The 71,613-nt window shown below is 43.9% G+C and overlaps 3 protein-coding genes across 6 annotated transcripts; all 3 read left to right on the top strand.

Annotated features, from left to right (window-relative positions):
• The first annotated feature begins 35,925 nt into the window (after positions 1-35,925).
• Positions 35,926-43,957, top strand: LOC125536405 (protein FREE1). Its single transcript, XM_048699618.2, has 10 exons — positions 35,926-36,727; positions 36,907-36,993; positions 37,089-37,220; positions 38,098-38,232; positions 38,498-38,563; positions 38,659-38,769; positions 39,257-39,349; positions 43,357-43,387; positions 43,464-43,537; positions 43,643-43,957. The coding sequence occupies exons 1-10, from the start codon at positions 36,026-36,028 to the stop codon at positions 43,718-43,720; spliced, it is 1,509 nt and encodes a 502-aa protein (XP_048555575.1). The 5' UTR covers positions 35,926-36,025; the 3' UTR covers positions 43,721-43,957.
• A 419-nt stretch (positions 43,958-44,376) lies between these two features.
• On the top strand, positions 44,377-47,651 carry LOC125536406 (cysteine-rich receptor-like protein kinase 10). Of its 3 annotated transcripts, none has more exons than XM_048699621.2 (7): positions 44,377-44,592; positions 44,671-44,871; positions 44,968-45,229; positions 45,547-45,775; positions 45,900-46,050; positions 46,148-46,330; positions 47,295-47,651. In XM_048699621.2, the coding sequence occupies exons 2-7, from the start codon at positions 44,743-44,745 to the stop codon at positions 47,310-47,312; spliced, it is 972 nt and encodes a 323-aa protein (XP_048555578.1). In that variant the 5' UTR covers positions 44,377-44,592; positions 44,671-44,742; the 3' UTR covers positions 47,313-47,651. The 3 variants fall into 3 exon arrangements, with proteins under 3 accessions (XP_048555578.1, XP_048555577.1, XP_048555576.1); XM_048699620.2 differs by having other exon boundaries at positions 44,378-44,592; positions 44,737-44,871; XM_048699619.2 differs by having other exon boundaries at positions 44,380-44,592; positions 44,721-44,871.
• Positions 47,652-49,121: 1,470 nt separating this feature from the next.
• On the top strand, positions 49,122-56,240 carry LOC125529530 (disease resistance protein Pik-2-like). 2 transcript variants are annotated; one of them, XM_087543533.1, is made up of 4 exons: positions 49,122-50,980; positions 51,841-52,500; positions 52,825-52,905; positions 54,036-56,240. In XM_087543533.1, the coding sequence occupies exons 1-4, from the start codon at positions 49,865-49,867 to the stop codon at positions 55,896-55,898; spliced, it is 3,720 nt and encodes a 1,239-aa protein (XP_087399659.1). In that variant the 5' UTR covers positions 49,122-49,864; the 3' UTR covers positions 55,899-56,240. The 2 variants fall into 2 exon arrangements, with proteins under 2 accessions (XP_087399659.1, XP_087399658.1); XM_087543532.1 differs by lacking the exon at positions 52,825-52,905 and having other exon boundaries at positions 49,124-50,980.
• Positions 56,241-71,613: the final 15,373 nt, after the last annotated feature.

Below are 71,613 nucleotides of genomic sequence, written 5' to 3'. Positions count from 1 at the left end.
AGAGAAGGAAAGGGGGGCCGACCCCCCTCCCCAATTCGGATTAGGCTTGGGGGGGCGCCCCTCCTCTTGGCCGCCTCCTCCTCTCTTCCACTAAAGCCCATGAAGGCCCATTACCCCCGGGGGGGTTTCGGTAACCTCCCGGTACTCCGGAAAATGCCCGAACCTATCTGAAACCTTTCTGGTGTCCAAACATAACCTTCCAATATATCAATATTTATGTCTCGACCATTTAGAGACTCCTCGTCATGTCCGTGATCACATCCGGGACTCCGAACAACCTTCGGTGCATCAAATCACATAACTCACAATACATATCCTCATCGAACATTAAGCGTGCGGACCCTACGGGTTCGAGAACTATGTAGACATGACCGAGACTCATCTCTGGTCAATAACCATAGCGGAACCTGGATGCTCATATTGGTTCCTACATATTCTACAAAGATCTTTATCGGTCAAACTGCATAACAACATACGTTGTTCCCTTTGTCATCGGTATGTTACTTGCCCGAGATTCGATCGTCGGTATCATCATACCTAGTTCAATCTCGTTACTGGCAAGTCTCTTTACTCGTTCCGTAATGCATTATCATGTGACTAACTCATTAGTCACATTGCTTGCAAGGCTCATAGTGATGTGCATTACCGAGAGGGCCAGAGATACCTCTCCGATACACGGAGTGACAAATCCTAATCTCGATCTATGCCAACTCAACAAACACCATCGGAGACACCTGTAGAGCATCTTTATAATCACCCAGTTATGTTGTGATGTTTGATAGCACACAAGGTGTTCCTCCGGTATCCGGGAGTTGCATAATCTCATAGTCCGAGGAACATGTATAAGTCATGAAGAAAGCAACAACAATAAACTAAACGATCATAGTGCTAAGCTAACGGATGGGTCTTGTCCATCACATCATTCTCTAGTGATGTGATCCCGTTCATCAAATGACAACACATGTCTATGGCTAGGAAACTTAACCATCTTTGATTAACGAGCTAGTCAAGAAGAGGCATACTAGGAACACTTTGTTTGTCTATGTGTTCACACATGTATTAAGTTTCCGGTTAATACAGTTCTAGCATGAATAATAAACATTTATCATGATATAAGGAAATATAAATAACAACTTTATTATTGCCTCTAGGGCATATTTCCTTCATCATCAAGATGACCTGAAGCAGAGAAATGAAGACATCAACGTAATGGATCGACCTCTTCGAGAAGAGCAACCAAGACTGAGAAGATTCGTTAGAATTTTGTAACCACCTTACTCCACCTCTTAAAATCTCGAGATGAGATTTCTTATAGTGGAGGAGAATTGTGACGCCCGGATAATTAAGCTACAGTAATCCCCTGCTAATGATGCCATGTCACCACTATTACTGTTGCTAATCTCACGTTGATCCAAATCTGGTTCAATTCAAATTCAAAATCAAGTCAAACAATTAAAGTTTTCAAATGTCATAACTAAAAAAATACAAACTGTGGCAAGTAAATCATAAGTAATAATGGTGGAGAAACCACATTGTTGGTGTCAAAACCGGCAGATCTCGGGTAGGGGGTCCCGAACTGTGCGTCTAAGGCGGATGGTAACAGGAGGCAGGGGACACGATGTTTACCCAGGTTCGGGCCCTCTCGATGGAGGTAATACCCTACGTCCTGGTTGATTGATCTTGATGATATGAGTATTACAAGAGTTGATCTACCACGAGATCGTAGAGGCTAAACCCTAGAAGATAGCCTATGGTATGATTGTTGTTGTCCTACGGACTAAACCCTCTGGTTTATATAGACACCGGAGGGGGCTAGGGTTACACAGAGTCGCTTACAAGGGAGGAGATCTACATATCAGTATTGCCAAGCTTGCCTTCCATGCTAAGGAGAGTCCCATCCGGACACGGGACGAAGTCCTCAATCTTGTATCTTCATAGTCCAACAGTCCGGCCAAAGGATATAGTCCGGCTGTCCGGAGACCCCCTAATCCAGGACTCCCTCAGTAGCCCCTGAACCAGGATTCAATGACGATGAGTCTGGCGTGCAGATTTGTCTTCGGCATTGCAAGGCGGGTTCCTCCTCCGAATACACCATAGAAGATCTTGAACACGAGGATAGTGTCCGTCTCTACAAAACAAGTTCCATATACCACTGTAGGGAGAATAATATTTCCACAAATCTAATCTGCTGACACGTTTAACAGCATGACATCATACCATGACCCGGTCATTATTCGAACCGTTTTTCTCAACCAGCACTGCACATATCGCGAGGCGGTTTTCTTGACATGTCTTGTCGAAGTAGAGATCGTGTCCCCTTATCACGGGATTCTCATCAATACGAGTATGGGTAACCCAACCGCGCCATCAATTACGGCGTTCGGGAATAAGCGATTTAACCAGGTAAGTGGGGAGGCACATCGCCTCCTCCACCCTTATAAAGGGACAAAGATTCACCCTTTTTACCCACGCCTTCTTCCTTCTTGCTTATCCATTCTCGCACACTCGAGCTCCAGCGCCCAAGTTCGCGTCTTTCTCCTCAAACCACTCCAAGCATGTCCGGAGCGGGAGAGAAGTGGATGGTCTCCTCTGTCACGGAGGAGAATATCACAAAGCTACGGGAAGCCAGATATCTGGCCGCGAACATCGCGCATCGGCTGCCAGATGCGGGGCAGATCATCCCTATGCCCGAACCCCATGAGAGGGTTGTTTTCCTTACCCACTTTGTCCGCGGACTGGGATTTCCCCTTCACCCATTTGTCTGTGGGCTCATGTTCTACTACAGGCTGGATTTTCATGATCTGGTGATACGTCTCCAATGTATCTATACTTTTTGATTGCTCCATGCTATATTATCTACTGTTTTGGACTATATTGGGCTTTATTTTCCACTTTTATATTATTTTTGGGACTAACCTATTAACCAGAGGCCCGGCCTAGAATTGTTGTTTTTGCCTATTTCAGTATTTCGGAGAAACAGAATATCAAACGGAGTCCAAACGGAATAAAACCTTCGGGAACGTGATTTTCTCACCAGACGTGATGCCTATATACATGATCATGCCTAGATATTCTCATAACTATGCTCAATTCTGTCAATTGCTCAACAGTAATTTGTTCACCCACCATAGAATACTTATGCTCTTGAGAGAAGCCACTAGTGAAACCTATGGCCCCCGGGTCTATTCTCATCATATCAATCTCCATCACTTTAATCTTGCTTTGCTTTTTACTTTGCCTTTACTTTTTACTTTGCATCTCTATACCAAAAATACCAAAAATATTATATCTATCAGATCTCACTCTCGTAAGTGATCGTGAAGGGATTGACAACCCCTAATCGCGTTGGTTGCGAGTAGCTATCATTTTGTGCAGGTACGAGGGACTTGAGCGTGGCCTCCTACTGGATTGATACCTTGGTTCTGAAAAACTAAGGGAAATACTTACGCTACTCTGTTGCATCATCCCTTCCTCTTCGGGGAAATCCAACGCAAGCTCAAGAGGTAGCAAGAAGGATTTTTGGTGCCGTTGCCGGGGAGTCTACGCAAAAAGTCAACATACCAAGTACCCATCACAATCCCTATCTCTCGCATTACATTATTTGCCATTTGCCTCTTGTTTTCCTCTCCCCCACTTCTCCCTTGCCGTTTTATTCGCCCTCTCCTTCTCCTTCTCCTCTTCCCTCTCTATTTGCCTCTTTTTGCCTGCTTGCTTTTTGTTTGCTCGTATGGTTGGAATAGTCATTTATTTATTACTAAACAGAGAACCTAAGATCTATGGATCCTCATCCACTTGCTAATATTTTTAAGAGATCCAATTATGAACCAATTGCTAGTGAGTTTTGTGCACTAGATTATCTTTATGAAGTTTTGCTTGAAATTTGTGAATCTGAAAAGTGTGATGAATTACTTTATGAAGCGATTCACGATAGATCTTTGAATAAAAAGCATGATTGCAATGATTTTGCTATAAATTCTCTTGATGTCAATTGTGCTAATAATATGCAAAACCCTAAGCTTGGGGATGCTAGTTTTGCTATATCTACTACTTGTTGTAATGATCATGATTGGGGTGATTCTTCTTATGATATTGAAAATTTATTTAAGCCCCATAATTAATATGAGATTAATTATAATGTTTGCAATAATATTTAAAGTGGGTTTGGAAGAATGTCAACTTTAGATCCCACGTATTTGGAGAATGTTCAATCTTATGAAGTTTTTGATAAAAGCCCGTTTGGAAAGGTCATGACTTTAGTTAATGTTAATCCCACTATTTCGGAAAAGTGCCAATTTTGCATGCATGTGGATCATGTTGAGAATATTTTATGTGATAGCTATATTGTTGAATTTGCTTATGATCCTACATGTAATTACTATGAGAGAGGAAAATATGGTTGTAGAAATTTTCATGTTACTAAATTACCTCTCGTTATGTTGAGATTGCTATTGTTTCTTTCCGCTTCCTTGCATATGCTAGTTTTTGCTTGCCTTGATAATTTGTTTGCCTATAATATGCCTATGCATAGTAAGTATGTTAGACTTAGATGTGATTGTCACATGCTTTATGATTCTCCTTTTGTACTTCAATTCTTGTCTTTCATGTGAGCATCATTAAAATTATCAATGCCTAGCTATAGGGCTTTAAAGAAAAGCGCTTGTTGGGAGACAACCCAATATTATTCCTTGCTGTTATTTAGTAAATAATTTATTTAGCCTCTGTTTTGGTTGTGTTTTTTGTGTTTAATTAGTGTTTGTGCCAAGTAGAACCGTTGGGAAGACTTGGGGAAAGTCTTGTTGAACTTGCTGTAAAAAACAGAAACTTTAGCGCTCACGAGAACTGCTGTCATTTTTATTTGAAGAGTGCTATTTAGTTAATTATTTTTGAAGATGATTAATAGATAAATTCATCACGTCCATAAATTTATTTTAGAATTTTTGGGGTTCCAGATCTTGCGCTAGCTACAGATTACTACAGACTGTTCTGTTTTTGACAGATTCTGTTTTGCGTGTGTTGTTTGCTTATTTTGATGAATCTATGGCTAGTAAAATAGTTTATAATCCATAGAGAAGTTTTAATACAGTAGTTTTGACACCAATATAAATAAATAATGATTTTATTACAGTACCTTGAAGTGGTCTTTTGTTTTCTTTCGCTAACGGAGTTCACGAGTTTTCTACTTTAAGTTTTGTGTTGTGAAGTTTTCAAGTTTTGGGTGAATTCTTTTGATGGATTATGGAACAAGGAGTGGAAAGAGCCTAAGCTTGGGGATGCCCATGGAACCCCCAAGATAATCCAAGGATACCAAAAATTCAAAGCTTGGGGATGGCCCGGAAGGCATCCCCTCTTTCGTCCACTTCCATCGGTAATTTACTTGGAGCTATATTTTTATTCACCAACATGATATGTGTTTTGCTTGGAGCGTCTTGTATTATTTGTGTCTTTGTGTTTTAGTATGCCACAACCATCCTTGCTGTACACACCTTTTGAGAGAGCCATACATGAATTAAAATTTGATAGAATACTCTATGTGCTTCACTTATATCTTTTGAGCTATGTAGTTTTACTCTATGTGCTTCACTTATATCTTCTTGAGCTAAGTAATTTTGCTCTATGTGCTTCACTTAGATTTTTTTGAGCATGGTGGTGGATTTGTTTTAAAGAAACTATTGATCTCTCATGCTTCACTTAAATTATTTTGAGAGTCTTAATAGCATGGTAATTTGCTTAATAATAACATGCTTGGTATTCAAGATTTGTGAAACTTTCTTTTGAGTGTGTTGAATACTAAGAAAAGTTGGATGCTTGATAATTGTTTTGAGATATGGAGGTAGTAATATCAAAGTCTAGAGTAACTGTGAATTTGAGAAGTGCTTGAGTTAAAGTTTGCAAGTCCCGTAGCATGCACGTATGGTAAACGTTATGCAACAAATTTGAAACATGAGGTGTTATTTGATTGTCCTCCTTATGAGTGGCGGTCGGGGACGAGCGATGGTCTTTTCCTACCAATCTATCCCCCTAGGAGCATGAGCGTAATACTTTGGTTTTTGATGGCTTGTAGATTTTTGCAATAAGTATATGAGTTCTTTATGACTAATGTTGAGTCCATGGATTATACGCACTCTCACCCTTCCATCATTGCTAGCCTCTACGGTACCGTGCATTTGTAAGTGCATCTAGTGCCCCTTAGTGATTTTGGTGTATTGAAGACTTATAGGTTAAGGGGCTAATGCGTTTGTGAGTGTACACAGGTCTATAAGCCTATGAGGAGTTTGATATTTACAGAGAAAGTCGACCCCTAAAAATGAAGTTCTTCGACTAAAGACTTTGAATCACTGAAGACTTTCTGAAGACTTTGAAAGTGAAGAAATTGGTGTGACCTTGAAGACTTGGTATTCGTTCGAGGAACATGAAGCGTGAAGACTTTTTGTTTTCGTAGTTTCATTTTCTCTTTCTTGAGTCATAGGAAATACCGTACTATTAAAGGGGGTCAAGGAAATACTAAGGAAAAATTTCCATGTGATGCTCAACTCAAAATCCTACACCTACCAATCCCTTCGAGTGAAGCCATTCAAAATCTCATACAGTTCAGTCAATTTCTTCAGTGACAGAGACGAAGTTCTTCTGGTCTCTGAGGAATTTTTCCTGGCTGAGGAGTTAGGAATTTGCCAGTGCAGATTTCCTACATAGTGAGGAACATGATAGCCCTGAGGATTTTGCTACTCAAAATTCCGACCGTTGCTGTGCTATGCGCTAGCTGTCCCAAAATATCTATCCACCTAACGGTCATATCATTGAAGGGTATTTATGTCTTATCATGTCGGGCTGCTCCCTAGGCTATAAATAGCCGCCCCCTACAACCACTAGCTGGTTGGCTGCTCCGAGAGAAACTGACACTTGTCATTTGAGAGCAACCCATCCTCCGAGGACTTTGAGCGAAAATCATCAAGTGAGCAAAAACCCAAAACCCAAAACCCAAACACCTACAAACCCCAAGTGATTGAGCATCACTAAAGAGATTGATCCTGCGTGGATCCGACGCTTGTTACCTTTGAAGACTGTGCTTCTTCCAGACGGTTAGGCGTCATGGTCTAGAGCATCCAAGAGGAATTGTGGATCGCCGAGTGACCAAGTTTGTGAAGGTTCGGAAGTCACCTGAAGACTTACCACGAGTGATTGGGTGAGGTCTGTGTGACCTTAGTTCAAGGAGAATATGGTGAGGACTGGGTGTCCTGAGCTGCGTGTTCAGGACTGGGTGTCCGGGACTGTGTGTCCTCGAGTTTAAATACTCAGCTGCTCCAACCAGACGTACAACTGAGACAACAGTTGGAACTGGTCTACCAAATCATTGTCTTCACCAAGCTCACTGGTTCCATTTCCTCAACTCTTTCATTTCCTCATAATTGAGTTGTGTACTTGTTCATATCTGTGTTTGAAGACTTTGACTGAAGACTTTCTCAATTTCCTCAGTTCAATTTCTTCAGTCTGTTTGTCTTCATCCTGTGTTATCATGTGCTTACGTTTCCCGTACTCTGTGCCTGTCTTCATTTCATCATGATGACTATGCTTGTATTCTGTTATGTTTACTGTTGAGTACTTATTCCGCTGCTAGTAGTTCTTCGCTAAGGAATTTCCTCACCGGCAAATTCCTCAGTGAAGAATTTCATAAAAATCGCCTATTCACCCCCCCTCTAGTCAATATAACGCACTTTCAATTGGTATCAGAGCAAGGTACTCCCTTGTTCTATGTGATTTTGGTTTAACCGCCTGGAGTTTTAGTTATGTCGACCGCAGGTATGATCAAGGTCTCTGCTGGGTGTCCTACCTTCAATGGGACGGACTACCCCTACTGGAAGAATAAGATGTGAATGCATCTTGAAGCAATTGATAACGATCTCTGGTATGTTGTGGAAAATGGTGTTCCCTCAGTCACACCTTCTCTGAATGCTGCTGATGTGAAGAGATTCAAGCAACTCGACTCTCAAGTGAAGAATATCATATGTGGCCATCTGAGCAAAGGACAGTATGGCAGAGTGAGTGCTTTGGAGACATCGAAGCTTATCTGGGACAGGTTGTCCAAAGTGAATGAAGGAGTCTCAACTCAGTGTGACTCTCGATTTGATGTTCTTTGCAATCTCTTCAACTGCTTCAAAAGACTCGACAATGAAAATGTTCAACAAACCTTCGATCGCCTCACTGACATCTCAAATGAGCTTCAAGCACTTGGTGCCACTGACATCACCGACCATGAGGTGGTGAAGAAATTGCTGAGATCGCTTGATTCCTCATTTGACACTCTAGCATTGATGATACAAGAACGTACTGATTACAAGTCACTTGATCCCGCTGATATTCTCGAAAGGCTAAATACTCACGAGTTCCAACTTGCTGAAAAGAGAGATCTCTATGGTTCAAGCTATGGCAGAACGCGTGCACTGAAGGCCAAGGCAGTATCTGAATCCGAAGATGAAGACTCTGGTGGCAGCCTTGGTGATCCTGAAGAACTAACCCATGATCTAGCACTGCTCGTGAAGAAGTTCCAAAAGTTCTCAAGACGTGGTCGCCTTGGAAGATCCTCAAGGAGCAATGATTCCTCATCCAGTGACTACAAGAAGAGGCTCTGTCACAAATGCAAGAAACCTGGACATTTCATTCAAGAGTGTCCTCAGTGGGAAAAGGAATCAAAGAAGAAGAAATACAAGGATTACAGTTCTGATGATGCGAAGAAAAAGAAGAAATCCACAAAATCTTCATCATCAAAATCCTCAAAGTCTTCATACCACAAGAAGAGCAGCTCCAAGAAGGCTAGGGCATTCATTGGCAAGGAAATGGACTCTGGGGCTGAATCTGAAGAGAATGAGGAAGAGGAGACATCTGAGGAGTCCGAATTCGGAGTGGCGAGCCTAGCTCTCGCTACTGCATTCATCAGCAAGTCTATCTTCAACACCGAAGAAAATGACCTCACCAACAATGCTGATGAAAGCGATGATGACTATGCTCCCACCTATTGCTTCATGGCAAAGGGTGCCAAGGTACTCAAATATACCTCCTCTGAATCTAGTGATGATGAATCTGATGAAAACCTTAAGTCCAGCTATTCTAAACTTGCTAAGATTGCTATAAAACAACAAAGGGCTTTAGAAAAGGTTCAAAACATGCTAGACAAAAGTGATGATATGTTGGGTGAAGAAATGGATCGCACTGAAACTTTGACTGAAAATCTTCAGAGACTTTAGTCCAAGCTTGACAATCTTGAAAGTCATCATAACACTCTCTTATCGGATCATGAGAAGTTTTCTTATGAATTTCTTCAAAGAAAGCAAGACCTTGAGAAGTTAAGAGTGAGTTATGAAGATCTTCAGAAGGAGCGCGATTCATTACTTGCTCAACAAATCAGCGCTTCTCAGGAAGAATTTGTTCCTCCATGTTTGAAATGCATTGAACGTGAATCTGCTAATTCTTCACTTGAATGTTCAAATGCTGCTAATGTTTCAAATTCTTCACATGCCTCTGCTATTACTAATTTCTCATCTGAGGACATTGCTAGTATCACTGATGATGCAGGGTTGAAGGAATTGTACATGACAGGCATGTACAAAAGCCTCAAAGGGCATCAGACTCTTTGTGATGTGCTTAAAAAGCAGATCCTCAACAGGAACCCTAGGAAAGAGGGTATTGCCTTTGAGAGGAAACTCAATGCTGATGGTACATATTGGAAGCCTGAGCAGTACCCCAAAACTACATGGGTTGCTGCAAAGGGACCTCCAGTTGATCCATCTAACCTATCTGGATATGCATGTGAATCTCCTCATTCTGATGATGAGTCATTTGACTCCAACTACAAACTATTCAAAAATCAGAATGGTGAAGTATTTGCTAGATATGTTGGCACTAACTGCAGGAACGGTCCCCCTATGAAGAAAATCTGGGTTCCCAAAAGATGCCTTGAAAATCTTCAGGTGAATGTCATCATGACGCCACCTGTGAAGAATAGGAACCCCAGATCAAATTATTCATATGGACCAAATTCTTCATATGGATCCAAGTCCTCATACGGACCAAACTCCTCACATGGATCATATTCCTCATATGGATCAAAGTCCTCATATGAACATCATCGTGCTAACCCGTCTGTTTCGCAGGGAAGATCTAAGGATTATGGATATGTGCATTATTCTTCAAATCATCATGTCCATAAGTCCTCGAAGAATTTCTCTGCATACTCTTATGCTTACTCTAACCCCTCTTATGTGAAACGAAATGGACTGGCTTCTATGCCATCCTTCTCGTATGGAGCTCGCAGAGTGATGAACTCTTTGCCACCCCTTCAGATGTGGGTGGTGAAGAAAAAGAACTAATCTCTTCTGCAGGGTCAAGTCTCTAGACGTACGTAATCGTCTGAAGAATTTGCTAGAGACCTGAGTATGCCTGATAGGACGCAGGCTAATCATGAAGAAATGAACTTTCATTTCTCACGTCCTCATATTGCTTTATCTGTTCTTTTGCTTGATGAAATTGATCTGATGAATTGATGTCATATTCTTCACTGATGAAGTATATGATTTTATAAGCTGCACTAATTCATCTGCAGGATGATCAACCCAAAGCCACTGAGTGGGTCCTCGATAATGGATGTACGAACCACATGACTGGTGACAAGAATCTATTGATGGATGCTCCATTATCTCCGTCGCATCTGAAGCATATCATTTTTGCTGACAAAGGCAAAAGTCAGGTATTGGGTCTAGGTAAGGTTGCGATCACAAAGGATCGACACATGGACAAAGTCATGCTTGTTGAGTCCTTGGGATACAACCTTATGTCTGTCTCAATGCTTTGTGATCTTGATATGGTTGTTGTCTTTGGCAAGTACCGTTGTGTTGTGGTTATGGAAGCTGACAATTCCAAAGTCTTCCAAAGGCTTTAGGAGAGGAGACCTGTATATTGTTGATTTCTCTACAGGACCACAACCAGCCATGTGTCTACTTGCAAAAGCTTCAGAAGGCTGGCTCTGGCATCGACGACTTGGTCATGCAGGCATAACCTTATGTCTGTCTCAATGCTTTGTGATCTTGATATGGTTGTTGTCTTTGGCAAGTACCGTTGTGTTGTGGTTATGGAAGCTGACAATTCCAAAGTCTTCAAAGGCTTTAGGAGAGGAGACCTGTATATTGTTGATTTCTCCACAGGACCACAACCAGCCATGTGTCTACTTGCAAAAGCTTCAGAAGGCTGGCTCTGGCATCGACGACTTGGTCATGCAGGCATGAGGAATTTGCACACGCTTGCGAAGAAGAAGCATGTCATTGGCATCGAGAATGTCAAATTCCTCAAGGATCACTTATGCGGAGCCTGTGAAGCTGGAAAGATGACCAAGGCCAAGCATCCAGCGAAGACTATCATGACCACTACTCGCCCATTTGAATTGCTTCACATGGATCTCTTCGGTCCTAATCATTATTCTGCTATTTCAAATGAAGCATCTCAATATGGCTTTGTTATTGTTGATGATTATTCTCGCTACACATGGTTACACCTTGTTACTTACAAACATGAAGTGCAGGAAGTCCTCAAACGATTTTCCTCGAGGGATTCAACCAACTTTGGTGTGAAGATCAAGCACATCAGAAGTGACAATGGCACTGAGTTCAAGAATTCTGGTCTCGATGACTATCTTGATGAACTTGGTATTACTCATGAGTTATCTGCTCCTTATACTCCTCAGCAGAACGGCGTCGTGGAGCGTAAGAACAGGACTCTTGCTGAGATGGCTCACACTATGCTTGATGAATACAAAACAACTCGTCAGTTCTGGACTGAGGCAATTGATACTGCGTGCCACATCATCAACAGAGTATATCTTCACAAATTCTTCAAGAAAACTGCCTATGAACTCCTCACTAATAAGAAACCCAATGTAAGTTATTTCAAAGTCTTTGGTGCTAAATGTTGGATTAGAGATCCTCATCACAACTCAAAATTTGCACCGAAAGCACATGAAGGTTTTATGCTTGGTTACGGAAAGGACTAGCACACCTACAGAGTCTTCAACAACGTTCTTCACAAGGTTGTTGAAACTGTAGATGTGCGGTTCGATGAAACTAATGGGTCGCAAAGAGAGCACCTACTTACTGTGATAGATGAACCAGCACCTGAGGAAACTATCAAGTTCAAGGCTACTGAGAATGTCATTCTTACTCAAGAATCTGCTGAAGAATTCATTCCAGAACATGAAGAACGTCGAGCTAATGCACCTGAAGAAAATGCTGAAGAAAATGGTGCTGAAGAAAACGCTGATCAAATTCTTCAACGGCAACCAGCTCATCCTCACATTGCAAAAGAAGTGCAAGTTGAAAAGATCATCAATGACATCAAAGCACCAGGTCCTCTCACACGCTCAAAAGCTTCACATTTGTCTAACTTTTGTGGGCACTATGCTTTTGTCTCTATTACAGAGCCCACTAAGGTAGATGAAGCATTTCTGGAGCCTAAGTGGATTCAGGCCATGCAAGAAGAATTACATCAGTTCAAGCTCAACAATGTCTGGGAACTGGTCAAACGTCCAGATCCTCGCAAGCACAATATCATCATCACAAAGTGGATCTACCGCAACAAGCAAGATGAAAATGGCCTTGTGGTGAGGAATAAGGCACGACTTGTAGCTCAAGGCTACACACAGGTTGAAGGAATTGATTTTGATGAAACTTTTGCACCTGTTGCTAGACTTGAGGCTATGCGCATATTACTTACTTATGCTAACCATCATGATATCACTTTATATCAAATGGATGTGAAAAGTGCATTCCTCAATGGTAAGCTTGAGGAAGAAGTATATGTTGCTCAACCCCCAGGTTTTGAAGATCCAAAGAATCCTGACAAAGTCTTCAGACTCAACAAGGCCCTCTATGGCCTCAAGCAGGCCCCACGGGCATGGTATGATACTTTGAAGGAATTCCTCATGACGAAAGGCTTCAAACCCGTGATGAATTTGCCTATATGATGAGTGAAGAATACCAAATGTCTATGATGGGAGAGTTGAAATTCTTCTTAGGTCTTCAAATTCGTCAACAACGCAATTGCGTATTCATATCTCAGGAGAAATACCTCAAGGATGTACTGAGGAAATTCGGCATGCAAGATTGCAAAGGCGTCAAAATTCCTATGCGCACAAATGGCCATCTGTGCACTGATGAAAATGGTATTGACTTCGATCATAAGGTATACCGCTCCATGATTGGTTCTTTATTGTACTTATGTGCATCTAGTCCAGATATAATGCTTAGTGTTTGCATGTGTGCCCGATTTCAAGCTACACCGAAGGAATCACACCATAAGGTTGTGAAGCATATTCTTCGATATCTAGCTCACACACCAACACTTGGATTATGGTACCCCAAGGGCTCGGCTTTTGATCTCATTGGATATTCTGACTCTGACTATGTTGGTGATCGTGTGGACCGCAAGTCAACATCTGGTACATGTCATTTCCTCGGATGATCTTTGGTCTGTTGGTCCTCGAAGAAACAGAACTGTGTATCACTATCTACTGCTGAAGCTGAGTACATTGCCGCTGGTTCTTGCTGTGCTCAATTGCTATGGATGAAGCAAACTCTCAAGGACTACAGCATCAACATGAAGAATGTGCCTCTCTTCTGTGACAATGAGAGTGCCATCAAGATTGCTCACAACCCAGTTCAGCACTCGAAGACAAAGCACATTCAGATTCGTCATCATTTTCTTCGTGATCATGTGTTGAAGGGCGACATTTCTATTGAGCATGTGAAGACTGAAGAATAGCTAGCCGATATCTTCACAAAGCCCTTGGATGAGAAGAGATTTAGCAAGTTGCGGTGTGAGCTAAATATCCTAGAATCTTCGAATGTTCTTTGAAAAGGACACTCATCCTAACACTTATGCAAAATTGATGACTTAGATGTGCAACACATGAAGAAACGTTTTCCTTCAATTCAATGAAGAACAACACTCTTAGTGTGAAGAAATTAACGAAGAATTTGATACTCAGAACCCTACGATAATTGTACGCGGTGTCTGAAATCATCATTCTTATACGGTGGGTCACGCCACCACCAAAAGTTGAAATTCCTCAATTATTCATATTCTTCAACTTTGCATTGTCTTCACTGCTTCCATCGTTTTTCTTCATTGGCTATATATATATATAAGTTCATGTCCTCTACAACATTCACTTATTGCTAATTCTTCAAGTTGGTTTTCTGCTAAGTGAATGTGATCGGACCCTTCCCCCTCTATGCTATACTCAACCCAATCTATTCACAAATTCTTCATGTGCGTTCTATTTGAAACTCGTTCAAAATCTTCAATGTGTCCTTGTCAGCTGAAGAAATTGCGAACGGAACTTTAAAACCTATCTTATCGAAATTTTCGGCTTTGCCGCTCAAACCGTTCCGCATCCCACGTTATACTTATCCACTCACCCACGATCGCACACGATCTCCACCTCTCAGTACATGGGTGACACATGTCAACCGAATGAGAAGGGTCAGGGGCACGTTCGTCCAATTTCTTCAGGCGAGCAGTTTTTCACCGTGGCTATAAATACCCCTCCTTCCCTTCCTCACTTCTTTTACTCCGCTCGATCTCTCTCTCCAGCTCGAGCTTCTCAAACCCTAGCGTCGCCGCTACTTCATCACCGCCGGTGAGGAAGAGCTTCACTGCCTCGACCTCGTCGCCGACGTACTCGCGCCGACCGCGGAAATCTTCACTCCGCTGCCGCCGTAGTCGTCTTCCTCCGCCAAGTTAGGGCGTGGAAGATCTGCACAGACGAACTTCACATCTCCTCACTCCAGTTCGTCATGTTCTTCGTCCAGGGTAATTAAAAGTTACTTTTACTGCCCTCGTTGATTCAAATGATTATCTTCAAAATCTTCAAAGGTGTTTTTCTTCATAGCTTCACACACTAAACACCTCACAAGTCATCTGTTCTTGATTCGTTTCTCTAAGCATCATTTTTCTTCAAGATTCCTCAATTGTGTGGATCTTCGATCTATACAACTTTTTAACCTAAGACAAAGAACGCTTAGTGAAATTCTTCAAGACTCATCTGGTCAAATTCCTCAAACTTGTTCTTTTTGAAAAACCCTCTGAGAACGCATATGACCTCTCCAAATTCCTCGCAACTATACTCTGTTCACAGGTACACATGTCAGCTGCTGAATCACTAGGTTCTCATCAACTTAACTCATTTGCAGCGTTCCTAGAAGAAAAGTTGCATACTTCTTCAGAGAATTCGATTGTTCAAATTCCTCAACTGAAGAAAATGACTGATGGTAAAAGGCCATAGAAAGGAGGAAAGAAGCCTGAGGTTATGACTGCCTTTGAAATCCCTGAGGACATATACAAAGATTACTGCACTCCTGATGAGGCCAAGTTGGGAAAGAGGACAAAAATCAGTGCGAGGTGCACATACAGAGGATAGAAAGGAGATGGGCAAGAGAATGGAGGGAGTACAGGTATGTAACTCCAAAGTACATGAAGAAATTCGCACTCAATCCTCCATGCCCAAGAGCTCCATTGGCACCTGGCCAAATTGCTGATCCCACCAGCCTCAAGCTCGGTGAGGACTATCCTGATGAATGGGCCAAGCGCCAAGCCAAGTTGGCTAAGCAAGCCAAAGAAGCAGTGAGGAAATTCAATGAAGACTCTACTGCTGCTGCTGCCTCTGCTGAGGCCTCTGCTGTCAAGCCAAAGAAGGTTATGTCAAAGAAGCCTGCGCGCAAGCCAAGTGCTTCACCAACAATGCCCTCAAGGCCAAGTTCCTCAGCAATGCCCTCACGGCCAGAATCCTCAAAGCCCTCACGGCCAATTCCTCATGTTGCTCCTGTTCCTCCAAAGTCCTCAGCTCCTTCGCCAAAGCCCTCAGCTGTTCCGACTAAATCCTCAGCACCTGTGCATCTCGCCTCATGCCAAAGGACTGCAGGCATCTCCATTGCCTTAGGTGTCTCAGCTAGTTCCTCAGCTGGCCCCTCACCGCTGAAGACAAAGGCCACTGCTGGACAAGGTCCTCGCCCAAGTCCTCAGAAGAAGCAAGTCGCCTTCCAAGTGTCGTCTGATGAAGACAAAGCTGATGATGATGAACTTGCAGAAATCATCAAAGACAGGCAAATCAGGGCCGCTAGAGCCAAAGGAACAGAGGTGCCACTGCTTTTGGATCCCAAGTTGATCCTTGACTACATTGATGTTTGGCACAAGGACCCCAACACTCCCATGCCTGACTTCAAGCTGACTCCTGGCCAAAGTCACATGCTGACCCACTTCATTCAAGAAGAAAAGTGGAAATTTGAGATGGCCAGGCAGATCAAGAAAGCGCAGTACAAGAAAGAGCGCTATCTGAAGAAAAACGTTGTCTCTATGACAACTGAAGAACTTGTCACTATTCAGACTGAGATCAAGAAACTCAGTGATGACTTTGATGCATATCGCGCTGATTGGCTTGGAGCCAAGGTTCATTTTGTGAAACTTGCGGATAACTTCACTTCCAATGTTGCAGCCCCAATGCAACAGGAAATTCCTCAGGCTGAAGCATCTGCTCAGCCTACTGAAGAAAATGCCAGCACTACTGATGACAATCAGGCTGCTGAAGAAAATGTGAGTTCTAGGGCTGATGACTGCATTCTAGCCGCTGAAGAAATTGCCAGGGCACCCACTAGTGGTGCGCCTGAAGAAAATGAAGAACTCAGGGCAATTGCATCAGTTGTGCCTGAAGAAAATCAACCAGATTCCTCAGCTGCTCTTGCACCAACTTCAACTCCAATCCTTCCATCTGCATCAGATGTGAAGAAGACCAAGGCTGCAGAGCGTGCTGCAGTGAAGAAAACGAAAGCATTAGTTGCTTCAGATTTTTCAGCTCCGAAGAAAATGAAGCCTATGACAGGTTCATTTGCAAATCCGATTGATGCTATTCCCATCTCAACCAGGCCATCAAAGGACCTTGTTCCTTTTGATGAAGAATATGTGATCCTTAGTGGATCTGATGAAGAAACTCCTTCTGGTGCTTCGTCTGAACCATTGGATGAAGAAATTGAAGTGGATGCAATCCCTTCAACACCTATCATCTCCTCGCCCATGCCTCAGTTCATAGCTAAAGAGGCTGGCGTTGAATAAATGGAAGATGAAGATGTGGACATTGGCTGCTCCACACCCGTAATCAGTGATGAATTCTGGGAAAGTCAGCATCCAAACTCTCTAATGTTCACCCCTCTACAGCAAATTCCTCAGTCCCCCACACAAACTGTACAAATGGGCTCTGAAGAAACTCATCCCACTGCATCTGTCCATGAGGAAATTCCAGCCACTAGCGCTGAAGAAACTGCTGCTGCTGAACAACCAACGACGCAGACTGCCACTGAGGAGGAACCAGAAATTCCTCAGCCTGAAGAACCTGCGATTGAGATTCCTGAGGTCGTGATGCAACTCACTGACACTCCTCTGCTGAAGCCAAAGGATCCATTCTCATGCAAGAAAAAGTTCAAAGCTGATGATTTCTTCGGCGAGCACGTATTCTTCGAAGATTGCAACCCATATAACTCTGCTCGCATTAGGAAGAGGCGTTTCTGGACTGCTAGTCAAGCCAATTTCTATTCCTCAGTGTTGTTCAGCAAGGAGAAAATCTTCTACCATGAGCATATTCCTCACGTGGATATGGAATCTCTGCCGTGCTTCGCACCAGTCCTCAGTGTTCTTCATGACGCTGGACTGCTAAACTTTTGCTCTGACATCTGTGATTGGAATGAAGAACTGATTCTTCAATTCTATGCAACGTTGCACATCACCGGAGATGCTGAAGATGTGAATTCATGGGTGCTGGACTGGATGTCTGAAAACACTCACTACACTGCACCAGCATCTGAATTGCTTCGTGCTCTACCACTCAGTCCTCCCCTTGAAGAAGCTCGCTGCATCTACAGTGAACCTGAGCTCACACATCATTACATGCAGGTGCTGATGAAACCTTTGAAGCCAGGTCAAGCACCAAGAACCAAATTCCTCGTGAAGGAATTGCTGTACGTGCCCAGAACTGTCTATCGTATTCTTACGAGGACAATCAGTCCTATCAAAGGCCACGACTCATCTGATGAGGAAATTGTTGGCATCATGAAGAATCTGGTATTCAACCTCGTTCATGGAATTCCTGTCAATTATCACGATTTCTTCATGAGGACTATGGCAAATGTTGCACTGTCTCCGTTTGAGCTGAAGCCTTATGCACCTTGGATTATGAGATTCCTCAGGACAAGGTCTTCACTCAATTACAAAGTTGATTTCCAGAATCAGCTCAGCTACTTGCCCCTAATTGAAGTCCTCAAGCAGACATATTCCTCAGTTGATGGAAAGGGCAAGGCACCAGCTGTAATAGATGAAGGCATTCGTCCATTGGATGGTCAGTTTTGCAAAGCTGCATCTTATTCCACCAATGATGAATCTGCCACACATGACTCTGCCAATGCACCCAAGTCCACTCCTCAAGCCACTGCTCCGCGCATGATGACTGACCGTGAACTTCTGCTTAGTCTTCACCAGAAGGTGGATCGAAATCACAAATGGGTTAAGCGTCAGTTTGGTTCACTTCTTCACAACATGACTGCCACACACAATGCAGTGAAGAAAAACCATTACTACCTCCATCAAGTCTTCGGTCGCACCTGGGCAATCCTGTCACATCTGTATGGTGAAGAAGATCTAAAGAAAATGGGTCTCAATGAATATTTTGACTGGTCTGCACCTCCACCGAAGAAATTCAAGAAGGTCAAGGTTCCTTCTCTGGTGGCTAGCTCATATTCTTCATCGCACGACACTGATGAAAATGAAGACTTGGATGACACTGCGGCAGGCCCTACTATGACAAACGACCCCAACAATGTTGGCGCTCCTTCATCAACTTGATATTCTTCAGGGGCGTTAGTCCTCATATTCGATCCTTTTGGTCATTTGATGACAAAGGGGGAGAATTTTGAGTTAGTCTTCAAGTGGGTCTTTCTATATGGGCGTTTTTTTGTTAAGTTACAACTCTCGTTCTTCTGAGACTTTATTGGATCGAGTTGTAAACTTAAACCCGATGGTGCTCTGATACTTTTGATATGTTTTGCTGCATGCTTATTCCTCATATATGCTAATGCACGCATGCTGAATTACATCAGTCACCATATTTCATCATGCATTTCAAATTCTTCTCTATTATATGTCAAATGCGTGTATGAATTACAAGATATAGGGGGAGATATCCATGATTCAACTCTTCAAGTGTGCATTGCTTCAACAGCAAATTCCTCACTATGCACATCTTCAGGGGGAGTTCTTCTATATCTTGCAATCAAATTCCTCAATATCAGTAGTTACACTTCATATGTTTATCCCCGTTGAAAACTTAACCTATATTGTCATCAATCACCAAAAAGGGGGAGATTGTAAGTGCATCTAGTGCCCCTTAGCGATTTTGGTGTATTGAAGACTTATAGGTTAAGGGACTAATGTGTTTGTGAGTGTACACAGGTCTATAAGCCTATGAGGAGTTTGATATTTACAAAGAAAGTCGACCCCTAAAAATGAAGTTCTTTGACTGAAGACTTTGAATCACTGAAGACTTTGAAAGTGAATAAATTGGTGTGACCTTGAAGACTTGGTATTCGTTCGAGGAACATGAAGCGTGAAGACTTTTTGTTTTTGTAGTTTCATTTTCTCCTTCTTGAGTCATAGGAAACATCGTACTGTTAAAGGGGGTCGAGGAGATACTAAGGAAAATTTTCCATGTGATGCTCAACTCAAAATCCTACACCTACCAATCCCTTCGAGTGAAGCCATTGGAAATCTCATACAGTTCAGTCAATTTCTTCAGTGACAAAGACGAAGTTCTTCTGGTCTCTGAGGAATTTGTCCTGACTGAGGAGTTAGGAATTTGCCAGTGCGGATTTCCTATACAGTGAGGAACATGATAGCCCTAAGGATTTTGCTACTCAAAATTCTGACCGTTGCTGTGCTATGCGCCAGCTGTCCCAAAATATCTATCCACCTAACGGTCATATCACTGAAGGGCATTTATGTCTTATCATGTCGGGCTGCTCCCTAGGCTATAAATAGCCGCCCCCTACAACCACTAGCTGGTTGGCTGCTCCGAGAGAAACTGACACTTGTCATTTGAGAGCAACCCATCCTCCGAGGACTTTGAGCGAAAATCATCAAGTGAGGAAAAACCCAAAACCCAAACACCTACAAACCCCAAGTGATTGAGCATCACTGAAGAGATTGATCCTGTGTGGATCCGACGCTTGTTACCTTTGAAGACTGTGCTTCTTCCAGATGGTTAGGCGTCATGGTCTAGAGCATCCAAGAGGAATTGTGGATCGCCGAGTGACCAAGTTTGTGAAGGTTCGGAAGTCACCTGAAGACTTACCACGAGTGATTGGGCGAGGTCTATGTGACCTTAGTTCAAGGAGAATATGGTGAGGACTGGGTGTCCTGAGCTGCGTGTTTAGGACTGGGTGTCCGGGACTGTGTGTCCTCGAGTTTAAATACTCAGCCGCTCCAACCAGACGTACAACTGAGACAGCAGTTGGACCTGGTCTACCAAATCATTGTCTTCACCAAGCTCACTGGTTCCATTTCCTCAACTCTTTCATTTCCTCATAATTGAGTTGTGTACTTGTTCATATCTGTGTTTGAAGACTTTGACTGAAGACTTTCTCAATTTCCTCAGTTCAATTTCTTCAGTCTGTTTGTCTTCATCCTGTGTTATCCTGTGCTTACGTTTCCTGTACTCTGTGCCTGTCTTCATTTCATCATGATGACTATGCTTGTATTCTGTTATGTTTACTGTTGAGTACTTATTCCGCTGCTAGTAGTTCTTCGCTAAGGAATTTCCTCACCGGCAAATTCCTCAGTGAAGAATTTCATAAAAATCGCCTATTCACCCCCCCCCCTCTAGTCGATATAACGCACTTTTAGCATTGCCCTTTCTCACCTCAAGAGTTGGTGCAAACTTCGCCGGTGCATCCAAACCCCGTGATATGATACGCTCTTTCACACATAAACCTCCTTATATCTTCCTCAAAACAGCCACCATACCTACCTATTATGGCATTTCCATAGCCATTCCGAGATATATTGCCATGCAACTTTCCACCATCCAGTTTATCATGACACATCCATCATTGTCATATTGCTTAGCATGATCATGTAGTTGACATAGTATTTGTGGCAAAGCCACCGTTCATAATTTTTTCATACTTGTCACTCTTGATTCATTGCATATCCCGGTACACCGCTGGAGGCATCCATATAGAGTCATACTTTGTTCTAGTATCGAGTTGTAATCATTGAGTTGTAAATAAATAAAAGTGTGATGATCATCATTTAATAGAGCATTGTCCCAAAAAAAGGCCAAAGAAAAAAAAGAAGGCCCAAAAAAAGAGAAAATAAATAAAAAGGAGCAATGCTACTATTCCTTTTTCCACACTTGTGCTTAAAAGTAGCACCATGTTCTTCATATAGAGAGTCTCTTGAGTTATCACTTTCATATACTAGTGGGAATTTTCATTATAGAACTTGGCTTGTATATTCCAACAATGGGCCTCCTCAAGTGCCCTAGGTCTTCGTGAGCAAGCAAGTTGGATGCACACCCACTTAGTTTTTTTTGTTGAGCTTTCATACATTTATAGCTCTAGTGCATCCGTTGCATGGCAATCCCTACTCCTTGCATTAACATCAATTGATGGGCATCTCCATAGCCCATTGATTAGCCTCGTTGATGTGAGACTTTCTCCTTTTTTGTCTTCTCCACATAACACCCACCATTATATTCTATTCCACCCATAGTGCTATATCCATGGCTCACGCTCATGTATTGTGTGAAAGTTTATGAGTTTGAAATTATTAAGGTATGAAAAAATTGCTTGGCTTGTCATCGGGGTTGTGCATGATGAGAGCATTCTTGTGTGACGAAAATGGAGTATGACTAAACTATATGATTTTGTAAGGATGAACTTTCTTTGGCCATGTTACTTTAAGAAAACATAATTGCTTTGTTGGTTTGCTTGAAGTATTATTATTCTTTATGTCAATATGAACTTTTGTCTTGAATCTTCCTAATCTGAATATTCATACCACAATTAAGAAGATTTGCATTGAAATTATGCCAAGTAGCACTCCGCATCAAAAATTCTCTTTTTATCATTTACCTGCTCGAGGACGAGCAGGAATTAAGCTTGGGGATGCCTGATACGTCTCCAATGTATCTATAATTTTTGATTGCTCCATGTTATATTATCTATTGTTTTGGACTATATTGGGCTTTATTTTCCACTTTTATATTATTTTTGGGACTAGCCTATTAACTGGAGGCCCAGCCCAGAATTGTTGTTTTTTACCTATTTCAGTATTTCGGAGAAACAGAATATCAAACGGAGTCCAAACGGAATAAAACATTCGAGAACGTGATCTTCTCACCGGACGTGATGCCTATATACATGATCATGCCTAGATATTCTCATAACTATGCTCAATTCTGTCAATTGCTCAACAGTAATTTGTTCACCCACCGTAGAATACTTATGCTCTTGAGAGAAGCCACTAGTGAAACCTATGGCCCCCGGGTCTATTCTCATCATATCAATCTCCATCACTTTAATCTTGCTTTGCTTTTTTACTTTGCCTTTACTTTTTACTTTGCATCTCTATACCAAAAATACCAAAAACATTATATCTATCATATCTCACTCTCGTAAGTGACCATGAAGGGATTGACAACCCCTAATCGCGTTGGTTGCGAGTAGCTATTGTTTTGTGCAGGTAGGAGGGACTTGAGCGTGGCCTCCTACTGGATTGATACCTTGGTTCTCAAAAACTGAGGGAAATACTTACGCCACTCTGCTGCATCATCCCCTCCTCTTCGGGGAAATCCAACGCAAGCTCAAGAGGTAGCATCTGGCCCCCAATTTCATCCTCAACATCTTGGCGTTTATCGTCGTGTGCGAGGCCTTCCTCCGCATTAGGCCCCACTTCGGCCTGTGGCTGAAGACCTTCAATGTTAAACCGAAGGTGGTGGTCGGCCAGCAAGCAGAGTGCGGAGGCGCCATGGTGGGCAAAATGCCTAACGTCACCTGGCTCGAAGGCTCCTATGTGGAGACCATAAAGGGGTGGCAATCGGGGTGGTTATACGTCACCGAGCCGCGCAACACCAACTGGGTGGCGGCCCCCGAATTTCGATCCGGAATCCCCACGCGGCTCACTTCCTGGAAAGAGAAGGGCCTATCCTGGGGTTCCCCAGTAGAGCTGACGGGACTCCAGACCTGCATCAAGAACATGATGAGCAAGAAAATCAAGCTCGTCAACATGGTCCAGGTCATGCTCTTCCGCCGGATCCTCCCGTGTCAACAACGGGTATTCAATTTGTGGGAGTTCGACCCGGCCAAGCACCAGACGCTGTGAGAGCTCTTCAACACGACGCACAAGGATGTCTGGAAGGTGCTGTTCAAGGGCATCGAGGTACCTCCTCCCCTTACCGAGGACCGCGGACTCAGCGCAAGGGGCCATGCCAATCTGGTAAGTTTTTATATCTCATAGGATATTTATTTGCCCCAATTTAATCATGTGCGGGATCTAAGCTTCCATGCCCTTAACAGGACTGGGTAGAGACAGCGGAGCAGATCGATTACCCAGCCCCCCTACCGGAAGATCCTGCAGATGCTCTCCTAGCGGAGATGCTGGTTTCGGCGCCTTACGAGGTGCCGGTGAAGAAGGCCAAGAAGAAGGCCACAGGGACCCGAAAGGGTCTCCGGCACAAGGTTATATCAGACTCATTGTCCGATAACTCTGAGGCGCACTCCTCCCATGAAAACGAGGAGGAGGAAGAGGAAAGTTCTCCCCCCAGCCCCGGGAGACAAGAAAAGGAAGGCCGCCCCAACCGGGGAGGCCGAAGGGTCCAAGAAGGGAAGGACCCTCCTTCCGGACTGCTCCACGACGGCCGCCTACAACGGCGACGAGTGGTTACCCAGGGACAAGCCCCTGGCGAAGTTGTAAGTATCTGGATACCATAGTAATTCATGGTATGTTTTATTGCACTGCTTCTCCTTATGCCGAATATGATTATGCAGTCCGTCCCGAGCCCGTCTCGACATATCTTCGTCGGACGGTTCTTTGGACTCGTCGGATATGAATAGCGATTCACTTCCGACCGCCTCCACCCCTTGCCCTACGGACAACGTCGAGGTGTTGTCTCAAAAGGCACCTAGCCGAGGGGAGGTAGTCCTGGGGGCGCCTCGAGGCGACCTTCCGGACCCTGGGCGCAAAGGGAGCAAGACTCCCATGGGCTCCAACTTCGGCCCCCAGCCAAACACTGCGCCGGAACCTTCGGTGGTTCCGGACTCCGGTAGGCGATCCCTCGTTAAGAGGGGCAAGCCACCCATGCCGGTGGCCTCTGTCCATCTAGAGGCACCGGACAACTTGCTGGAAGCGCTTCACGGCGCTTCCATCGACGAAGAGCACCACACTATCATGAGTGCGGTGATCGAGAAAGTTCAGTCCGCCAAAAATGGACTAACCGAAGCTTGTGCTAGCCTCCTAACAGGCTTTGAGGTAAGCAATCAAAATATAGGAACATATTACCGCATAGACAGTAGCCCCTGATGCTCTGTTTGGCGTTCGCGAAGAAAGGCCGAATAGAGGATCAAATAATGACTCGGGAGTCTAATCAGAATATGTCTATGTGCATATGCAGGCTTCACTGCTGGCTGCTGCCGCACGTACTGCGGAGGTCGCTGGACTGAAGCAGGACCTTGAGCGGTCCGAGGAAGAGCTCGACCTTACCAAGAGGCAGCTCGAGGAGAGCAAAGGTAAGCGATACCTTGTCTATATATTAAAAAGAAATTCGGTTGTAAAGTAATAGGATCATCATGGATTTGCAAGGGGCCACGACCGAGGTGGCGACCTTGAAGAAGGCATTGTCCGAGGCCGAAGACAAAGCGGCCAAGGAGCGCATTGAGCGGGAATAGCAAGAAGCCCGGGTAGGGGAGGTGCAGCAAGAGCTCGAGGCTCTTGCCAAAAAACATGAGTCCTTGGAGCTTGACTCTAAGACGCGAGAGTCCGAGCTTGCGAAGGCGCTCGAAAGCGCACGGAGCACCAAGGCTGAAGCCCACAAGGCCCTCCAGGAGATTGATGCGGTGAAGAAGATAGCAGCGGGTAAGGCATTCATTATGCAAAGCAAGCATGTGAAGGAAACTTTCCTTTTACTTACCCGAGTTCGGAGCTCTCCAGGAGCGTTCGCAGATCTTCCCCGCAGTGTACTGGATGCCATGGAGTTTTACCGAGCTAAGGAGGGGAGCTCGACGGAAAAGTTGTTCTGGTCTCAATATACTGGGACCGAACACCCAATGCGCTTGAGCGACCAGCTGAAGCAACTGGTCGAGCTTCACAAGGCGGCCGAACAGGCCATGAAGGGTCTTATAGTTCGGATGTGGCCTGGCGATCCCCTGCCTAGCAGCTACTTCGGTCTGGTGAGGCGGCTTGTGGATGCCTGCCCATGGCTTGAAGCCATAAAGTGCCCCGTCTGCATCGAGGGTGCACGTAGGGCTTTTGCCCGGGCGAAGGTGCACTGGGCGAAGCTGTACGCCGTAAAGCTGGTGAAGGAGGGGCCGTCGGAGGGCAAGGAGCATCGCTGCCCCGAAATGTATTATGACAGTGTCCTGAAGGGTTCCCGCCTTGTGGCGGAGGAATGTGCTAGAGATGTAATTTTTGAGTGAACATGCTCATGTGATCCTGTAATGTGAAACGAGTTCATTTGCGCTATGCAACGCTTTTTGAATTTAAAATATTACCTTCTGTGCGGCCGTTTATAAAATCTGAGAGTTGGCTAGGCATCGGCTTCTGCCCCCATGTAACTAGTGCTGGGGTGTTTGGGATAAACCTGAGCACTCTTTATCCCAATTTTGGGTCCTTCGAGGGAGGTGTTCGGGACAACGAACCAGGCAATCAGACTATAAGGCTTTATCACTCTCACTTAGCCATAGAAATCTACAATTTTAAATTTTGGCGAAGCCCCTAGTATTCGGAAGGCCGGATTTGGGGCACTATATACGCCTAAGTCGGGCAAGGCCGACTCCTCGCCCGAAGCGGAAAAGGTCTTTAAGGACTTGAGACCTCTCGAACAGCGACCAGCTCTCGCCTTATCATGACAGTCAATTTTCGGCTTTCTCTACTGAGGTGCTCGTCCGGAAGAACCGGGACACAATCGTAGTAGTTCTCACTGTGCTACCTTAGCTGATAAAGCGGAACATAAGGTACCAAAACATGGGAGCCGGGAAAACCCAACTATTGACCCAAGACATGATTCAGAGCTGATGCATATAATGCTATAAATTCGGGGTGCCGCACTGTCGAAAGTGTTCGGACTTCTCACGCCGTATTATGGGGTAAACGAAAGCCCCTGGCGTACTGACCATACCAGAATGTACGGGTGCAAGTTGTCGTAAAGGAACATATAAGAGAAAAAAAGGATAGATGATGCAATAATAGGCTAATGCTATGCATTGTTATTTAAATAATACGTTGAAGCATACTGATACAAGTAGTGCAATAAGCAAGAAATAGGACTATTTGACATGTCCTATCCAAGGGCAAGCTGCGTATGGGTAGTAAAAAGCGGGTATATCGATTGTTATTAGAGACCACCTGGGGGTTCCCTTGTACGTCTTAGCTTCTTGCCTCCTTGGTTGTTCCTTCCCGTAATGTGTCCGGCAGTCATACTGCCGGAAAGGGCTTTCAGAGAGTAAGGTCCTGAAAGAGAAAAAATGATAAAGGTATGCAGCCCCTAGGGAGGTTAAGCCGCATTGCGGGACGTGCCCTAATCGTGCCCCCGCCTATGCCCATGGTATTTTCAGTGCGTAATTATGTGTGCGCGGCACGAATTTCGTCTCTTGACTGGGACTGGGACGGGGGCCGAATTGCTAGGCAAGCTCTGAACGTGCCAGGCGATCCTGTTGTAGGTTACTCCGGACTCGCTTAACGGTGTCCGGGGGCTGTATCGCCGAATTGGCGGTTTGCCTTAAAAGGCTGCTTTGTGCTTCTGCTGCGAGGGCCGCAGTGTGCTCTTCCGTGCAGAGCAAGCATTCTGTGTTTCCATTGACTGTTATGACCCCCCTAGGTCCTGGCATCTTGAGCTTGAGGTATGCATAATGCGGTACCGCATTGAATTTTGCAAATGCGGTTCGCCCGAGCAGTGCGTGATAGCCACTGCGGAACGGGACGATATCGAAGATTAACTCCTCACTTCGGAAGTTGTCCGGAGATCCGAAGACCACTTCCAGTGTAATTGAGCCTGTGCAATGGGCCTCTACACCTGGGATGACGCCCTTAAAGGTGGTTTTGGTGGGTTTGATCCTCGAGGGATCTATACCCATTTTGCGCACTGTATCCTGATAGAGCAGGTTCAGGCTGCTGCCGCCATCCATAAGGACTCGAGTGAGGTGAAATTCGTCGATGATGGGGTCTAGGACCAATGCGGCGGATCCGCCATGACAGATACTAGTGGGGTGGTCCCTGCGGTCGAAGGTGATCGGACAAGAGGACCATGGGTTGAACTTTGGGGCGACGGGCTCTATCGCATAGACGTCCCTTAGTGCACGCTTCCATTCCCTCTTGGGAATGTGGGTTGCCTATATCATGTTCACCGTCTTCACTTGTGGGGGGAACCTCTTCTGTCCTCCCGTGTTCGGCGGCCGGGGCTCCTCCTCGTCATCACTATGCAGCCCCTTGTCCTTGTTTTCGGCATTCAACTTGCCGGCCTCCTTGAACACCCAGCATTCTCTGTTGGTGTGATTGGTTGGCTTATCGGGGGTTCCGTGGATTTGACACGAGCGATAGAGTATGCGATCCAAACTAGACGGGACCGGAGTACTTCTTTTGAATGGCTTTTTCCGCTGACCGGATCTAGAGCCTCTGAATCCGGCATTGACTGCCGTATCATCGGCGTTATCGCCGTTGTTGCGGTGCTTGTGTCTGTTACGACGTGGTCTGCCGTCGGCATCTTTAGTATCCGAAGTGCTTAGATTCCTTGATGTGTTGTTGCTGCGAGCCAGCCAGCTATCCTCGCCAGCGCAAAAGCGGGTCATGAGTGTCGTGAGGGCTTCCATAGACTTCGGCTTCTCCTGGCCGAGGTGCCGGGCGAGCCACTCGTCACTGATGTTATACTTGAATGCCGCTAAGGCCTCTGTGTCCGGACAGTCGACAATTTGGTTTTTCTTAGTTAGGAACCGTGTCCAAAATTGCATGGCCGATTCCCCTGGCTACTGAGTTATATGGCTCAAGTCATCCGATCCGGTGGTCGCACATAAGTGCCCTGGAAGTTGTCAAGGAATGCGTCTTCCAAACCCTCCCAACTGCCGACGGAGTCTGCTGGCAAGCTATTCAGCCAATGTCGAGCTGGTCCTTTAAGTTTTAGTGGGAGGTACTTGATGGCATGCAGATCATCACCGCGAGCCATGTGGATGTGGAGGAGGAAATCCTCAATCCATACAGCGGGATCTGTTGTACCATCATGCGAATCGATATTTACGGGTTTAAAACCCTCCAGGAATTCGTGATCCATAACTTCATCAGTGAAGCATAGGGGGTGTGTGGCGCCTCCGTGCCGGGCTATATCACGACACAGTTCATATGAGTCTTGTCTGCTGTATTCGGCCCGACCGGATTTACTTTTAGTGTATCCGGCGTGACGGTCATCGTCGCGTGTTGGTGCGCGCCCTTGTGATCCGTAGATCGATCTTGCATGTTTTGCCTTGTTTTCCAATACGTCTAGCAGGTCCCGTGTGTTGCCCCGGGCCTTGGTATTTTTGTTTGATTGGCAGCGGGGTGCGGGCTGGACTTCGGGCTGAAATGCCTCTCTATCTTGGCCACGAGGTGGCCCATCAGCCGCATCATACACTGGTGATGTGGGTTTCAATGCTTCCTCCTCGAGGTGAGGTAGCGACCTGCGCTTTGGATAACTCTTGGTTGGGCGCTCGAGTTCGTATTCCTTGGCCGCAAGGACTTTGGTCCATCTGTCTGCTAGCAAATCTTGATCAGCTCGAAGCTGTTGTTGCTTTTTCTTCAAGCTATTTGATGTGGCTATAAGCCGGTGCTTGAAGCGCTCCTGTTCGACGGGATCCTCAGGCACGATAAATTCTTTGTCGTCGAGGCTCACCTCGTCTTCGGAGAGAGGCATGTAATTGTCCTCCTCCGATTCTCCATCTGCTGCCCGCTCTGGAGGGCTAGCTTGTTCACCCTCCCGCTCTAAATCGTGCTAGAGGGGATTGTTGTCGTCTTCGGCACTATCCGGAGTGTTATTGTCTCTTGTGCCGGTATCACTACTTTTGCTATGGCGGGACTTAGAGCGGCGCCGCTGACATCGGCGCTTGGGTTGCTTCTTGGAGGGGTCATCCTCCATTGTTTCGTCGCCATTGCCTTCTTTGGGCGTGTCCACCATGTATATATCATATGATGAGGTGGCGGTCCAACGCCCTGTGGGCGGTGGTTCCTACTCGTCTCCTGCATCGTCGTCCATACCGTCGATGTCTTTGGAGTCGAAGTCGAGCATGTCGGTTAAATCGTCGACATTGGCTACTAAGTGGGTGGTGGGTGGGGAGCGAATTTCTTCGTCGTCCACATCCCATTCTAGCACATCGCCGAAAGGTGAGTGCTGAAAGATATCCGTGGAGGTGAACTCCATGATCGGTGCTCGATCAGATTCGATAGGCACGGACGCAGGCGGCTCGGAGTCCGTGGCCGGGGACGAATCCAGTGGTTCGGCAACACAACTCTCGTAAGGGGTGAAGTCAGTATCCAGCTCCATCGCCACTGAGAGTGCGGCCTCCATGGCGGGGTCTATCCCTCCATCCTCAGATGGTGCAATTTGCTCCAGATTGAGGGCCGGAGTAGTTGCAGGTGTGATCTCCCGAACACTGTCCGATGGCAGAGTTACGTCATGCTCGTCGTGATTGTGCGGCGCACCTGACATGGGCTTGAATCCGTCGAAGATCAAGTCTCTGTGGATGTCGGTAGCGTAGTTTAAGTTTCCAAACCTGACCTGATGGCCAGGGGCGTAGCTTTCGATCTGCTCCAGATGGACAAGCGAGTTGGCCCGCAGTGCGAAGCCGCCGAATACGAAGATCTGTCCGGGGAGGAAAACCTCACCCTGGACCACATTGTTACCGATGATCGAAGGAGCCATCAAGCCTTACGATGACGGCACAGTGGAACTCTCAATGAAAGCACCAATGTCGGTGTCAAAACCGGCGGATCTTGGGTAGGGGGTCCCGAACTGTGCGTCTAAGGCGGATGGTAACAGGAGGCAGGGGACACGATGTTTACCCAGGTTCGGGCCCTCTCGATGGAAATAATACCCTACGTCCTGCTTGATTGATCTTGATGATATGAGTATTACAAGAGTTGATCTACCACGAGATCATAGAGGCTAAACCCTAGAAGCTAGCCTATGGTATGATTGTTGTTGTCCTACGGACTAAACCCTCCGGTTTATATAGACACCGGAGGGGGCTAGGGTTACACAGAGTCGGTTACAAGGGAGGAGATCTACATATCTGTATTGCCAAGCTTGCCTTCCACGCCAAGGAGAGTCCCATCTGGACACGGGACGAAGTCCTCAATCTTGTATCTTCATAGTCTAACAGTCCGGCCAAAGGATATAGTCCGTCTGTTCGGAGACCCCCTAATCCAGGACTCCCTCACACATTTTTATAAAATGTTTAAATACACTAAGCTAATTAAAACAGTAGCTAAAACCATTAGTTAAATGCCTTTTGTATTTTATAAAATACTAAACTATTTTATTTTGGGACCAAACTTTTTGTGGCATTGTCTAATTTTGCAATATGAATTATGGGGACAAGTTTCCTATTTTACTAAACCTACTTGCTATTTAAGATAAGCACAAGACATAACAAATAAAAAGAAAAAGAAAAAGAAAAAGGAAAACTTAAAAAAGAGAAAATTGTAACTAACCTAACCTACTGGGCACCTGGCCCACCTAGCAAAGCTAACGGCCCAGCCCACCTCCATATCCCTCCACCTCCCGCTAGAGGAGGCGGGGAGAAGCATGGCGGCCATCGTGGCCTCCTTGGCCGGCGATGCCGCCATGGCACCCATCCCATGGTCCCCTCTGAGGTTAAGAGCAACCCGCGGCCTCTCCCCCGAACCCTAGCTCTCTCCATTTTCTTCCTCGCCCCTCCCTCATTCGATCCCATCCCTGCCCGAGCTCGACCGTCGCCAAGTCGTCATCGTCCCCGCGACCACCATCGTCCCCGCACCCCGCCAAGGAGTCTAGGAGCTCCACAATGTTCTTCTACGTCATCCATGGCCACCCGTTCGAGCTCGACGACTCTGCATCGTGCGGATCGAGCTCTTCTTCCACCTCCGGCCGCCGCGGCCTCATCGTCGATCCGCGCCACCTTGTCAACCCCGGCCTCGCACGAGCTCACCATCGTCTTCCTCTCGATGAGTTGCACCGGTTCCCCTTTTCCCCCCTTCGATTTCGTCGCCGTAGACTGTCCCACCACCGCGCCCCAGCTCTTGGTTGCCGCCCTCCCCCCCCCCCCCCCCCGTGACCGTGCTCCCCTCGGCCCCTGGCTGCATCCGGGCCGCGCCCTGGCCTTGCCCAGGCGCGCTCACCGCACCGCGGCCGCGCCCCCACTACGCTCGGGCCGCCTTGCTTCTACTGCCGCATGTTGCTGCCTTCCCCGCCGCCGCTTGCTGTACCTGCTGCCTGCTGCTGCGCCGTCTGTATCCGCTACAGCATGCTGCTGCTGCCTTGTCACCGCGGCCGCCATCCCCCTGTATCCTGCTCCGCCCGGACGCCCCCTCGCCCGCACGCTCGGAGCGCCGTCGTGCGCTCGCCATGGCCGTGCGAGGAGTCGCGCCTGCACGCACTTGCCCCCAATCCCCTGCTTCTCCAGGGCTCGCCCCAACTTCCTGGTCGCGCGCCCACACGCTGGCCTCACCGGCCTTGCGGGACTCGTTCGCCCCTGCGTTGCGCCTCCTCGCCGAGGTCGTCGCCGCCGGCGTCGCACTGGGAGCGCCCATGTGCGTTCCCAGTCATCGAACTGTGGCCTTAGCCACTGCACATGGGGCCGGCCTATAAAGAAAAAAAGAGAGGAAAGGGATTAAGGAATTAAGTTAAAAATAAATAAAAATAAATAGGTACTAGCCGAGACACTAACATACGGGCCCCGCGGGACCCATTGACTAGTCAACTGTGGGCCAGTCAACTGCTGGCCCCGCTATCAGCCCCTTAGTGCACTCTGGGTGCACTGCACCGGGTGTACTTAGCTTTTTGCTATTTAATTTTTTTAATAATAAATCCAGTAATTTTAGTAAATGAATAAAACTTAGAAAATTAATAGAAAATAAAACGTAACTCGGATGGAAATACTTTGTACATGAAAGTTGCTCAGAACGACGAGACAAATCTGAATACGCAGCCCTTTCGTCCGCAACACATCCCTAGAATAGCGAACACACAACTTTCCCCCTCCGGTTTGACTGTCCGAAAATGCCAAACACTGGGAATACTTTCCCGGATGTTTTCCCCCTTTGTCGATATCACCTATACATGCGTTAGATCACCCCTGCCACTGTGTATTGCCTTGTTATAGTTTGTGATGCTTTATTTGCCCTGTATTTACTGTTTCTTCCCCCCTCTTCTTCTCCGACAGACCCCGAGACCGGTGTTGATGCCATCGAGTACGACTATGTCATCGATGACCCCTCCTTGCCAGAGCAACCAGGCAAGCCCCCCCTTGATCAACCCGATATCGCCTATGCCTTCTCTCTACTGCTTGCATTAGAGTAGTGTAACATATTATTGCTTTCGGTTAATCCTATTCTGCTGCATAGCCTGTCTTTGCTACTACTGTTGTTACCTTTACCTGCAATCCTAAATGCTTAGTATAGGATGCTAGTACTTCATCAGTGGCCCTACATTCTTGTTCGTCTGCCATGCTATACTATTGGGCCGTGATCACTCGGGAGGTGATCACGGGTATATACATACATACATACTATATTTATACATGTGGTGACTAAAGTCGGGTCGGCTCGTAGAGTACCCGCAAGTGATTCTGATGTGGGGGCTGAAGGGGCAGGTGGTTTCATCCAGGCAGTGGTGGGCCTGAGTTCCCGACGGCCCCCGACTGTTACTTTGTGGCGGAGCGACAGGGCAGGTTGTGACCACCTAGGAGACAGGTGGGCTTGATCCCTGGTCGGCGTCCGCGGATACTTCAAATAACATGCTTAACGAGATCTGGATATTTGATCTGAGTCTGTCCACTAGCCTATACGCACTAACCAACTACGCGGGAACAGTTACGGGCACTCAACGTTGTGGTATCAGCCGAAGCCTTCTTGACGTCAGCGACTGAGCGGTGCGCACCGGGTTGGATCGCGTAAATCAACTTCCTTTGTAATGGAGGTTGCTATGTCTGCTCACCGGCCGCGTACGCAACATGCAGGTGTGCAACGGGCGATGGGCCCAGGCCCATGCGCGCTTAGGATTTAGACCGGCATGCTGACCTCTTTGTTGTGCCTAGGTAGAGCTGCGACATATTTATCTTCCGAGGCCGGGCATGACCCAGGAAAGTGTGTCCGGCCAGAGGGATCGAGCGTGTTGGGTAATGTGGTGCACTCCTGCAGGGAAGTTTATCTATTTGAATAGCCGTGTCCCTCGGTAAAAGGACGACCCGGAGTTGTACCTCGACCTTATGATAACTAGAACTGGATACTTAATAAAACACACCTTTCTAAGTGCCAGATACAACCCGGTGACCGCTCTCTCACAGGGCGACGAGGAGAGGATCGCCGGGTAGGAATATGCTATACGATGATACTTGGTGAACCTACCATCTACTCTCTTCTATATGCTTCAAGATGGAGGCTGTCAGAAGCGTAGTCTTCGATAGGACTAGCTATCCCCCTCTTATTTTGGCATTCTGCAGTTTAGTCAACAGATATTACCCATTTCATTGATACCAATGCACGTGTAGTGTAGATTCTTGCTTGCGAGTACTTTGGATGAGTACTCACGGTTGCTTTGCTACTTCTTTTTCCCCTTTCCCGGTTATTGCGATCATATGATGGAGTCCAGGAGTCAGAGGACCCCAAGGATGATTCTATGTGGAGTTCGACTTCGAGGAGTAGTTAGGAGGGCCCCAGGCAGGAGGCCTTGCCTTTTCGATCGTTGCTACTTTTGTGCTAGCATTCTTAAGACAAACTTGTTTAACTTATGTCTGTAATCAGATATTGTTGCTTTCCGCTGGCTCTTATGTTTTCGAGCTTATGTATTCAAGCCCTCGAGGCCCCTGGCTTGTAATACAAAGTTTATATTGTTTTAATTTGTGTTTAGAGTTGTGTTATGATATCTTCCAGTGAGTCCTTGATCTTGATCGTACGCATTTGCGTGTATGATTAATGTACGATTGAATCGAGGGCGTCACAACTACGACCCTGTTTGGAACACTGGAATAGAAAACAGAGGGGTTGAATAAAACGTACGAATATGGTCAAAATGTAGTGTGAAAGCATTGAAATGCAAAAACATAGAAAACATAAAACCTCATGTGTTCGGATGGCAGTAATAGAAGTATAGGATAGATGGGTCCCACAAGGAAATAGAGTAATAACCATGCATACAGGCTCAACATCCTTGTCAGCAACTTTGGCCACTGACATTGTCGCCTAGGAAGATGGTGGGTCCCAACTCCATTAAGCACCGCAATATTTTCTCTCCTTCCCACGCTTTGCCTGGGGCATCCACGAAAGGGTGAGAAAACCAGAGATCATAATGGATTTTTATTTTCCTGTGAAATGAGCATCCTGTGAAAGTGTTGCGGGGGAAATGAATAGGCTCTTTCCTCCATTCCGGACGCTGCTTCAGCTTCCTTTTCTCTGTTTTGCAATTCCAGCGGTTTTCCTTGGCAAAACCTACGAACCGAACATGGCCTACATGTGTTGTTGCCTCCTCACAGTCGGATGTTGTCTATTTTTTCTTCTTATTTTAATTTTAATTTTTCCTTTTTATTTTATACCTTTCTTCATTTTAAAAATACATAAATATAGTTGCATGTAGTTACAGGATGTGCAACCGTAGAGGTAGCCATAATAAATAACAATACCGGGCGCATTAGTGTCTGGTAGTGGACGTGCAACTGTAGTTACGTGGTTGGCGCCTGAATGTAATTGAGAAGTAGTGCTCTTATTAATAAAGAGTTGAATGATTGATATTGAGAGTTTTGAGGTGGTTATTGCAAAAGTTATCTTATGTATGTAACTTTTTGTAGGAGGTTATCTTGAAATATACATTGAGAACCTTCCACCTCAATCTGTACCAATGATGCTACATCCGATGGTTCTGCTTTGTTTTTCTATTTTTGCATTCTAGGCTCAGATTCTATGGTAGTTGCTCCCATTTGAGAATTAGATAAATCATTTTTAAAACAATTGATGCCCTTTATATTTAGCAAAATTAAAGTGAATTCAAGGAAGATTTGTCAGGGAAGCACAATTAACTGCCCCACTACTTTTCCTTTTGGGCAAAACTACCCACACTAATTAAATCATTAATTTGCAGTTTAAAAAGCATTATTTTTCAAAGCCAATCCGGGTCGTGTGGGCCTTTACGATGAAGGACGTGCACGGCCCAATTCGACCCACACACCAGTAACCCGCCGTGTCGGACGCGTAGTCAGAGCGGCAGACAAAACAACTCCCGCGAAAGGCGAACCCAATACCGCCACAGCAACCATCGTGACCGTCCACCCGCCGACGAGATCCAACGGCCACCGCGCGCGGACACGCTCCAGAGCCAACGCGTCAACCTCCGAAACGAACCCCCACCTTCTTTAACCCTTTCTTCCCCTGCAAACAAACGCAATCGCGAAGCATCGAATCGGATCAGAGTTTTGGGGAGAAAAGACAGACAGAGAGGAAATCGCCGTCGCCTTCCACCTCGCCGGCGATGCAGCACGGGAGCGGCGACTACGCCTCCCCCGCCCCCGCGGGCCACTACTACCCTCACCAGTACGCGCCGCCGGGGCCGCCCCCCCACCCCCCCGCCGCCGACCCCCCGATCCCGGGGGGCTACGCCTCCGCGCCGCCCTACTCCGTCGGCGGCTACCCCGAGCAGCCGCCATCCGCCCCGTCCTACACGCAGCCGCCCCAGTACGCAGGGTACCCGCCCTACAACCCCACGCCCTACCCGCCTGAACCCTCGCCGGCGCCGTACTACAGCTACTCGCAGCCGACCCAGCCGGTTCCCGCAGCGGAACCCAGCCCAGCGCCTCTTCCCTATGACGCCCCGTACTACGGCGGAGGCTACCAGCAGCCCGCCGCTGGGTATGGCGACGACGATTACCTGAACGAGGGCGCGTATGCCTATACCGGCGACGCAGGCCCCGAGCCGTACGGCGCGCGGGGCACGGCGCCGACCCGGTCAGGAGCCGCGATGTTTGATGACTACGGGCGGTCGATTGGACTCTCGTCCGGAGGGACGGAGCAGCCACACGGCGGCGGGGGCGGCAGTGTGGGTGGGAGCTTTGGGAAGATTGCAAGGGCTGTTCCAAAAGCAGAAACCCATGAGGATGCTAGTGGTGGTGCGCAGAAATTTCGGGTTAAGCTGCTGCCAGAGGGTGCTGGAAGCCCTACCGATGTGCTTTGCCAGGTACAACTTCAGTAACGATATGATTATCAGTTTAGGCATGTTAGGTGTATTGTTTCACTCCGAAATTATGATATCGTTCTATGGTTTTGCAACATATGTGTGCTTGTTCCAACTTCCATATTGAAGGACTGTTATGATACATGAAATCTGTACTTACTAATTATTATATGCTGTTGCAGGTTGGTCTGGATGGAATCCGCATGCTTGATCCCAGCACAAGCAGGACCCTAAGGATTTATCCCCTTGATACACTGACGAAATGGGAGGTGTGTTGGACAGCATTTTTGCAGAAGATTATGGTTATATTTTCTCATGATATGCAGTAGTGAGGGCATTCTAATGGTTGACACTGCTTATTTAGGTTTTGGATTCAACTGTATTTGCGATTTGGGCAAAGACTTCGGTGGATTTTGAAGCAAAGAGAATAAGGCTGAAGTCAAACAGCTATACTTCCAATACTTTGCTTGACACTGTGACAGCAGCAACAGTCCAGGTATTACAACACCACCATTCTCTTTTCACCATCTGTGAGTAGCCTCCTAACTATATTGAAAACAGTGAAAATTCTTCTTCTCAATGCTTTACGGGGCGTGTTGCTGCTTCACATTTCAACTATATCTGTAATAACTATCAGTACGAATGGTTTACTCTAGTTATCTATCCATGCTATGGTGTTGGTTTGGTACTTCTGGTTCAGTTTACATGTTATTCTAACTCCATACTTGTGGAAATAAGGAGCTAATGTCTTATTTTTTTGCATGGTTTACCCAATTATGCTGATCAGTCAATATTACTATCGATAAACTATCAATAGGGTTATTTGGTGAGAGCTGTTTAGTACTGAAATGGCATACATTTTGGACCGAAGATAGGTAGTAAAAAATGAAATATGTACTCCCGCTGTTCCTAAATATTTGTCTTCCTAGAGATTTTAACAAGTGACTACATACAGAGCAAAATGAGTGAATCTACACTCTAAAAAATGTCTATATGCATCTGTATGTGGTAGTCTATTTGAAATCTCTAAAAAGACAAATATTTAGGAACTGAGGGAGTATTTTTTTCATGAATATTTCGCCTTCTATAGTATGACCGGACGAGTAAATTCTCATGCCAATTTTTTGTTGTGTGCTAACATGTTTTTATATGTTCTTTTACACTTGTTGTGTTTGAATTGCTCCTATCTTGCTGATTCTATTTTAGCCATATTTTTGTTTACATGGATTTTTATGTTAATATTCGATATTTTTGTTGCCCAGATTGGTTACTAGCTTGGAACTACATACGTGACACTGTTTGATTCTACATGTTGCATTAAGAATTTCTTCCTTAGATTAAGCCTTGTTTACTTTTGTGATTCTATAACATAGTTTAAGGAGATCGGTGAAGATGCAAGAGCCAAAGGACCGGTAGACGCTAGCAAATCCTCAATACAATCAAATGAGAAGAAAAAAGGTTTTGATTGGATGTTTGCGAAACCTGTTGATGAAGTGAAAGATCATTGGGTAAGATGAAGCTGCTCAATACCCATTTACTTGCATGGTAGTCACATGATTGTTTGAAACACATCACTTTATTACTTATTTCTGTAGAACTGTTTAGGAGCATTTCTTGTCATCCATGATCCCTTAAACTCTTAACCCTTTGAAGTAATTGATTCAGGTGGGACCTCCATCTCTTAATAATCTTATGAATATTTTTCTTCTCGCATTCTTGCATCAAATGTTGCAATATACTTAATGTGTACTGTTACTGTGTCTCCACTTTCAGGTTCCAGATGAGGCTGCTAAGAAATGCCAGTCTTGTGCTGGTGATTTCAGTCATTTCAACCGCAGGGTAATTTATATAGTAGCTTTGTTCAGCTATTCATGTTATCATCAGAACAATGAAGTTATAATGTGTTGATATGAGTTTGTTATTCTTTGTTCCAGCATCATTGTAGGAACTGTGGCGAGATCTTCTGTGATAAATGCAGCCAAGGAAGAATTGCTCTGACAGCTGAAGATAATGCTCCACTTGTCCGAGTTTGCGATAGATGCATGGTATGTTCTGCTACTGTGTGGACTTAGTTCAAAGTTTGCTGTATTCACTTTCTAGTTCTCTGTTTCCTTCCAAATATTGTTGACAATAATTACCTTATTAAAAGAAAGGTGTCAAATTCATACTTTTTTTCCCGCTAGCCAACTGGAAAAAGAATTACGTCGCCAAGTTTGTTACAACTCTTCAGCCTTTGTTGGGTTGCTTAGCATGTCTCCCTAGGCATGTCTTTGACTTCGCTGTAGTTGTTTTTGCCATCATTCATTTTGTTAAATCTATTTATTGTGTTTCTTATTGTTGGTGTTTTTCCTACTCAGTGGCTCAGATCCTTTGCATTTATTTGTCTTTCATTATTATTACCAGTGTAGCGGCTGTATTATGGATAGCATTTCGCTGCACTACTATTCCAGCTTTTGATAGTCGCGTGTGAAAATATGCTTTACGTGTAAAGAGATGCTGCCAGATTCTCATAATAATTCTTGTCTTCCACAGGCAGAGGTTTCTCAGAGGCTTAGTATGGCACAGGAAGCTGCAAACAGATCTACCACAGTGCAAAGTCATGGAGATCTTGCAAAAAAACTGAAGGTAATATACTAGATGACCCTTTCTCTATGTGGTACACCCATATAAGTGGCAAAAAATGAACTTGGATGCCAATGGAAAAGGAATATTGCCATAGTTTTGGCCACAAACCAGATATACAAGCCAATTCCGCCGAATAAGACCAAATTTGAAAACTTACTTTGTGCTAAAAGGAGTCCCCTAGCCATACTTTGATTTCTTTCCTTGTTTGTTTTGATCTAAAAAGTGCGAAGGGTAAGGAAGATAGCTGAGCCTAGTAGGATCCGCTTAGGTAGCTGGAATGTAGGGTATACATCAGTGAGGAGAGGTGTTGATTCCTATGTGTCCAAGAAACAAAATGGAAGGCACATAAGGCGAAGGAGTTGGAGGATTCTGGCTTCAAGTTGTGGTACACCGGGACAACTACAAACAGAAATGGCGTAGGCATCTTGATCAACAAGAGCCTCAAGTATGGAGTGGTAGACGTCAAGAGGCAAGGAGACCGGATTCAAGCTGGTCGTAGGGGACTTAGTTCTCAATGTTATCAGTGCGCATGCCCCACAAGTAGGCCACAATGAGAGCACCGAGAGGGAGTTCCACGAACGCTTGGAGGACATGTTAGGAGTGTACCTATTGGCGAGAAGCTCTTCATAGGATGTCTGAAGCTTCGCTTTAGCCTACGACATGATCGTAGCTAACATCCTCTTCAGAAAGAGAGAATCCCATCTAATGACTTCCAGTAGTGGTCAACACTGTAGCCAAATTGATTTGGTCCTCTTGAGAAGAGAAGACAAGCATGCTTGCCTGGATTGTATGGTGATACATGGATAGAGTGTTGTCCCTCAACATAAGCTTGTGGTGGCTGACTTCCGCTTTCGAATTTATGTCCAGCTTATAAGCGATTCAAAGTCGCTAGAACGAAGTGATGGAAGCTCAAGGGGGAGGCATATTAGGCTTTCGAGGAGAGGGTTATTGAGGAGGGCTCTTGGGAGGAAGGAGGTGATGCAAACAATATGTGGATGAAGGTGGCAACTTGCGTTTGGAAGTTGTCTTCAGAGGAGTTCGGGGTGACCAAGCAAAGTAGAAGTGAAGCTAAAGATACTTGGTAGTGGAACAATGATGTCCAGAAGGCTAAGGCCTCCTTTGGTTTATAGGAATTTGTAAGGAATTCTAAAGGATAGGAATTTTGTAGGAAAAATTCCTTTGAAGCCCTTCCTCCTTTGGTTCATAGGATAGAAATGTTATAGGAATAGGAAGATCATAGGAAGTGAGATGACATGTATCTCAATTCCTATAGAGAAAGAGATGTCATTTGATGCATAGGATAGGAATTTTTCCATTGAGTCTTAGCTAATGTTTTTTTTCCTCCAAAATGTGAACGATTGATTCCTATCCTACATATGAATAGGAATCCATTCCTACAAACCAAAGGGCTTCAAAGGAAAATTTCCTATGCAAATCCTATCCTATAGGAATCCTATGAGATTCCTACAAACCAAAGGAGGCCTTTGTAGGAATTGATTCCTATTCCTATGAAAGATAAGAACCAATTTTTCACATTTCAAAGGAAAAAAAGTCAGCCTAGACCCAATGGAAAAATTCTTGTCCTGTGAGTCAAATGACATTCCTTTCCCTATAGGAAATGAGATACATGTCTCTTTCTTCCTATGGATTTCTTATTCCATGGTATTCCCATCCTATCCTATGAACCAAAGGAGGCCTAAGGAGAAGAGACTGTTTCAGGCGCCTACACCTGAATAGGAGTGTTGAGAACATAGTAGTGGCAAAGAAGACCGCTAAGCGAGCTGTGAGTGAAGCAAGGGGTCGGGTGTACTAGGACCTCTACTAGCGTTTAAACATGAAGACGAACATCTATAAGATGGCCAAGATCTAGGAGATGAAGACCAGGGATGTCAACCAAGTCAAATGCATCAAGGACGAAGCAGATCGGCTTTTGGTCAAGGACGAGAAGATCAGGCATAGATGACAAGAGTACTTCGACACGCTGTTCAATGGCGAGCATGAGAGCTCTACCATTGAGCTGGATGACTCATTTGACGATATCAACAGTCAACAGACGTTTTGTGTGACGAATCTAGGAGTCTGAGGTGAGGCAAGGCGATGGGTCCTGATTGTATCCCCATTGAGGCGTGGAGAGGCCTTGGAGACATATAGTGATAAAATGGCTAACTGAGCTTTTCAGCCTTATTTTTTTGGTCAAACAAGATGCCAGAAGAATGGAGGCGGAGTATATTAGTACCAATCTTCAAGAACAGGGGGGTGGGGGGTGGGAGGTGTTCAAGGTTGTACTAATTACCGTGGAATTAAGCTGATATCCATTCAATGAATCTATGGGAGAGAGTCATTGAGCACCACTCAAGAAGAATAACAAGCGTGACCAAAAAACAGTTTTGTTTCATGCCCGAGAAGTCGACCATGAAGCCATTTCTTGTACGAGAGCTTATAGGGAGCAAAAGAAGGACCTGCATATGGTGTTCATTGACTTGAAGAAGGCCTACGATAAGATATCATAGAATGTCATGTTTTAGGCCTTGGAGAAACACAAAGTCCCAACAAAATACGTTACCCTCACCTAGGACATATATGATAATGTTGTGACAAGTGTTCGAACAAGTGATAACGATATTGATGACTTCCCAATTAAAATATGACTGCACCAAGGGTCAACTTTGAGCCCTTCTCTTTTTGCTTTGATGATGGATGAGGTCACAAGGGATACAAGGAGATATCCCATGGTGTATGATGTGGTGCTTATTCGTCCTAGGACGATTGTAATTGACTCCCTATCTTTTCAATGAAATGAAACGCAAAGGTCTTTTGCGTTTTCTCGAAAAAAAAATGATGTGGTGCTTGTCGACGATAGTCGGACGGGGGTTAATAAAGGAAGTTAGAGGTGTGGAGACAGACTTTGGAATCGAAAGGTTTTAGGCTTAGTAGAATTAAAACTGAGTATGTGAGGTGCGGTTTTAGTACTACTAGCCACGAGGAGGTTATCCTTGATGGGCAGGTGGTACCTCAGAAGGACAATTTTCGATATTAGGGGTCAATGCTGCAGAAGGATGGTGATATTGATGAAGATGTGAGCCATCGAATCAAAGCTTGATGGAAGAAGTGCCACCAAGCTTCCTCTGTGACAATAGTGCCACAAAAGCTAACATGCAGGTTCTATAGGACAGCGATTCGACCTGCGATGTTGTATGAAGCAGAATGTTGGCCAAATAAAAGGCAACATGTCCAACAGTTAGGTGTAGTAGAGATGCGCATGTTGACATGAATGTGGCCACACAAGAAAGGATTGGTTAGGAATGATGATATACGTGGTAGCTGGGTAACACTGATATCTGAGATGGTTTGGGCATATACAACGCCAGGCCTCCAGAAGCGCCAGTGCATAGCGGATGGATAAATCGTGCTGAATTGCTGATAATGCCAAGGTAGGTCGGGGTAGACCAAACTTGTCATGGGAGGAGTCTATAAAGAGAGATATGAAGAACTGGAATATCACCAAAGAACTAGCCATGGATAGGGGTGCGTGGAAGTTAGCTATCCATGTGCCAGAATTATGGGTTTCAACTATAGCCTACCCCAACTTGTTTGGGACTGAAATGCTTTCTTGTTGTTGGTGTTGTTTGATCTAAAAAAATATAACCAAATGTGGAAGCACAGAGGAGCAGCATTATTATTTGAAGATCTTCCTGTTTTTGAACTTCTTGCAAATGAAGTATGGTTATTTTGGCAGCTTTGCATATTTTGTGCAGTGTCTATTGCTGTAGTGACTAAATTTGTAATCTAGTGTTTGGAAACCGTACTCTAGATCCTATTACTAATTAGATTTTGGAAAATTGTGTTACCATTATACTACCTCTTTTCCGAAATACTTGTACAAGTTGGACCAACTACAAGTATTTCGGTACAGAGGGAGTAGTTATTATTATGACTGCGAAGACTGAAGCTAATGTGATCTGTTCTGTGAAATCAATGATTTAACAAAAACTTCCTTTGATCAACAGGAGGAACTGGAGAGGAATCGCAAGTCTTCAGGTATTTTCATGTTCCCATGAAGTGCATTTTTTAACATTAGTAATGCAACAAAATTTTAAAATTTCTTCTGTCAAAGGGACGGCGTCTGGAGGTGCATCTGGAACAAGAATGCGGGAAGTTGCGTGCCCTACCTGCACAGTCCATCTTCAGGTCCGTCACAAATTATAGGGAGTGTATAGCTGAAATATAAAACGGTCTCGTAATAATTGTTGGTTGGTCACTAACATAACATATCAAATGAATGTTGAACTGCAGGTTGAAGTCCCAATCTCTGGCTCTGAAACAGTCGAGTGTGGAGTGTGCCAGCATGCTTTTCTCGTCAGCGCCAATTGATACACAGGGAGACGGAGCGTGACCTGTCAAATTATTCTGTTGATAACTCTATTTGTTTCCCCAGTTCTATACCAGAAATAAGTGTGTGTGTTCAACTTGTAGATGTTTGTGTGGCTGTGTTGGTAATCGACGTAGGTTGTATTTATTTTTCTTGTACATGAGTGTGTTCTAAACATGGGAAGTCGTTGCCCAAAATGCTGGTTCGTGAAGAATTCCAACAGAATACTCGTTGGTGAAGAGAGCGTGTCCTTCTAGTCTGACTTTTCTTTTTGGTCACGTACTGACCGCAGTTCTATCACCGCTCCCTTTTGGGCATAGCTTCTCTGCTCTTGCAGAAACCGAATGTTGGATTGCTTTTGAAGCAATTTATACAACTACATAAGATGAAGAACTGCATGCTCGTGACTACACATGAATATGACGTGGACTTGATCTTGTTTGGCTTGCTGTCTCAGAAAATATATCGTTTTGTGAGCGGGATGCAAACATATTGAGTTAACGAATGCTTACGAGCCAAAATGCATGATGTTTGATGAACAGATTGAAAGTTTTTTCAAAAATAAAATAAAATGCATGTGACCGAAATTACCTGTTGACAAGGAAACTGAACCAGAAGTAAAATCAGACCAAACCGCGTCTACTGACGAGGGCGGACCCAGGTGAAAGAACATGTTAGGCTAGCGACAGTCAAGTCAACCGATCATAGGAAATATTTCTCCTTTGCTTCTTTGCTTTTGCTTTACACATAGTAGTGGGCAGTGGCACCGGGAGCAAGCAGTCTATTCATCCCAGATCTGAAGTTCATTCCCTCTCCCGGTGTTCTCTTCCCAGCTTGGATCCATCATCGAGGACGAGAAGCGTTCCCCTCCAAGGTCAGTGCACTTGACGAACTGCTCAATTATTTCCAGATACAGCTTCCTTGTGCGTACTTAATTAGTGATGTTGTTCAGCAACTTCCTTGCTTTCGTAAATTGCACGCTGTAATTGATCGCATCGGCAGCTTCTTATATCATCAGCAATTAATGGCCACCGGAGGTATGACCCTGAAGAGCCTACCGAACGAGCTACCATTAGACTTCTTGAACAAAATCACAAAGAACTTCTCCGATGAGCTACTGCTCGGTCAGGGCGCGTTCGGGTCAGTTTATAAGGTAGTACCGTATGATTTTGCCACAATTTTTTCTGTCAATTCAGATGTTGATACGGGAAGGTGCTAAGTTAGATTAGTCTTTTGTGACATTGAACAGGGGATCCTGGACGATGGTGGAGTGGTTGCTGTGAAGAAGCTCGCGGAAAATTCGCCTGTACCACGTGACACAATATTCGCGAATGAGGTTCAGAATATTATGGTGCTCGAGCATGAAAATATCGTCAAGTTGGTTGCCTACTGCCGGGAAGCACAAAACAAATTGGTGCAGAGCAACGGACGATATATTATCGCAGAGATCACTGACACTGTACTCTGCTATGAATACTTGCCTAAGGGGAGCCTTCACAAGAATCTTTTTGGTATGTCATATATCATTTGCTATTATTTTTCATGCACCTTGTTTGGAGTTCTAGCATGACTTTGCATAAGGTCCTCTATTCTTCGCACCGGTAATATTGCTAGCAAGCAAGATTCTTCTATTGATAACGTGTGATGTTATCCTTTGGAGCAGACAAGGATAACATCACACATTATCAATAGAAGAATTTTGCTGTTGTTTTGGTGGAGATTTTTCACTTCAGAAGATCTTTGCTGTCGTTTTTTATTCTGAGTTATTATTATCATTTTTATCCACCATCTTAGATAAATTATAAAATTCCATGACATGTTACTTCAGGTGAATCCAGTAGCATTGATTGGGATATGCGCTTTAAAATAATAAAGGGGATATGTGAGGGTATACATTTTCTACATACCTTGCCTAGTCCCGTTCTCCATTTGGGTCTGAAGCCTCAAAATATACTATTGGGTGACAACATGACACCGAAAATTGCGGATTTTGGTTTCTCCAGAATATTCGGCCAAGATCAAACCCGAAAGAACACACGAAGTGTCGTGGGATCGATGTAAGTTAGTGCATGTTTATTATACTGATATATCAGCTATCTTGTTCCTATACTGTATTGCAAAACTCATTTTCACATCTCCAATTAATAATGCTGGTTAATACCTTGATGGTAATGCTGTTAGTGGGTACATGGCCCCGGAGTATCTGTACAATGGCGAAATCTCGGCTCGGTCAGACATATATAGTTTAGGCCTAATCATAATGGAGATATCCACGAGAGAGATGAATAGTTCTAGCACTGACCAGAAGCATGCAAGGAAATATATTGATGGAGTAAGAATTAATATACTTTATCATTTGAAGACTAAAAATTGAGAATATTCTCTTAGTTGATTTCCTTGCATTATGATGGTTTCACATTTTTATGTAGGTAAAAGAAAATTGGACACTGGAGAAAATAATGTCTGAGTACATTGAGTTAGAAGAACATGGTTTCGATCAAGTAGAAGCATGTATCAATATTGGTCTACAGTGTGTAGAGATTGATCAGAAGAAGAGACCTTCTATAGAGAACATTGTCAATATGCTCAATAAGCTTCCAGTGAGCGAGGAGGTATGAAATTCCCTTTGGACACATTGTCTCCCTGTTGAGAATAGTTAATTTCTCTAAATTGCGAAGGAATAATCCTTAATAGTTTTTGTAGGCTGAGCATTTAAGATAAAAACTTACATAATTGAACAGATTAACAGTGGTGCCTAGGTACAACTAGATCGATAGGAAATGCCCCACTTGCATTCATGTTTGTATTTTTTTTTAACACCACCTCATATATTAATTAACCAAAAGACGTGTTACAATCGTTCATTACAGAATTCACCACACAAGGCGGTACATCATTAACAAGAATCCCATCCGCTCTGTTATCAAAACTAAACTTAGCTATTAGATGGGCCATCTTATTAGCGGAACGCCTAATCTTTGAAACTCTGAAGCTATCCATTAGCTTAGAGATACCCCATGCTTCCTTCTTTAGATCGTGCAGAGCTGATCTATCATCAAATTCATTTGCAAAAATCGCAGCAACAAAAGTTAGTCTCTAAAATTATAGGAGAATGTAGTGTTATATCTATATAGAGACCAGCAATGCAAGCTCAGAGTTCTGCTTCCTCCATGCTATTACACCTCCCAATATAGTCCCATGAAGAGATCATAACTTTGCCAGCATAATCCCTAGCCACCACACCCACACTTGCCGCACTAATACTTTTCACAAAGCTAGCGTCGACATTAATTCTGATATAACCTGAAGGTGGGGGCTTCCAACCCATCCGAGCTTCTGAAATATTTGTATTTAATATTTCAAGAATGATTCACATTTTAAGATATTATACATTCACCTTTTATTATTTAAATTCATCAGATAGTATAGTAAAGTTGTTACTTCTCATTTTCATATTTGACATTTTAGTAAATCTGGTACTTCTCATTTTTCATATTTCACACTTTCTTATGTACACTATATTAACGTAGAATCTTTATATTTCGACCGATGCTAACATGTGTCATCAAATTTCAGGTCACCCATTCCATGTGAGCACAAAACTTCCCACTTTACTGTGAGAGATGTCGAGAAATGTCGAACGTCAAGTAAAACAAGATCAATGCTACAAAAGTGGATGATGAAACCAATATTTGCATTCAATAAAGCAAGCCATGACGCCCTTTTCTAAAAAAAAAGTACTAATGAAAAGTGTGTTGTGGGAACATGACCCATTGATATCACACAATTGCAAATATATTTAGTTTTACTTCCTTTGGAGATTTCTGTACCAAAAAGTTTTTTCACAACCATGGCATGGATTTGAATTTGTATTAACCAAATTTGTAATGTGATAGACCAAAAACATAATTTAGATGCACTACATGAGATCAATTTCCTTGACAACATGAATGCAAACACTTTCAGGTTCTAAATTCTTTTATGATTAAAAAATCAATAATGACGTCTAATGTGCATGAGGAACCTAAGAGCATATACAGCCGGGTGCTCCAAACCCTCCTCAAACGCCCAGGCGGTCTACCCAATCACGATTTTTCGACCCAGACGGATGTCTTAAACGGGCCTCAAACGTCCGGGCTGACCGGCACCTTTCATATTCAGCCCAAATATGAGGCGGATACGCGGGCGCCTGGATGCGTTTGTCACGTCGGACCCGGCCCACGCGGGCCCACCCGACCCATATATATTCGTCCCCATCCGCTCGCCGGACCAAACCCTAGAAACTTCACACTCCTCTCCCCTTCACTCCCTCCGCCACCTAAGCTCACCTCTGGCGATTTCCGGCCATCTCCGGCATGGCGGGGCAGCGGATCTGACTCCGACCAGTCCGAATCCGTCGACTGGGATGTCATCCCGTGCAGGTTGGAGAAGGCAATGTCAGTCCGCATTGCACTCCACCGCTTCCGGGAGGACAGCGCTCGGCCGATGGACGGATCTGTCCGGTGTGACTCCATTGCGTCGGCTCAATGGGCGCTCGGGTCCTCTGGGGCTGGATCATCGCGGTCCCGGCAGCCGAAAAATCTCTCCTCCCCCATCACCGACCGAGTAGACTATGAGTCCCACTGGGAACGGGCAGTCTGCCGTGGGAAGAAATTGGCGGAGGCAGAGGCAGCTGATGCGACGGCGTGGGCGGCTGCAAAGGAGGAAGCCATCCGCGCCCGCATTGTGAAGAAACGGCAGCGGGGGAACACGCGCGCCCTTGTACGAGAGCAGAATCGGGCGGTCTGTGTCATGGCCGGACTGCCACCGAACAGGGCCGTCTCCAAGATTTCGGGCCCCGGTGCGAAATAAAAGAAAATTGCCCTATGGCTGACTAATTCATGTCATCGAAGATGATATCACTCTATGATCTGCTCTTGCATGCACTGCTAAGCAACCAATTACATGAATCACATCATACTGAAGTACTTAAGTCTGCACATTTGTGTGATACAAACAACGAATATAAAATAGGGCCCATTTTCTTTAAATCATACTACCTTTATTTTATTTTTTAGGTGCATTAACCTTTTTATGAAATTTCAAAATACTAAATATATATTTTGGTAGGGTAAAATAGTGAATGTATTTGGTTTATTCGTTGATTTCCTAAGTTGCTAGTGGATTGTTTCCACTTGAAGTCTACAGTAAAAAAATCCCCACGGATGAAGGGATCTCCTTTCCTTACTGATAATTTCCTTTCCTACCTAATCTTCATGCATGCAATTACATGCCAATCAACAGATCCGGAAAAAAGGGCGTGTTGCGCCCGAAAAAACTGCTGGTTTGAGATGAAAAAGAAATCCCGCGCAAGCACAGAAGATAATCAAGCAAACTGCGGGATCGTGCGCAGAGTAGGAAAGAAATCGCTGGCCACTAAGATCACGCGGGGCATACCGGATAATTAGATGTAGATTTTTTTCAGAATTAATTAGCATTAGATTAGTGCGATATGGGCCCCAGATTTTTGGTGGCCCTGTGCGGTCGCCCACCTTGGCCACCCTTATAGACGGCCCTGCCACCGAAGGAGAAGAAGGACATCGACAACGAGGACAGCTCCGGCGACGAGCAGATCCAGCTCGATCCCTACTGCGTCTTCGACCGGTATTTCCGCGAGAAGGACGGTATGGGCGCCGAGAAGGGCAAGGGCAGCCGTGGATGATTTCCATCATAGCCAAATATGTCAATGGAGTAGCCAGACGATGTGTGTACATCGTTGTAGTTGCATGAGTTTGTATAGATTTGAGATGTGATAATTACGATGTCCGGATGTGGATTGCATTACTTGATGCGTGACCGTCAGTATCCGTGGACATGCCCGAGCGCGTCCGCGGGACTGGATTTACAAAGTCCGTGGCTCAAAAGAGTATGTTAGACATGATTGTGTTGAACTACTAGAATTTACATGCATCCGTTCCAAGCGCACGGACAATTAGCTAGTTAAAAATGAAAATCTGACACAAAGATGATGGTGTATTACCTAGATTTCATATAGCAGCTTGTTGTCTGTCCATTCAATAATTGAAAGCAGCTTGAGGAGTGAAGTACAGTAGTATGTGGTCTTGAACATAGACTGTAAGCTTGGTAGGTAGGTAGGCGGCGGAGCCATGGCGGACCTTGTGGTGGGCATGGCCAAGTCGGTGGTGGATGGGGCGCTGACCAAGGCCCAGGCGGCGATCGAGGAGGAGTCCAAGCTGCGGCAGAGCGCGCAGCGCAACCTGGTGTTCATCACCGGCGAGTTCCAGATGATGCAGGCCTTCCTCAACAACGCCGACAGCGACCGCCTGGAGAACCCGGTGGTGCGGACCTGGGTGCGGCAGATCCGCGACCTGGCCTACGACGTGGAGGACTGCATCGAGTTCGTCGTCCACCTCGACAAGAACAGCAGCTGGTGGCTCCGCCTCCTCAACCCCGTGAGCTGGCTCCTCGCGCCCTGCCTGGATCTCGCCCCGCTGCCGCTCGACGAGGCGGTCGACGAGCTGGACCGGCTCAAGGCCAGGGTGGAGGACGTGAGCAGCAGGAACACGCGCTACAGCCTCATCAGCGACTCCGGCTCCAAGCCCGCCGCCGCCGACAAGCACGACCCGGCTTCCTCCCGCGATGCCGTCGGTGGCGCCACGGCGTTCAACGGGCTCTTCGAGGCGGCGTTTAGAACCACCCAGAAAGGGGATCTCACCCAGCTGCTCCCCAAGAAAGACCATGACCTCGGAGTCATCTCTATCTGGGGCACCGGCGCCGGAGGCGGGGAAGATCTTGGGATGGCATCCATCGCCTGGAACGCCTACATCGACAGAGGGACCTGCCAAAACTTCGTCTGTCGTGCCTGGATGAAGCTGATGCATCCCTTCGATCCCCACCAGTTCCTCCGGTCTTTGACGGCTCAGTTCTACGCAGCCCCCTCCTCTCCCGGCGAGGAACATGCGACCTCCGTAGGTGGTGTACGAGTCCTGATGAAGATGGAGGCCGCGGGAGGAGCAGAACCCCTCAAGGATTTCGAGCAGCTTGTCATGAACAACAGGTACCTCGTTGTGCTGGAGGACGTGTCCTCCATGGCAGACTGGGATGCTATCAGGAGGTTCTTTCCAAACATGAAGAATGGCAGCTGCATCATCTTGCCCACCCACCAGTTCGAGGTAGCAAGCTTGTCCGTTGGACATCCATACCAAGTGCTGCATCTCAACCAGCTATCAGCAGAGCACTCTGTTTACGCCTTCTTTACAAAGGTAATTAAGCCTAGCCAGAACCTCATCAGTTTTTTTTCCCACTGGTTAAGGCTAGTCATAGTGGGGAGTAAGGCCCTCTTTGGTTCATAAGTCCCTAAAAAGTCCCTACCTATTTGGTTCCTGGGACTTAACATGGATAAAAAGACCATATTACAACTATAAGTCCCCATAAGTCCCTCCTTAAGAGTCTTATTTCATAAGTCCCAAATGCCCACTTTAAGACTTATAGGGACTTTTTTAAGTCCCTAAACCAATAAGTCCCTGGAAACAAGCACCCTCTAACTTATACGGCTGGTTATAGTGGGAGTATCATAAGTAGTATCATGCATGCCAACTAGACGTTTTGGATGATGTGGCACACAATTAAATGAGGAAAGAGAGGATGTAGTATCATATCATGATACCGTATCATATTAAATGCTCCGCTAGTTTGTGTCATGCATGGCAATTAATAAGGCAATCTAAGATACTAACTTATGATACTATGCATTACGGAGGTAGTATCACACACTAGTATCATATGCATGATACTAGTATATGATACTCCCCATTACAACCAGCCTACTAGTGTCATGCATATGACACTAGTCTAAGTTACTACCTTCATAGTGTAAAATAACATAATAGTAGTGTCATAAAAGACTTCATTTATTAAGTTGTAGACTCATCTTGTCTTGGAAAGCGCTATGTTACAGTAACCTATTATGTTACCACTTTTCATTAACTACATGCCACATAAGCAAAATTTTCTTGGAGTACGCCATGTTACTAGCTAAGTTACTCCCACTAATAGACTATTTACACATTTAGTGAAGTCCTCAATTTTTTATTAACTAATATATGTAACTACATATGTTTAGGGATCTCGATATGATGTGGATCAAGGCAGGGAAATCAATAATGCACCCGCCAGCAAGAATGCATCAGTCGGCAACTGTAAGGAGGAAGCAGCCAAGAAGTGGATAAACAGGCATCCTCTTGTTGGACGCGAGTCGGAAATGAATGATCTTGGTCTAAATGTAATTATTGCACGGTCCAAGAGCTACCAAGTTATGTCCGTGTGGGGAATAGCTGGCGTTGGAAAATCAGCTCTTGTCAAGAACATGTTCTGCGACAGAATTTGTAAAGGCAAACTATTCCAGAAGTATGGTTGGGTTGATGTATCGCATCCTTTCAATTTATGGAACTTCTCTCGGATCTTACTTTCCAATCTTGGTTCTGAATATCTTCAAGCCGGTGAGACTGAGGATTTGTGTACGATGGGAAGCAGAAATCCCATTGCCGAGTGTCGTGAGATTCTGAAAAAGCATAGATGCCTGGTTGTCATTGATGGACTGCAGTCCACGGAAGAATGGGATCTCATAAAAGCTAACTTGGTATCAGGGTCTCATCGTCAGAATGTTATCATCGCCGTTACAATTGAACAAGAAATGGCCTCTCATTGCCGTGGAGTTAAGGGAGAGCTCGTGTTTAATGTCAAAGGTTTGGAAGCTGACACAGCCTTTGAACTCTTCAAGAAGGTGCATTTTCACAAAATAAACTTAATTCTATTCATTTTACTTCCTTCTGTCCAGTTCCTTGTATGTATGTTTGTACGAAGTAACTTGACTCCTCTCCTCGTGTTAATCCCTCTGTACCACAATACTTGTAGCTGGGCGAACCAGTTTTACGCATGTGCTATTATTTTGTTCAGTACACTACGTGTGCTAAATTGTTTTCATCTTTCCTAGTTGTTGATTTGTGTCATAGTATTTGTATTGTACTAATGTGGAATGCACTCCTTTTAAAAATACAAAATGGTAATCTATAAATCTACTTTGAATACTAAATTTCTGTCATGTTAGGTATCTGACATATTAGAAACCTTAAAGCTCTCTTGTAATAGTAATGACTCCCTGAATTCACTGCAATGTGTTATCCATGTGGTGTCGATGTTGTTGTGGTCCCAAGCTAAGGGAGCAGAGCACAGTAAAAAAGTATTTTTATTAAAGAACAATGGATCATGTTGACGTTCCAGATACATATAACATGCCACATAATTCATATGTAATTTATATCTGCACTTGAGAAACAGTCATAATATATAAATCCTGCATAGTTCTTGAAAGTACTGTGTGTACCAAGATTCACAGTATCATTCCCTATTTTATTTTCCCATATGTCATTGATTTTCAAGGAAAAAGTGTGCAACACTTTCTTTTAGTATCTGGTCACAAACCCTGTAATTTCTTTTAATTAGACTAATTTGAACTCTTTGTACATATCTATATACCTAAATAGTTGATCCCCGCTACTTCTATTTCTTTCAACATGCACACATCCCACTCATCTCATCAAAGGCCCACCTCAACAAGCATGGAAAAAGTTTTTCCATTATATTATACTATTTATATTTAATAAATATTTTTTCAACTATACAATAATCAAATAATCAAGCGGGAGCTACGTGCACCGGGCTGCCCTTTATAGAATTATCAAATGCAATAGATAATATGTATTTTCAGTTTTAGTTTGTATGTTATTAACCCAAATATTAATGTTCCATACTACAAAATCTCATTGAAATATAATGCAACTGATTCCGGCAGCAACACGTGGGGTATCATCTAGCATATTAATGATGTAGTAAATGTTGTTACTGTTTCTGTAAACAATTGATTTTGGATACTATATTTGGTAAAATGCTCGATATCTTCCATTTCTATGATCCCCATTTTTCTATGATTTTCCCACCGCTCCTCGGATCTGCCACCATGTGTTTGTTTCAGGGAAGCCCGTGTAATACATGGGGTCACACCTGATATCCTCGGTATCTCCAAACTGTCTTGTAGATAAGTTGAAGTATTTCTTTTTTCTAGTTTGGTTACAGTAGGATGCTTGTGCTACCTAAATAGTGGCATTACTCTCCTTTGTCTTTTTTACTTCATGGCATCATAGCATTCAAAATTAAGGTATACCGAGTACAATGCATTATATCCAGAAATCAATATGAAAGTTCAGTGTATTTTACTTTGGCACTCTGACTGATGTGAATATAAATTTGTTTGAATAACAGGTATCCAACAAGAGTGAAGTTGCAGAGCTACAAGAACTTACTTCACTATGTGGTGGACTTCCGAAAGTTATAGTTGAGATAGCCGGCTCATTCGCCAAAAATACAGATCGATGGAAACATACACTTTCTACCAAAAATAAGTTTATGCTAGAGCTCGAGAACAACGGAGAGTTTGACAGTCTAAAGGGTCTGTTTGGTTGGATGAATTCATACTTCCGCAAATGCCCAGATTCTCTCAAGCCATGTATCTTATATCTACCAATTTTCCCTCGAAACCACCACATTCGGCGGAGGCGACTAGTAAGGCGGTGGATTGCTGAGGGTTACTCCAGGGACAGCCATGAAGAATCTGCAGAGATGACTGGGGAGAAACAATTCTGTGACCTCATTAATCTGAGTATAATCCAGCAGGCATCTGCGTTGGGTTTGGGTGGCACAAGGATGGTCTTTTGCCAAGTCAATGGCTTCTTTCGTGAGTATATTGTCTCGCGCCAAATGGAAGAGAACCTTGTGTTTGAACTTAGGGGCAGTTGTGCCTTAACCACCCAACGCACAGGGCGTCACCTTGTGATATTAGAGAGCTGGGTCAGAGATAGAATTGTGTTCGAGAGCATTGACTTCTCACGCCTCCGTTCACTCACGGTGTTTGGAAACTGGAAATCATTCTTCGTTTCTGAAAGTATGAGGCTTCTTCGGGTGCTTGATCTAGAGGGTGCATCGGAATTAGAGTATAGCGACCTCAAGAAGATTGTGAAGTTGATGTGTCGCCTCAAGTTCCTCTCACTGCGAGGATGCCATGAAATCTGCCATCTGCCGAGTTCAATAGGAGGTCTGAGGCAGCTCCAGACTCTTGATGTTAGACACACCTCCATAGTCACCCTGCCGGTGAACATCACCAAGTTAGAGAAGCTGCAGTACATCCGTGCGGGAACCACTGCTCCAGCAAATGAAGCAACAACACCACATCATTTAGTGCCCCAGCTGTCCAATTGCTGTGGTGGTCATCACCTGGTTGGTGTTGTGATGCCTCCAGGGATTGGGAAACTGACGGCATTGCACACACTTGGTGTTGTCAATGTCAGTGCTTCAGGGACAAAGGCCGTCCTAGAAGATCTCAAGAAGCTCACCCATTTGCACAAACTCGGAGTGTCTGGCATTAACAAGAATAACAGTAATGAGTTTTTCCGCGCAATCTCAGCTCTTGTCCATCTGAAATCACTATCGATGCGGCTTGAGGACAACAATCAAGGTTGTTTGAATGGTATACCGCTGCCTTTGGAGGGCTTGAGGAGCCTTAAAATGCATGGGCTTGGAGACCAGTTGCCAAACTGGAGTGGGCAGCTCACTATGCTTGCAAAGATGGATTTGGAAATAGCCAAGTTGATGGAAGATAATGTCTCCCGGCACTCAGACGGTGCGACTCCAGAAGGAAGAAGGAAACCAACTAGGGGTGTCATCAAGTTCCTAAGCGAGCTACCAGGATTATGTATTCTACGTCTTCGTGTCGATCACCTTCAAGATAATCAGCTTGACGTGTCTGTCATTACTAATGACCTAGAGGAAGACTCTTTCAAGAAAATAAAGATCTTCGAGATTGCTTGCAGCTCCAGCTCAAAAGTTAGTTTCGGAGAAAAAACAATGAAGAAACTTGAGCAGCTCAAGGTCGATTGCTGTAGTGGGTCGTCGTTGTTAGGCCTGAAGCATTTACCTGAACTCAAGGAAGTCTTGCTCAAGGGTTCCAGTGATGAAGCACTCAAGGCTGATCTCATCGCCGTGCTTGAGAACTACCCAAAGCAAAAGAAACCTGTTGTGAAGTTGGAGGAACTTCGTCCTGGTAGTTTGGGAGGTCAAGGTGGTCATTAATCTGGTAGCACTGCATCTTAGTTGCTCTGCTTTCACACATCAAACCTGGGGCTATATACTTCCACAGCGTAACAAAATGAGGAGGTATCTGTAACACTAGGATCTCTTGTAAGTTCAGCAAGTGTTAGACTAGGCAATTCCTTCTTGATTGAGACATTAGTTGTACAAGGTATCATGCTAAGTGGATCAAAGCATAGTCCGTTATGTCGACTGGATGGTCTTGGTCTATAGGCATGCTTGAGTGCACACCACATGCAGAGAGGTTTCTTTTAACGTATCTTAGCCCCTTGTCCAATATCCAACACCAAAATCAAAACTGAACATTAAGGTTCATTCTCAACACATCCATGAGTGTATTTGTTGCAACAAGTGTGCCTGGCACATTGTGTAACACCTTGGCAAAGTCATCTACTAATTGTACTAGCCGTGGATGTTCTGGGGGTCTACACTCCCAAATGCCAGTGTCTTGAAAAGGCACAGCTCATCACAAGACAGATCACTTAGAAAAATAGGTTTCACCGATCCAAAGCAGGCTAGTGTTTGAAGTCTACTTAAGATGATGATCTTGATAACAAGAATAGTCCAATCCTACAGTCAAGAGTGTAAATAATGAGTATACTCTTGCTTAAATTCCCTTTTGTCCTCCCAGATTGACCGTGGTTGAATAGCAAGGCAACTTTTCGAAAATGGAAAGCAACTGTAGTAATGCCATCGATAGTTGTAGCTTTGAAGAACTTAAATTTCTCAATGAAGCATCCAGTGATTGTGCAACTTACTCGGCTTGATGATGGCTGGCGGTGGTGAGGACCATGACAGGGCTCCTGCGGCCATGGGTGCCGGTGAGGAGTATGGGCCATGAATGTTCATCTTGATTTGATTATGTGGTTTGTTCTGTGAGGTTTCGATTTTTTTTGTAGGTTTTATGATTGCCATCAGAAGAGGGAGTTAGTTCGGTCTCATTCTCTGGAGAGTTGGTAGAGAGCTGTTCCTGGTTTGATTATGTCGATTGCTTTGCTTATTTATTTTTAATTAGGTCATAGGCGATGTTCTAAACCTCTGATCCATGTAGGCATCATAGAAACCAACAACTGAATTCCCATTTTCTTTGTGAATGTATGATTCTTTCCTGCCGTGGTGCCAAATTTTGGCAGGTAAGTTGTATCAACTAGATGGATTACATCATTTCGTAGTGTTCCCTTCGTTACAGCTCGTCGACATGTTTGATTTTCTTTATGAAATACTCCCTCCGTCCCAAAATATGTCTAAACTTTAGTACAACTTTGGGAATAGATGGATTGATCTTTGATGGGTGCCAATACTGGAGTGATACATCCTTATCCTTCACAGTTCTACTAGCTATCTGGTTGGAGGAGTGTTTTGCTGTTGGTAGTCTGATCCAGTTTGACCAATCTTTGCAACGTTCTTCCGAACCATCTTTGACATTTTGAAGGGATAACTTCTGATTTCTTTTGTTAGTTCTTGGTAAACAAGATCCAATCAGGTTCCACTTTTTTGCAAAAAATAGTTTCCAAGACAAGAAGATATATTTATCTACCTAAAGGGAAAATTGTAATTTCACTTGGAAATACGAACTGTTTCCATTAGCAAATTTGGTTGTATTTTCATATGCTTTTCTTCCGCGATATATCTGTAATGTGATTACCGAGTTAGGCACATCTTTCTGACATTTTCAAACCTTTATGTACATCACAATGCTCTGGCAAGTGGCAAGATTGTCAATTTATTTTGATCACAGATCATTGCAGTAAAACCTGCACAAATTTATAGTACAACTTGGTCACTGAATCATTGCTAATAGCTAGCATCTGAATGGGAATTTTGTGTGAGTTAGAACAAATGGTTGTTGGACTGAAGACAGCAGCAAACAATTGATCTATTATTATTGAACAAAATAAATTGTACAGAAACCCTCATAAGTGTTTTCTTTTTGGAGCAAAAACCCTCGTCAGTATTCCCTGTGCAGGCCGCATGTGTCCCCGTCGGACGAAGTGGCAAGTGTAGCACAAAGGCCCATATTTTGCTGGGCTCAAACAAGCTCTTTTTTCAGTGCTGTAACGGGTTTTGGACTGAACCTAGCAACAGCCCACATGCGAGTTTTTTTTTTCCACTCTTTTTTTCCGTGTGAGTTTCCACGCAAAATTTGTGGCCCAAAATCTTGCAAACAAGCTGTTGGCCAGGTGTGAGGAGGAGGTGTTGCGATTTGGGTTACCTAGAAGTTGTGCTAGTACTGTATGGATTTATCACATGAAGCTATCTTTTAGACCCCTCATGCGACCTACGGATTTATAACAAGGTTCATGGCTGAGCTCGGCATTGTAAAGGAGAAGATGCAGCAGGCTACTGTGAGAGGCGTGACAACAAATCAGGTATGCACACATCCACGGAAGCGACCACCAGGTTATTTCAAGATACACACTAGTAGAAAAAAGGACTTTCGTTCGGGCCTGGCCAGCCCATTAGTCCCGGTTCTACCACGAACCGGGACCAATGGAAGCATTTGTTCCGATTCGTGAGTGCAGGGGGCCGGCCGGGGCCTCGTGGGCATTGGTCTCGGTTCGTCCGGGTCCATTTGTCCCGTTTCTTGGCAAGAACCGCGACTAATGGGCCTCGCTTCTGGCCCACAACCATTGGTCCCGGCCTTTTGTCCCGGTTCCTGCCACGAACCGGGACCAATGAGTTGCCTATATTAACCCAATCGCCGGTGAGCAGAACACTCCACAGTGCTCTGTTTTTTGCTGGCCGGCGAGGAGGAGGGCATTGGGTGCTCTAGCTCACCTCCTATGCACATGAGGTGTTCGATGAAATGTCCGAGCCACATTAGTTAAGCTTTCTCCTCTCGAAGCTCAACCTCCGAGCTCCATTTTTTCCGAGATTTGTCTAGGTTTAGCGGTCCGTCACGCCCCGTCCTCGTCTTCACCGCCGTCGATCGCCCGCGCCGATCTCGTCGCCGGCACCACCGTGGTGAGCCTCTTGTTCTTATCTTCTTTCTGAAAGAAAAAATAATCTTACTTTAGATACATACTCGTCTAATTTTCTTACCTTTGACACACATAATTATATATAATGCACGCAGATGAACCGGCAATGGATGTACGGTGACAGACACACCTCTGAGTACATTAAGGGCGTGCATAATTTTCTCGAAGTGGCTGAGGCAAACAAGCAGAATGGTTTTATGTGTTGTCCATCCCTAATTGTGGGAATACGAGGTCTTATTCTGACAAGAAAATCCTTCACACCCACCTGCTTTATAAGGGTTTCATGCCACACTATAATGTTTGGACGAAGCACGGAGAAATAGGGGTTATGATGAAAGACAGCGAAGAAGAGGAGGACGATGACAACCATGTGCCCCCTGAATACGGTGATGCTGCAACGGGGGAAGCTGAAGATCAAGAGGAAGCTGAAGATCCAGAAGAACCAGACGATGTGCCTGATGATGATCTCCGTCGGGTCATTGTTGATGCAAGGAAAAAGTGCGAAAGTGAAGAGGAGAAGCTGAAGTTTGATCGCATGTTAGAGGATCACAAAAAATGGTTGTACCCCAATTGCGAAGATGGCAACACAAATCTCGGTACCGTACTGGAATTGCTGCAGTGGAAGGCAGAGAATGTTGTGCCTGACAAAGGATTTGAGAAGCTACTGAAAATATTGAAGAAGAAACTTCCAAAGGATAACGAATTGCCCGAGAGTACGTACACAACAAAGAAGGTCGTATGCCCTCTAGGATTGGAGGTGGAGAAGATACATGCATGCCCTAATGACTGCATCCTCTACCGCGGTGCGTACAAGGATTTGAACGAATGCCCGGTATGCGGTGCATTGCGGTATAAGATCAGACGAGATGACCCTGGTGATGTTGAGGGCGAGCCCTGCAGGAAGAGGGTTCCTACGAAGGTGATGTGGTATGCTCCTATAATACCACAGTTGAAACGACTGTTCAGAAACAAAGAGCATGCCAAGTTGATGTGATGGCACAGTGAGGACCGTAAGAAAGATGGGAAGTTGAGAGCACCCGCTGACGGTTCGCAGTGGAGAAAAATCGAGAGAAAGTTCTAAGCTGAGTTTGCAAGTTACCCAAGGAACATATGGTTAGCTTTAAGCGCGGATGGCATTAATCCTTTCGGGGAGCAGAGCAGCAATCACAGCACCTGGCCCGTGACTCTATGTATGTATAACCTTCCTCCTTGGATGTGCATGAAGCGGAAGTTCATTATGATGCCAATTCTCATCCAAGGCCCTAAGCAACTTGGCAACGACATTGATGTGTACCTAAGGCCATTAGTTGAAGAACTCTTACAGCTGTGGAATGGAACAGGTGTACGTGCGTGGGATGAGCACATGGAGGAATAATTTGACCTAAAGGCGTTGCTGTTCGTGACCATCAATGATTGGCCCGCTCTCAGTAACCTTTCAGGACAGACAAACAAGGGATGCCACACATGCATGCACTGTTTAGCTGACACCGAAAGTATATACCTGGACAGATGCAGGAAGAATGTGTACCTGGGCCATCGTCGATTTCTCCCAACCAACCATCAATGTCGAAAGAAAGGCAAGCATTTCAAAGGTGAGGCAGATCACTGGAAGAAGCCTGCCATGCGTTCCGGTGATCACGTACTTGCTATGGTCTCTCATTTACACGTAATATTTGGAAAGGGTCCCAGCGGACTAGCTGTTCCGAATGACGCTGAGGGACGCGCACCCATGTGGAAGAAGAAATCTATATTTTGGGACCTACCCTACTGGAAAGAGCTAGAGGTACGCTCTTCAATCGACGTGATGCACGTGACAAAGAACCTTTGCGTGAACCTGTTAGGCTTCTTGGGCGTGTATGAGAAGACAAAAGATACACCTGAGGCACGGGAGGACCTGCAACGTTTGCACGAAAAAGACGGCATTACCTCCAAAGCAGTATGAAGGTCCTGCCAGCTACGCTCTTACCAAAGAAGAGAAGGAAATCTTTTTTGAATGCATGCTCAGTATGAAGGTCCCGACTGGCTTCTCGTCGAATATAAAGGGAATAATAAATATTCCAGAGAAAAAGTTCCAGAACCTAAAGTCTCATGACTGCCACGTGATTATGACACAACTGCTTCCGGTTGCATTGAGGGGGCTTCTACCGGAAAACGTCTGATTAGCCAATATGAAGCTATGTGCATTCCTCAATGCAATCTTTCAGAAGGTGATCAATCCAGAAATCATACCAAGGCTAAGGAGTGATGTGGCGCAATGTCTTGTCAGTTTCGAGCTGGTGTTCCCACCATCCTTCTTCAATATCATGACGCACCTCCCAGTTCATCTAGTCGACGAGATTGTCATTCTGGGCCTCGTATTTCTACACAATATGTTCCCATTTGAGAGGTTCATGGGAGTCCTAAAGAAATATGTCCGTAACCGTGCTAGGCCAGAAGGAAGCATCTCCATGAGCCATCAAACAGAGGATGTCATTGGGTTTTGTGCTGACTTCATTCCTGGCTTTAAGAAGATAGGTCTCCCTAAATCGCGGTATGATGGGAGACTGACTGGAAAAGGTACGCTAGGAGCGGTCTCAATAATATGCAGGGATGGGCATTCTTGGTCTCAAGAACACTACACAGTTCTACAGAACTCTACCTTGGTGACCCCGTATGTCGATGAACACAAGAACAGTCTACGCTCCAAACACCCGGAGCAGTGTGACGACTGGATTACATGTGAACACATCATGACTTTCAGCAGTTGGTTGGAAACACGTCTCAGAGGTGACAACACTGTTTGTGATGAGTTGTACTCGTTGTCCAGGGGACCATCTTCGACTGTATTGACTTACAAAGGATACGAGATAAATGGGAGTACATTTTAGACGATCGCCCAAGATCAAAAGAGCACCAACCAAAACAGTGGTGTCCGCTTTGATGCAGCAACCGAGAGGGGAAAGGACACATATTATGGTTACATAGTGGACATATGGAAACTTGACTACGGACATGATTTTAAGGTCCCTTTGTTTAAGTGCAAATGGGTCAATCTGTCAGGAGGCGGGGTATAGGTAGACCCACAGTACGGAATGACAACAATGGATCTGAACAATCTTGGGTACACTGACGAACGTTCGTCCTAGCCAATGATGTGGCACAGGTTATCTATGTGAAGGACATGTCTACCAAACCGAGAAAAAGAAAAGATAAGGAAGCGAATACATCATACGATGAGCCAAAGCGCCACATAGTTCTTTCAGGAAAAAGGGACATCGTGGTAGTGGAGGGCAAGACAGACATGTCCGAAGATTATGAAAAGTTTCATGAAATTCCTCCCTTCAAAGTCAAGGCTGACCCAAGCATCCTGATAAACGATGAAGATTATCCATGGTTACGACGCAATAAGCAAAGAACACAAGCGAAGAAAAAGTGAAGAATTTCTGTCCACAACTATTATGATGATACCATGCCAACTTTCAACATTTTCCTAGTTCATTTGAAATGCATGTTGTAACAGACGAGTTTCTGCCGTTTTGTACACGAAGTGCATTCAGTTTTTGCTGTAACCCTCTCAACTTTTTAGCACATGCTATGTGGGTGAAATGATGATATCATGCCAACTTTCAACCTTTTCAGAGTTCATTTGTAGTGCTTTTCATTTTCAGGGTCATATAGCTCAAAAAAATCAGTAAATGCATGAAAAATAACAAATGAAATCGGAAAGGGTTGAAAATTAATGATGTGGATTTTAATGGTGCATTTTGAACACATAAAAAGTCTGGAGTTCAAATAAGTTCAAAAAATGAAATCCCTTTGTAACAGACGAGTTTCCGTATGAAACCCTGATATTTAGAAAGAGATTGTCCGTTTTGTACACGAAGTGCATCCAGTTTTTGCCGTGACCCTCTCAACTTTTTAGCACATGCTATGTAGGTGAAATGATGATACCATGCCAACTTTGAACCTTTTCAGAGTTTATTTGTAGTGCTTTTCATTTTCAGGGTCATATAGCTTAAAAAATCAGTAAATGCATAAAAAATAACAAATGAAGTCAGAAAGGGTTGAAAATTGATGATGTGGCTTTGAATGGTGCATTTTCAATTTTTGGGTTATTTAGCTCAAATAATGAACTAATATAAAAAAGAATGATCTGGAAAACTGTTATGAAAATCTAATAGAAAAATAATAAGCAAAAAGAATTTTCATAAAACTTTTATAAACCTTTAGTATTATTGAAACTAAAATTATATAAAATTTATGCAACTAAAATTATCAAAGTATTTTCTGTTCAAAACATTATAAGCAAAAAGAATTTTCATAAAATAAATAAAAAACAAAAAATAAAATAAAATAAATAAGTAGAAACAAAATAAAATAAATAAGTAGAAACAAAATAAAATAAATAAGTAGAAACAAAATAAAATAAATAAGTAGAAACAAATTAAAATAAATAAGTAGAAACAAAATAAAATAAATAAGTAGAAACAAAATAAACTTTAACAAATAAGTAGAAATAAAATAAAACAAAATAAACTTTAATAAAATAAATAAAAATAGAAACAAAAAGAATCACGGAAAAAAGGAAAAATAAACAAAATAAAACAAAATTATCAAAGTATTTTCTGTTTAAAATCATTAAAAGCAAAAAGACTTTTCATAAAGAACTTTTTTTGTTAAAAACTTTAATAGCAAAATTACATAATAAGTAAGTAATTAGAAACAAAATAAAATAAATAAAGCAAAAAAGAAAAGAAATAAACTGGAAAAAAAGCAACCTACTAGGCCACCACGGCTTGAATACGACTAGAAACCCACCCATGGGTCAGGATTCAGGCCCGTAGAAGGCCCAATATAGATACAGTGTGTTTAGGCCCGAAAGCCTGCATTTGAGAGGAGCTCGAGAGGGCAGCGGGAGTGGGGCTTATAAACCACTCTCGAGCTCCCTCAGCTAGCGAGGTGGGACTAAACTTTTGTGCCGCGATGCAGGCAACACAAGGCCTTTAGTCCCGGTTGGAGCCACCAACCGGGACTAAAGGCGCATATTCGTACCGGTTCGTGTCTCCAACCGGTACCAATGCCCACCTATGGTCCCGGTTCGTGACACCAACCGGGACCATATGCCTCAGGTTCCCGCCCTTTGGGCTACCGAAAAGAGACCTTTGGTCCCGGTTCATGGCACCAACCGGGATCATAGGTAGGCATTGGTACCGGTTGGTGCCACGAACCCATATGATTGGTTTTGCTATATAAGGTAGCACTTGTGAAAATTTCGCCAACTGCTCCCATTCCCCCCAACGCCGCCAAGTCGTTCCTCGTCGTCGTCGCCGCCCCGAGCCCCTGCCCCGACGCCGTCGCCCCGCCCCTGACCCGCCGTCGACGTCGTCCTCGCCGTCGCCATCGCCGCCCCGAGCCGCTCCTTCCCGAGCCCTCGCCGCGCGCGTAACCCCTCCCCCACGAGCCCGCCGTCCTCGTCGCCGTCATCGTCGTCGGCCTCGTCGTCGTCCTCGTCACCGGCCTCGTCGCCGTCCTGCCTCGAGCCCCCAGCGAGCCCCTTCCCATCTCGATCCGTGCGCTGCCGCGGCTGCCGCCGCCCCTGTGCGCTGCCGCCGCCCCCCTGCGCCGCACCGCCGCCCCTGTTTTTGTATGTATGTATGTATGTATGTATGGATGGATATGCATGTATATGGATGGATGTATGTGTATGTGTTCATAGTTTTTTTTGTTCATAGCATATTTATAGGTTGTATAGTTTTATTTTTGTTCAATGTTTATGGTTAGAAGAGAAGAGGAAAAAATTGTGTTGCAAAAGTTACATTTAAGGTAAGTTGATTTAGTGCATTTTAAGTTATTAGTTCTACTGTTAGTGCATTTAAAGTTAGTTTATGTTTAGTTGAACTAGTTGATTAATTAATAAAACTACTTTATTTTACTATATATAGAAGTAGTTTATTTTTAGTAAGTACTACTTTATTTTATTTATAGTAAGTGTTTAGTAGTTGAACTAGTTGATTTAATAAAACTACTTTATTTTACTATATATAGAAGTAGTTTATTTTTAGTAAGTACTACTTTATTTTATTTATAGTAAGTGCTTAATTAGTACTTGAACTAGTTGATTTAATAAAACTACTTTATTTTACTATAGAAGTAGTTTATTTTTAGTAAGAAAATTAATAGAACTAGTTTATTTTTTTAGTTCAAGCAATTATTCCCGCATCGACGTCGACGATGCCTATCCCGCATCCTCGTCATTGAGACGTCTCCAACGTATCTATAATTTTTGATTGCTCCGTGCTATATTATCTACTGTTTTGGACATTATTGGGCTTTATTATCCACTTTTATATTATTTTTGGGACTAACCTATTAACCGGAGGCCCAACCCAGAATTGTTGTTTTTGCCTATTTTAGGGTTTCGAAGAAAAGGAATATCAAACGAAGTCCAAACGGAATGAAACCTTCGGGAACGTGATTTTCTCACCGAACATGATCCAGGGGACTTGTACCCTACGTCAAGAAACAAAAGAGGAGGCCACGAGGTAGGGGGCACGCCTACCCCCCTAGGTGCGCCCTCCACCCTCGTGGGCCCCCTGTTGCTCCACCGACGTACTCCTTCCTCCTATATATACCAATGTACCCCCAAACGATCAGATACGGAGCCAAAACCCTAATTCCACTGCCGCAACTTTCTGTATCCACGAGATCCCATCTTGGGGCCTGTTACGGAGCTCTGCCGGAGGGGGCATCGATCACGGAGGGCTTCTACATCAACACCATAGCCCCTCCGATGAAGTGTGAGTAGTTCACCTTAGACCTACGGGTCCATAGTTATTAGCTAGATGGCTTCTTCTCTCTTTTTGGATCTCAATGCAATGTTCTCCCCCTCTCTTGTGGAGATCTATTCGATGTAATCTTCTTTTTGCGGTGTGTTTGTTGGGACCGATGAATTGTGGGTTTACGATCAAGTCTATCTATGAACAATATTTGAATCTTCTCTTAATTCTTTTATGTATAATTGGTTATCTTTGCAAGTCTCTTCGAATTATCAGTTTGGTTTGGCCTACTAGATTGATCTTTCTTGCAATGGGAGAAGGGCTTAGCTTTGGGTTCAATCTTGCGGTGTCCTTTCCCAGTGACAGTAGGGGCAGCAAGGCACGTATTGTATTGTTGCCATCGAGGATAACAAGATGGGGTTTTCATCATATTGCATGAGTTTATCCCTCTACATCATGTCATCTTGCTTAAGGCGTTACTCTGTTTTCATGAACTTAATACTCTAGATGCATGCTGGATAGCGGTCGATGAGTGGAGTAATAGTAGTAGATGCAGGCAGGAGTCGGTCTACTTGTCTCGGACGTGATGCCTATATACATGATCAAAGCTAGATATTCTCATAACTATGCTCAATTCTATCAATTGCTCAACAGTAATTCATTCAGCCACCGTAGAATACTTATGCTCTTGAGAGAAGCCACTAGTGAAACCTATGGCCCCCGGGTCTATCTTCATCATATTAATCTACCAATACTTAGTTATTTCCTTTGCTTTTTCCTTTGATTTTATTTTACTTTGCATCTTTATCATAAAAATACCAAAAATATTATCTTATCATATCTATCAGATCTCACTCTCGTAAGTGGCCGTGTAGGGATTGACAACCCCTTATCGCGTTGGTTGCGAGGATTTATTTGTTTTGTGCAGGTGCGAGGGACTCGCGCGTAGCCTCCTACTGGATTGATACCTTGGTTCTCAAAAACTGAGGGAAATACTTATGCTACTTTGCTGCATCATCCCTTCCTCTTCAGGGAAAACCAACGCAGTGCTCAAGAGGTAGCAAGAAGGATTTCTGGCGCTGTTGCCAGGGAGGTCTATGCAAAAGTCAATATACCTGCATCATCCCTTCCTCTTCAGGGAAAACCAACGCAGTGCTCAAGAGGTAGCAAGAAGGATTTCTGGCGCCGTTGCCAGGGAGGTCTACGCAAAAGTCAATATACCAAGTACCCATCACATACCCTCATCTCCCGCATTACATTATTTGCCATTTGCCTCTCGTTTTCCTCTCCCCCACTTCACCCTTGCAGTTTTATTCGCCCTCTCTCTCTATCCTCTCTCTCTTTCCCGTTTGCCTCTTTTTGCCCGCTTGCTTTTTGTTTGCTTATGTGTTAGTTTGCTTGCTTGTCACGATGGCTCAAGATAACACTAAATTGTGTGACTTCACCAATACCAACAACAATGATTTTATTAGCACTCCAATTTCTCCTCTTACCAATGCTGAATCTTGTGAAATTAATACTGCTTTGCTGAATCTTGTCATGAAAGATCCGTTTTCCGGCCTTCCTAGTGAAGATGCCGCTACCCATCTAAATAGCTTCGTTGATTTGTGTGATATGCAAAGGAAGAAAGATGTGGATAATGATATTGTTAAATTGAATCTATTTCCTTTTTCACTTAGAGATCGTGCTAAAGCTTGGTTTCCGTCTTTGCCTAAAAATAGTATTGATTCATGGAATAAGTGCAAAGATGCTTTTATCTCTAAGTATTTTACTCCCGCTAAGATCATCTCTCTTAGAAACGATATTATGAATTTTAAGAAACTTGATCATGAACATGTTGCACAAGCTTGGGAGAGAATGAAATTAATGATACGTAATTGCCCTACCCATGGTTTGAATTTGTGGATGATTATACAAAATTTTTATGCCGGATTGAATTTTGCTTCTAGAAATATTTTAGATTCGGCCGCGGGAGGCACTTTTATGGAAATCACTTTAGGAGAAGCTACTAAAGTCCTAGATAATATTATGGTTAATTATTCTCAATGGCATACTGAAAGATCTACTAATAAAAAGGTGCATGCGATACAAGAAATTAATGTTTTGAGTGGAAAGATGGATGAACTTATGAAATTATTTGCTAGTAAGAGTGTTTCTTCTGATTCTAATGATATGCCCTTGTCTACTTCGATTGAGAATAATAATGAATCTATGGATGTGAATTTTGTTGGTAGGAACAATTTTGGTAATAACGCGTATAGAGGAAATTTTAATCCTAGGCCTTATCCTAGTAATCCCTCTAATAATTATGGTAATTCGTACATCAATTCTTATGGAAATTATAATAAGATGCCCTATGATTTTTAATCTAATATTAAAGAATTTATTACTTCGCAAAAGAGTTTCAGTGCCATGATTGAAGAAAAATTGCTTAAGATTGATGAGTTGGCTAGGAACATTGATAGAATTGCTCTTGATGTTGATTCTTTCAAACTTAGATCTATTCCACCTAAGCATGATATCAATGAGTCTCTCAAAGTCATGAGAATTTCCATTGATGAGTGCAAAGAAAGAACCGCTAGGATGCGTGCTAAGAAAGATGCCTTTATAAGAGCGTGTTCTTCTAGTTTCCATGATAATAAAGATGAAGATCTAAAAGTTATTGATGTGTCCCCTATTAAATCTTTGTTTTTCAATATGAATCTTGATAATGATGGGACTGAATATGATCCACCTTTACCTAGAAGGCGTTCCAAGAATTCGGAGTTTTTAGATCTTGATGCTAAAATTGATAAAAGTGGGATTGAAGAAATTAAAACCCTAGATATTGCTAAACCCACTATTTTGGATTTCAAGGAATTTAATTATGAAAATTTCTCTTTGATTGATTGTATTTCCTTGTTGCAATCTGTGCTAAATTCTCCTCACGCTTATAGTCAAAATAAAGCGTTTACTAAACATATCGTTGATGCCTTGATGCAATCTTATGAAGAAAAACTTGAATTGGAAGTTTCTATCCCTAGAAAACTTTATGATGAGTGGGAACCAACTATTAAAATTGAAATTAAAGATCATGAATGCTATGCTTTATGTGATTTGGGTGCTAGTGTTTCCACGATTCCAAAGACTTTGTGTGATTTGTTAGGTTTCCGTGATTTTGATGATTGCTCTCCAAACTTGCACCTTGCGGATTCCACTATTAAGAAACCCATGGGAAGAATTAATGATGTTCTTATTGTTGCAAATAGGAATTATGTGTCTGTAGATTTTATTGTTCTTGACATAGATTGCAATCCTTCATGTCCTATCATTCTTGGTAGACCTTTCCTTAGAATGATTGGTGCAATTATTGATATGAAGGAAGGAAATATTAGATTCCAATTTCCATTAAGGAAAGGCATTGAACACTTTCCTAGAAAGAAAATTAAATTACCTTATGAATCTATTATGAGAGACACTTATGGATTGCCTACCAAAGATGGCAATACTTAGATCTATCCTTGCTTGTTATGCCTAGCTAGGGGCGTTAAACGATAGCGCTTGTTGGGAGACAATCCAATTTTATTTTTATTCCTTGCTTTTTGATCCTATTTAGTAATAAATAATTTATCTAGCATCTGTTTTTTGTTGTGTTTTTTTGTGTTTAATTAGTGTTCGTGCCAAGTAGAACCATTGAGAAGACTTGGGGAAAGTCTTGTTGAACTTGCTGTAAAAAACAGAAACTTTAGCGCTCACGAGAACTGCTGCCATTTTTATTTGGAAAGTTCTATTTAGTTAATTATTTTTGAATATGATTAATAGATAAATTCCTCATGTCCAGCAATTTATTTTAGAATTTTTGGGGTTCCAGATCTTGCGCTAGCTATAGATTACTACAGACTGTTCTGTTTTTGACAGATTCTGTTTTTCGTGTGTTGTTTGCTTATTTTGATGAATCTATGGCTAGTAAAATAGTTTATCAACCATATAGAAGTTGGAATACAGTAGGTTTAACACCAATATAAATAAAGAATGAGTTCATTACAGTATCTTGAAGTGGTCTTTTGTTTTCTTTCGCTAACGGAGCTCACGATATTTTCTACTTTGAGTTTTGTGTTGTGAAGTTTTCAAGTTTTGGGTAAAGATTTGATGGATTATGGAACAAGGAGTGGCAAGAGCCTAAGGTTGGGGATGCCCATGGCACCCCAAAGATAATCTAAGGACACCTAAAAGCCAAAGCTTGGGGATGCCCCGGAAGGCATCCCCTCTTTCGTCTACTTTTATCGGTAACTTTACTTGGAGCTATATTTTTATTCACCACATGATATGTGTTTTGCTTGGAGCGTCTTGTATGATTTGAGTCTTTGATTTTTAGTTTACCACAATCATCCTTACTGTACACACCTTTTGAGAGAGCCATACATGATTTAGAATTTGTTAGAATACTCTATGTGCTTCGCTTATATCTTTTGAGTTATATAGTTTTGCTCTAGTACTTCACTTATATCTTTTAGAGCATGGTGGTGGATTTGTTTTATAGAAATTATTGATATCTCATGCTTCACTTAGATTATTTTGAGAGTCTTAAATAGCATGGTAGTTTGCTTAAAATCCTAATATGCTAGGTATTCAAGATTAGTAAAAAAAGATTCTTATGAGTGTTTTGAATACTAAGAGAAGTTTGATGCTTGATGATTGTTTTGAGATATGGAGGTAATAATATCAAAGTCGTGCTAGTTGAGTAGTTGCGAAATTGAGAAATGCTTGTGTTGAAGTTTGCAAGTCCCGTAGCATGCACGTATGGTAAACATTATGTAACAAATTTGAAACATGAGGTGTTATTTGATTGTCTTCCTTATGAGTGGCGGTCGGGGACGAGCGATGGTCTTTTCCTACCAATCTATCCCCCTAGGAGGATGCGCGTAGTACTGAGGTTTTTGATGACTCGTAGATTTTTGCAATAAGTATGTGAGTTCTTTATGACTAATGTTGAGTCCATGGATTATACGCACTCTCACCCTTCCATCCTTGCTAGCCTCTTCGGTACCGTGCATTGCCCCTTTCTCACATTGAGAGTTGGTGCAAACTTCCCCGGTGCATCCAAACCCCGTGATATGATACGCTCTTTCACACATAAACCTCCTTATATCTTCCTCAAAACAGCCACCATACCTACCTATTATGGCATTTCCATAGCTATTCCGAGATATATTGCCATGCAACTTTCCACCATTCCGTTTATCATGACACATTCATCATTATCATATTGCTTAGCATGATCATGTAGTTGACATAGTATTTGTGGCAAAGCCACCGTTCATAATTCTTTCATACATGTCACTCTTGGTTCATTGCATATCCCGGTACACCGCCGGAGGCATTCATATAGAGTCATCTTTTGTTCTAGAATCAAGTTGTAATCATTGAGTTGTAAATAGATAGAAGTGTGATGATCATCATTTTCTAGAGCATTGTCCCAAGTGAGGAATTATAAAAAAGAGAAAGGCCATATAAAAAAAGAGAAAGGCCAAACAAAAAAAGAGAGAAAAAGAGAGAAGGGACAATGTTACTATCCTTTGCCACACTTGTGCTTCAAAGTAGCACCGTAATCTTCATGATAGAGAGTCTCTTGTTTTGTCACTTTCATATACTAGTGGGAATTTTCATTATAGAACTTGGCTTGTATATTCCAACAATGGGCCTCCTGAAGTGCCCTAGGTCTTCGTGAGCAAGCAAGTTGGATGCACACCCACTTCGTTTCTTTTGTTGAGCTTTCATACATTTATAGCTCTAGTGCATCCGTTGCATGGCAATCCCTACTCCTTGCATTAACATCAATCGGTGGGCATCTCCATAGCCCATTGATTAGCCTCGTTGATGTGAGACTTTCTCCTTTTTTGTCTTCTCCACATAACCACCTCATTATCTTTTATTCCACCCATAGTGCTATGTCCATGGCTCGCGCTCATTTATTGCGTGAAA

The sequence above is a fragment of the Triticum urartu genome, chromosome 2A (genome assembly GCF_056163025.1).
Source record: "Triticum urartu cultivar PI428250 chromosome 2A, HENAU_Tu73, whole genome shotgun sequence".
NCBI lineage: Eukaryota > Viridiplantae > Streptophyta > Magnoliopsida > Poales > Poaceae > Triticum > Triticum urartu.
The sequence above is the reverse complement of the archived record's forward strand: the minus strand, read 5'-3'. Positions and strand labels throughout refer to the sequence as shown.

Coding starts and splice junctions, on each gene's coding strand:
- LOC125529530 (XM_087543533.1), top strand. CDS start 49,865: ATGGCGGACCTTGTGGTGGGCATGGCCAAGTCGGTGGTGGATGGGGCG. Junction 50,981..51,840: donor TTTACGCCTTCTTTACAAAG/GTAATTAAGCCT, acceptor ACATATGTTTAG/GGATCTCGATATGATGTGGA. Junction 52,501..52,824: donor CCTTTGAACTCTTCAAGAAG/GTGCATTTTCAC, acceptor CTGTCATGTTAG/GTATCTGACATATTAGAAAC.
- LOC125536405 (XM_048699618.2), top strand. CDS start 36,026: ATGCAGCACGGGAGCGGCGACTACGCCTCCCCCGCCCCCGCGGGCCAC. Junction 38,233..38,497: donor ATGAAGTGAAAGATCATTGG/GTAAGATGAAGC, acceptor CTCCACTTTCAG/GTTCCAGATGAGGCTGCTAA. Junction 38,564..38,658: donor TCAGTCATTTCAACCGCAGG/GTAATTTATATA, acceptor TCTTTGTTCCAG/CATCATTGTAGGAACTGTGG.
- LOC125536406 (XM_048699621.2), top strand. CDS start 44,743: ATGGCCACCGGAGGTATGACCCTGAAGAGCCTACCGAACGAGCTACCA. Junction 44,872..44,967: donor CGTTCGGGTCAGTTTATAAG/GTAGTACCGTAT, acceptor GACATTGAACAG/GGGATCCTGGACGATGGTGG. Junction 45,776..45,899: donor CGAAGTGTCGTGGGATCGAT/GTAAGTTAGTGC, acceptor TAATGCTGTTAG/TGGGTACATGGCCCCGGAGT.